General features: G+C 39.6%; 1 protein-coding gene across 3 annotated transcripts; it reads right to left on the reverse strand.

Annotated features, from left to right (window-relative positions):
• Positions 1–11,853: 11,853 nt before the first annotated feature.
• Positions 11,854–40,966, reverse strand: LOC123818164 (neuronal regeneration related protein). Of its 3 annotated transcripts, none has more exons than XM_045838138.1 (5): positions 40,945–40,966; positions 40,340–40,381; positions 38,994–39,057; positions 17,857–17,934; positions 11,854–13,599 (listed from the first exon to the last, which is right to left on the reverse strand). In XM_045838138.1, the coding sequence occupies exons 3-5, from the start codon at positions 39,006–39,008 to the stop codon at positions 13,474–13,476; spliced, it is 219 nt and encodes a 72-aa protein (XP_045694094.1). In that variant the 5' UTR covers positions 39,009–39,057; positions 40,340–40,381; positions 40,945–40,966; the 3' UTR covers positions 11,854–13,473. The 3 variants fall into 3 exon arrangements, with proteins under 3 accessions (XP_045694094.1, XP_045694092.1, XP_045694093.1); XM_045838136.1 differs by lacking the exon at positions 40,945–40,966 and adding an exon at positions 40,754–40,899; XM_045838137.1 differs by lacking the exon at positions 40,945–40,966 and adding an exon at positions 40,624–40,650.
• Positions 40,967–72,089: the final 31,123 nt, after the last annotated feature.

Raw genomic sequence — 72,089 nt, forward strand, 5'->3', positions numbered from 1 at the left:
TTGAGAATTACATTTGAGTATTAGCTTTGTAACTTCAACTTAAAATACCTAGTTAATTGATTCAGACTTGTAAGTGACACTGAAATTCTTACTAACTACATAATACAATATTGTAACACTTAGAACTCAGGGGTCATGATATTTATAAACTTAACTTATTAGATTTTTGTGAATTACTTAATACTTGGTAAAGTTGGCCAGTCAAGCAATTGAACTATCTAAAAGGAAATAAGATATATTAAACTTACAAATGTAGGGTAAAAAAAGTGAAAGTATTTAATTAACTAGGTGTAAATAGGATCAAGTATTGTTTAAGATTATTAGAGTGATTGCTAAAATTGCCAGGCAGAACCAGAATAATAGAATTTGCAAATTAAACTTAAAGTCTAGAAAGAATGAGGTTATCAAAAATCAGTGACTTTAAGAAATTGAATATCAATTTTTGAGAACAAGGTAAATACCTGAATAGTATTTTCAGCATAGAAAACTCTCCCTGAGTGAAACAACATTCTCACATCAGCTTGTACATTCTTGGGACGGACCAGCAGCAAGTTTAAGAATTACGAGGGCTGGATGTTGAATCCTCAAAGGTCCACGGAGGGTCTCAGAATTCTGGATCCTGCCAAGAGGTGCTACAGGCAGCCTCCACAGAGCAGAGAGCAGAGTGTTGGAGAGAGGAAGCTCATCCCCTCCCTCCGTTCTGCACTAATCAGAACCCTTGGCTTGTTGTGTTCAGTCCGGAAACCTGTCATTAAGCCCAATTGTAGCTAACAGTCCCGAGCCAGTCTGACCATTCACCGACTCTGAAGTTTTTCTTAGTTTGTTTTTGTGAATATTTCGATAGTTAATAGTTAGAAGTGGGAGAGATTACTTACCTTCCCACAAAGTCACTAACAGGTATAATGAAAGCAGGTCTTCAACTGAATCTGCCTCATGTGTAGAGGTGTTTACTAAATAAACACATGTGACTAAGTAGACACAAAACTGTTCACACCATCAGCAATGCCAGCTCTCTGTTCTTTCACACAATCGGACTGTACTTTTCATGGAGAAGTCTCTAGAAGCAGATGTGACAATATTTTAGTGGCAGATGTCTGTAACTCTCATGTATCTCATGTATGGAAAAGCTGGCTTCCAAAACTTACAGGGCTCTCACAAAAAGAACAGGCTGAGATGAGGCCGCTTAGCAGAATCTAACAAAACACTACAGAGAAAAGAGCCCGAGATACAGGCAGACCTGGGTTCAAATATGGCCTGTGCCCATGCACTAACTTGAGAGTTTACATCATCTCTTTGCCTTCCATTTCTTCATCATTAGGGCAGGGATAATAAAAACTATCTACTTTTAAGGTTGGGGGACTAAATGAAGTAATGCATATAATGTACGTAGCGTCCGATAGTTGGCACTCATGAAATATAATCTTCACTTTCATTGGTTTTTGTGGCTGCAGGGGGAGAAATCAATTTTATGGGTGAGAATCAGAAATAGAAGAATGGTGAGTCAATTCAAAGAAAGAATGTTCTGGCAATTGCAGTATTATTAAAATGGATTAAGCTATCTTTTGCTGAAATAAATTTCTATCATGAGGGCATCCAAGAAGAAACTGTCTAAGGTCTTATCGGAGGTTTATCTAAGGTGACAGAGCAGATTCCTACAGAGGGTAGAAAATTAGATAGAGAGACATCTCTTTATTTCTCTTCAACACAGATTCTGTAATATTGGCCCATTTTCTTTCCTGTTAGGTGTAATTTCAATGTGATTTCCCATGTGTAGTCCCAGGAGGGTTCACTAGTTTGCTGGTTTACAGATTGAGAATGTTGAGCCATAGAGATCACTTATTCTTTATGTCTAACTCTGTCCTTTTCCTGAAAAACAGACCAAGACTCTTCTGCTGCATTCATGTTATAAGCACTGTAAGTAATTTTCTGTTTTCACATTTCATTCAGGTGCACGCACATTCACCAATCTAACATCTCCATTTCTCAGTTTATACCCACAGTCACACACGTGTTTGCACAGCCCTACCCCCACATGCCCGTTAGTGTTAAAGGACAGGTCTCTGCTGAAACAATAGGGCCTTGTTTCTGGGGTTAAAATTGTGCCCCAGACCATCTCTCCAGATTTCTGCCATTTGTATTTTTATGCTATTTGACTCCTGCACAATTTTTGTATGTTTACCTGCCTCCCTGTTCCTTCTTTTTCCATCAGGAAGACCATACCCAACTCTTCATTTATGAGGTCCCTGCTACAATATTGCAATCTGTTCAGAAATCATTTCTTGACTTCCCCCAGACTTAAACCATGTCTTGTGTGGACCCCGCCTCTGAACTTGTTCTGGTTGTATTTGTTCATCCTTCCCATTTCTTGGTTATATGTTTACCTTAGGACTCTCCTAACATCCAAACCTGTCTGTTCCTTTTACAGTAACTTTTAACAAATCAGAATCAATTTTCAACCAGTTTATAATGTTTCCTGTGCCCACCACTTCATGCATGAAGGGTCAGAGGCATCCCTTGGTTCTTGGTGAATACAATAATCATAAAATAATATAAATGACTTGTAAATATTTTTAAATGCTTACCCTCACTACTACAGAAAAGTAGAGGAAATGAGGTACAATTTTTCACCTACAAAATCAGCAGTGATCGGAAACCAAGTGTGCATTGCAAGCTTCGTGAGGCTGTCCTGCGACACGCATCCGTGCCTACCACATTGATAAGAGTGCAACTTGGTACAAACTTTTTGGAAAGCAGTTTGGCCAAATATAAAAAGAAACATGACAGATACATGTAAAGCTTTGGGGGCATGGAGACTATTCATGGCATTATTTAGAAAGTGAAAAATAAGAAAAAGTTTAAACATCAAATTTAAGTACTAGGTAATAAAGTTTGCTACAACTGAATATTTTGCAGACTTTCAATGTTTTTCTTCCTCTATTTTTTGAATTAAACTTTCTATTTTGAGATAAATGTAGAGTTACGTATGGTTGTAAGAAATAACATAAAAGGATTCCTTTTATGTTTACCCAGTTTTCTCAGTGATAACCTCTGATAAAACGCTCACAATATTTCAATCAGAATGGCGACATTGACATTGTCAAGAGGCAGACAGTCCCATCACTACAAGGCCCTTTGTGTTGGCTTTTATCCACCTCTCCTGCCAGCACACCCTCTTTAGCCTCTAGCAACCACTAAAGTGTTCTCTATCTGTATACTTTTGTCACTTAAAAAAAGTTATGTAAATGGAACAGTACAGCATGTAATCTTTTGGGATTGGCCTTTTTTCACTCAGCAAAATCCTCTGGAGATTCATCTTGTTTTATGTATCAATAATTCCTTTTTCATTGGTGAGTAGTATTCCATGGTGTGAATGTAACCAACCCACTGAAAGACATCTGACTTGTCTTTCACTTTGGGGCTATTATGAATCAAACCACTATAGATATTCACACATAGGTTTTTGCATAAACATGATTTTCTTTTTCTCTGGGATAATAACATGGAAATGCAATTGCTGGGTCATGTGTCAGCAGCATGTTTGTTTTCTAAGGAAACTGTCCTCCAGAGGGGCCATAGGTTTTCATTCCCACCAGCGAAGTGTGAGTGACCCAGTTTTATTTCATCTTCATCAGCAGTAGGTATTGTCCCTAATTTTTATTTTAGGTTTCATTTGCATTTCTCAAATGGCTAATGATATTGAATCTTTTCATGTGCTTGTACGCCATCTGTATCTTCCCTGTGCTGATTTGTCTCTTCAGATCTTTTCCCAATTTCTTATTGAATTATTTGATTTTTTTACTGTTGCATTTTTAAAAATTGAAATGTAATTCACATAATCAAACTCATCCTCGTAAGGTGTACAATTCAGTAGTTTTCAGTATATTCAAGAGATTGTGTGACCATCCCATTTCTTGTCATTCCAGAACATGTTAGTCACCCGAGAGGATAGCCCATATCCATTGGATAGCCTCTCTCCATTCTCTCCTTCCTCAGCCCTGAGCAACTTCTAATCTAATTGCTCTTTCTACAGATTTGCCTACTCTGGACATTTCAGGTACATGAAATCATATAATATGTGACCTTTTGTGACTGGCTTCCTCTGCTTGTTTTCCAGGGTCATCCACGAGGTGGCATGTGTCAGAACTTCATTTCCCTCTACGGCTCCATAACACTCCATTGTGGACACACCACACTCGGTCTAGCTGTTCACCAGTTGATGGACATTATCTCCCCGTCCAGCTAACTAACATGAATAATGCTGCAATGCACATTTGTGTACCTATTTTCAATTCTTTGTGTGTATACCTGGGAGTGGCATTGCAGAGGCAGACGCTAACTCTATGTTTAAGTTTTTAAGGAACTGCCCCGCTGTTTTCCACCGCTGCAGTACCACTCACTTCACATCCCCACCACAGAATTGTACAGACGCAAGGAGAAGACTCTGTCGTCTTTGACAAGGTACTTCACTCTGGGCAGTTAATTACCTCTCAGCTGAGCGAATGATCCTGGCCCCCCACTGTGGCCGAGGCACCACATGTGAGTGATATCAGGGGCAGCCTCAAGTGTCCCGCACAGGCCTCGAGCATGAGGCTATTTTCCACACTCTTCTGGGGGCTGTTACTATACATTTTTTTTAACTCTACTTTTTAAACATCCCTGGGAGCTATCCTCCTCCTCCAGGAAAACTCACACCAAATGTTCCCTCATTATCTCAATCTGACAGAGCAGAGCCTAGCAGTGCCCCTGAGCGATGCAGGGAACATTTGCTTCTCAGAAACTGGCCTTGGGTTTTAAGGAAGGAACCAGCCGGGAGATAGCCCCCCTGAAGACACCTGAGAAGGCTCCTTGCCTGCTCCCCTCTGCTAAATATCTGGCACCTCTGGCACAAACAGCCTGGGGAAAGGAGAGAACAGCAGGAGGTCTAGGACCTCTGAGAAGAGAAGTGACAGTCTCCCTCCTTCTCAGGGGACCTGGGAGCAGCACTGTGGTGAGGAGCAGAGGGAGACTTCACTCAGCACCAGGGCTGCCTGACGTGCTGGGGTCAGAGCACAGGCGGCTCTACAGCAGCTGTGGAGACAATAACTGGAACCCTGGCTCTCTCAGCCCAGCTACATTAGGGGTCACTCTGAGGGCTGGCGCACCGTGCAGGATGTCTGTCCTGCAGGGAAGCCTCTAACACTGATTCTTTCCGGACCTCGGCTATCTTTTTTTAAAATTAAATTTATTGGGGTGACATTGGTTAATAAACTCGTATAGGCCTCATGTGCACTGTTCTATGCTACATCAATTGCATATTGCATTGTGTGCCAGGTCGGCCACAAACAAGGGTTCTTGCAGGAGTGCAACAGGGGTGGTGAAACTTTCAGAAAACAGTTCACGGGAAACTGCCTAAGGGAACTGAAGCAGTTTGGCCTGGAGGGGGAAGAAGCAAGAGGAGCAGATGTGAAAGGCTGTGGAGTGGGAGAAAAAGTCCACTTAGTCTGCAGCTCTAGGAACTCAGCTGAGACCAAATGGTGGGTGGAAAGTAATAGAGGCATTGCGCTTAAAAAGACTCCAACTAATAATTAAAGCTGCTAACTTGAAGGAATCAGCAAATTAATGCATTCTTAAAATTCTCTATTCCATAAGTCTTTCTCACAGCCACACGGTCTCTCAGGGAAATTGCTAAGCTGTGTATTAATGGGGTGTGTTGTGTGAGGGAACAGACTGATTTTGTGTTGCTTCTATGTAGTTATGCTCAGTGGTAAGCCTAATGGACACAGCGAAAAAAAAATGGCCCCCTTTTTCTGCTCTGATTCCCGACTGCTGGCTGCTCGGAGGGCTTTCCTGGGGAATGCTGGGCCTCAAGGTCTAAAAGGTTGGAGCCTGCTTTATAATCTTGCTTCTCTCACTGACCTGAGACCCCTCCTCTGGCGGCCACTGACCCTGCCCTTTTAGATATGCTGGATTGAAAGACAAATGCAGGGTTTGGAAGAATCTGGAGAAAAAGGATATTGTCATTAAAGGGAGTTGACATTTGTTGTAAGGGAATGAGGTAAAGACTCTAAGAAGAATTGGCAATCTTTTACAGACTCATCGAAGTTGCAGCCCAGGATGTCGGGGCTAGGGTGTCTTCCACAGGCCTCCCCCATGTGGTCTGTGCATCAGCGGACCATCCCGTCAGGCAGTCGGGATCTTTCTTTCACTTCCCCATCAAAATTCAGGGGTGCTGTGTTCTCTTGAGTCTTGTCCTCTGCAGCGCTGTGAGTTCAAGGGCAGTAACCTACAAGGCTTCAATCAGAAGAATAATGGGAGATGTTGAGGCACTGTGTCTGGGAGGAAAGTATTTCTGGCCAAGAGTGAGTTCCTTAAGGCACAGCCCACAGCTGGTTATGTAGCTCAGAGGTCTTCAAACTTTTTAGGTATTATACCCTCACGAAGAATCTTAACAAAGTATGTACTATTATAAAATTTTTTTAAAGATTTCATTTATTTATTTTCAGAGAGAAGGGAAGGGAGGAAGAAAGACAGGGAGAGAAACATTGATAAGTGAGAGAAACATTGATTGGTTGCCTCTTGCTGGCCCCCAACTGGGGACTGGACTGCAACCCAGGTATGTGCCCTGACTGGGAATTGAACTGGGGACCCTTTGATTTGCAGGCTGGTGCTCATTCCACTGAGCCACACCAGCCAGGGCCCATCATAAAATTTTTAAATTAATAACAAAGTGTTTCATCATAAGTTTAAATATTTTCAAAGAATGTAATTTGGATCATATTGTAAATATTTCCACTTTAAAATGAATGTTGTTTCTTTTGTAAAGGTATACAATTGAACCTAAACACTATAACAATTGATAATCCATCAATTTGATTTTTAAAAACAGACCTTAAACTTACAGGAATTTGACTTTCCTTTTTTCTTTGAACTTCAATTTACTTTTTGTATTTTACCCACTGCATTTTATTTAACCCAATACACTTGAACCAAAAATAGTGACATTTTGACACATAGTTAATATTTTTAAAAAATTATTTAGTAAGGTATTTTACATCCTTTTTCTCCCCTACTCAGTTTTGAAGAATCTGATATGTATTTTCCACTGGCAGCACAGAATTTCACTTGAATGTATATACTTTTGCTTGAAAAGACTTCATTGATTATACTATCACATTTATCTTCAAGAAAATGTACCTGAATTAAAATTTTATTTTCTATTGCCAAAAGTATCTTAACATTAAAAAACCCTGTATGATTGAATTATTATTATTGGCAATACAATACTGATTAAAACAACGTGAATAAATTATACTATTAAATGCAAAAAGTGAAACTATACAGCAAATGCATCTTTTAATGGCATGACAAACTTTTTTAGTTCGTGTATCTGTAGGTGAATATTATTTATTGCTAGAGTGAGTTAGGGTTCAGCATCAATTTTATTTCCAATTTTTTTTGTTTTTATAGATGTAATCTCTAAGAGTTGAAAGTATTTTATTAGAGCAATGTAAATTAATTCTTTGAATTCTTTCTTTATTGTATGCCAAAATTCATATAATGATCTCTTATCAAAAAATATTTTTAATCTTCTGCCACTTGACAACTGGATTTGGTCCTTCTTCATTTCTATTAAAAGCAGGGAATTGGAAAGCACCTGATTTACAAAGAGATTTGTTCTGTCGTTAGAATAAATTACTTTCTCAATTTCTGGGAAGTATATCAAAAAAGCTCTACTAAGACCTATCAAATTATTGTTAATTATGCTGTAACACTTTCACTTAGGCCCAGCTTTTTACACCTCAGATCTTCAAAAGTGATAGAAAAAACAGATATTAATTTCATTACATTTTACCAAAATAATGCTTTTTGATAAAATTCTTTGAACTTATTTCTTTTAAACATATTACCATTAGCCTGAAGCTGGAGACTCATTGATGTACAGTGTCTACCACAAACCTCATTTTGGAATGGCTAATCTTCACCGTCAAACCAATTAGCCAAATTAGACATACTTTCTGTCACAAAAAAAATCTTTGACTTCATTTTTCAATTCAAATAGCTATTTTGAGAATTATAAAAATCAATGAGAATTAAAAGCATATCTTCTGAAACTGATTGCCAAAAATCTGAGAATTAAGAGCACATTTCAGAAAATTGATCACTAAAACAATCAAAATTAAAATGATGTAGATCTAATATAATTATTCCCTGCTTAAATAAGTTATAAAAGATGATCAATACACTCTCATAAAAAGTAGCACGAATGGTAATAAAGAACACGGTAATTATCTGGTACAGCCGGCGAGGCAACCGAATGCTGCTGCCTGGCTTTGGAGAATGAGTAAGTGCTGCTGGAAAAGCTGAAATGCCAGTAATACAAGGGTTCTGGGCTGCTTATTGGACCAGCAGCACATAATATTTTTTGTTGTTATTATAAAAAATATTGATTTTATAAGGTAGACTATGGTGATGATTTACATATTTGAAATAAATGTATCATGTTATGAGTTGATACAACAGATTTTGACAACTCTGTTAACTAATGCACTTCAAATCTGGAAGAAACCACGTGAAAGTTTATCCTTGGGTTTTATTCATTTTATCTCATAAAAAGTTGGTATTTCAAAAGGCATTTTAATTAAATTTAAAATAATCCGTGTTACAAACCAATATTGCTTTAGCTTTTCTAAGTTACTTTTCTTCCCAGTTAAAATATATCTTAGACATGAGTAGGTGGTGTAGTGGAAAATAATTGTTTACAATTACATGAATATATTTTTGATATTTAATGTGTCCTACAGATTTTCCCTTTGCTTTACTCTCTCAGGACTCTCCTTCAAGAACAGGGCATTTTTTGATCAGCATTAGGGGGTGGAAGAGGAAAAGGCATTAAGTTAAAATTTTCATTTTTTCCATCATTCTATCATCTATCTGAATTCTAAAAATCCATGTATGAGTTCAAACACTTCATTTCTGAGTGTCCTAATATATTGTTTTTAATGTGTGTATAAGAAGGAAAAGGCCAAAGTTCTATGTATTTATAGCTAATCATTAAAGGAAATTTTCTCTTTGTCACCTCTGGGGTTTTTGTGTGTTATTAAGGGCAATGTATCATAAGATTTAGGGTAGGTGAAACGCATCTGTATACTTCTATAATTAGGGGAAAGGACTATCATGGACAGACTCACTCTCAGGAGGTCAGTTTTAGGAAAGCATAGAGAGAATCTGAAAGACTCCATGTAACCCCAAGGTACACATGCCCAGGTTGTAAAATGATGAATTTATCAGACTCCTGTATAGCCTCATCAGACGCAGTCCAATGTCTTTTTTTACCATTGAGAGGCGGGGAGTACAGCCGGGCCTGCAGCAGCCCGTTTGGGAAACTGTAATGAGGGTCACTGTCCCCTGGAACCAGAAGATGAGTGTGGCAAACTCACATGCCAGAGGAAGAAGGCAGGTGATATAAGAGAATGAAGATGACGCTTTAAAAGAAAATGAAGTGTAAGGATTGGGTCTTGCAGGGGGCACACCTCACCCAAGGTAGAGGCTGCTACTCAGCTACACCCACAACTATTGCTAGAGCTACCACTCTTCAAGAGAAGCCAAAACTTGCATTTCATGTGAAATCTTTCAATTTGTAGATGTTGGCAATTAAATCAACATTTTTATAAAGCACACAGTGGGCAAAACCAAACAAGTCTACAGGTCACATCTGGTCTGCAGCTGTTGGTTGGCCATCTCTGCCCGAAGGCAACATGGTGATATTTCTGCCTCCAGAGAGAGAATAAAGCAGTGTTTAAGCAAAGTGTGGGTCTCCCACTCTGACTCCATCTAGAGCTCTGATTTCTTAGCTCTGCTTCAGCAGTTATTAACTTTGATGTTGACTTTAGCTGACCTTTCACACATGGGTCCTGCCAGTTTAGTGAAGTGTAGGGTCAAATTTCATGGAGGCCAAGTCCAATGCGCTGGATAGCACTTCAGGCATCATTCACTCCGGCTTTGCTGGTTCAATGTCTCCCAACAACATTATCTAAATATTCCTTTTGGGGGCTAATAGCACTCATATTTAAAATGAAAGCTCTGCAGCCCCAATATTATGGTGTCTGGATGCTCTCCTCATACACCTTCCGTCTCTGGGGCTTCAAGGACCTCAAAAACTTCTTCAGTGAAAGAAGCAGCTATGATTTTGGTTTCAGCCCTTCTCACCTCCTGGGCTACAATTACCCTGAGCACTTTAACTTTGGATGGCGTGCTGGTTTTAAAATGTGTCCAGAAGTTCTTTGATACTCCTCCCTTGAGGAGGTAGAACTTCACTTCCTCCCTGTGAGTGTGGGCTATACTTAGTGCCTCGCTTCTAATGAATAGAATATGATGGATGACGGTGACTTCTGAGAATAGGTCACTGGCAGTGTGGCTTGCGCCCAGCTTTCTCTTGAATTACTTGCTCTGAGGGAAGCCAGAGGTCATGACACTTAAGTAGCCCTATAGAGAGGCCCACAAGTGGAGGAACTGAGTTCTCCTGCCAACAGCCATGTGAGTGAGCCGTAGAAGGAGCAGATTCTCCAGTCCTGGTCACGCCTTCAGATGACTGCAGCCTGCTGAACTCTTGATTACAAGCTCATGAGAGACCCTCTTGAGTCAGAACCAACTGCTAAACTGCCCCTGAATTCCTGCCTGGAACCCATGAGATAAAGTTTGTTGTTTCAAAATGCAGTGTGGTTGTAATGTGTCACGTGCCAATAGATGACAAACAGAGACGGGCCATGCTACCCCCATGTCACCTTTCTCTGTGGCTCCAGCTGTGAGGGGACACAGAAGATGTACCCCATTGCAGCTGTGAAAGCACATAGGTGATGGGAGCCTGTCTAGGGGAAAAAAACAGTGATTGTTATAAGATGAAAGGTAAGTAAGTTTAAAGAGGACTTCTATACCCACGAGTACTAACCTCTGGGTGGAATTACCAAAAGAGGTGGCGTTCGCTCCATTTTAAGATTTCTCTTTTAGATTGAACAAATTCTGATTATTTGGTAGCAGTTGGGATTTAATTCTGCCCTAAAGCTCCTTTCTCTTAATTAGGTTAAAAGTTCAGGGTAAATAGGAAACTTAACCCAAATCCGAGAGATCCACCTCCACAGGCGGAGCTCCCAGCCTGCGGCAGCACCACTGCTGCTTCTCTCCCTTCTCTCTCGGCCTCCTAGCTCAGGGCCTGCTCCTTAGCCTTTGGTCAGGTGAAACTCCAGTATCTGCACCCAACCAGCCAACAGAGCAACTTTCGTGTAATCCCAGTTGAACTTCCAGTTACACTCCCACTGTAGATGAGAAGAGAGCAGCGGGCATTTCTCATGCACAGGAAGCGGCTGAATCCCCTGAATGGCGGGGTTTCAGGGTCACATGAGACCTCCAGAAGGTTCAAGTGATGCCACCTTATCATCTGTAGATTCCAGATAGCTAGGCACATATGAATCTTATCTCAAAATTTTTATCATCTTATAAGTGTAAACCTTTTGTCTGTTTATAAGTGAGGTCAGGTATCTTTTGGCACAGATAAGGAACACCACAGAATAGGTCCTAATGGTAAATAATAAGAGTGTAGGAGTGCCCTGAAAGGGGAAGAAACTGTGTAGAAATAAAGGGGTTTTGGTTTAATTCTTCTTGCTACCCAGAGGCTGCTCTGCAAATCCCACCCTAAGGAGCCAGTGCCTGGCCCCTAATTTCATAAAACCATCCGAAAGGAAAATGCACGAAAGGTAGAACTGATTTGATCCTTTTTGATATCTGCCCTTGGGCCTACTTTGGGGGCTCCAAGAACACATGAATTAACATGAACAGTGACAGCGTTCCAAAGCAGGCCTTTCCAATGACGAGCCAAGCCAGTTACCTTACAGCTTGTATATTTATTGAACAAATACTACTAAAATAGCTAAAATACATTGGGTACTTGTCATGAGTGCATCAGTAAAGATCACATTGTTACAAAAGCCTGCATTTTCAGCAGCACACAACTGCAACTCTACATGAATGCCACAGATGCAGAATACTGTTCTTGCTCTATTTACACAGCTGATACACCTATTCTAACAAAGAAGGGAGCGGGGAAGTGCACGAAGAACTCAAGCCAATGGGGGCGCAAGAAGAGAACAAAGAAGTGCAGCGCATGCATCGTTGATGGGTAACAGTCGAAGCGGAGCAGTTCAGAACAGAGCCTGCCCTGTCAAAGGAAGAGCTAAAAGACAGTTATATAAAAATTAAGGTGGGCTTTCAGACTGGCTAATGCAACAACATTCTGTGAGAAGATGGTATTTCTGATTTTTTTGTTTGTTTATCCGTTCCATTGGGAGCAAGGACAAAAATGTAAAATCTACACCTTGCTTATCAAAATGTGGAAAAAGAATGTTCTGCCTTTTTTAAAAAAAAATTTTTGTAGACACTTTTTCCAACCTAATTTTTGGGAAAGGTGTAATTTTGCTATTCCGACTCAGACGCCAGTGTTTGGGGTTTTTTTTTTTTTAGGGCATTTATTAAAAATGGAGTTTTTCCTTCCCCCCCAAAATTCTTTCAAACAAAAAGAACCAAGAGAGACACCTAAAAATGCCTGCCCAATTATTGCTTTTCTTTCTCTAAGTTAGGCGGGCGAGGCTACCCAAAGGAAGAGATTTGGTAAGTAAATTACAGTTTTGTGATTGCTCCCACTACGGTGGCTGCGGGTCCATGAGTGCCAGCCCATGAGACGTGGTCTCTTACACTCTCCCCGGTAGCATTCACTCAACCTACAACGCTGAAGAAGAAAGCCACACTGAAGACACAAGGAAAACAAGTCAATCCAGTCTAGAGAACAACATTCAGGGAAACAGAGTACCAACACCTTCTTAGAACATGGAAATAAAAAATAACTCCATCAGAGCTACCTCGCCAAGGAGCATGTTGAAAGTCCAAAATAGCACCATTCATCAGTGTCTCAGGTCCTGTGGCAGCATCTCGGTCACTTACCACAAGGAAACAATGAGTTTCAAACTACTTCTATACATCAAAAGAGTACATGGATAAAATATAGAGATATACAGACAATTGATGAACATAAACTACTAGGCTTGTTACATCTAAATGAAAAAAAAAAAAAATGGGGACTCTCAGCCTCTGCAGGAAGCAGTCGGAGTCATGTGAGTGCCAAGGCAGGAGTGGACCGGTTGTGTGAGAGCAGTGGGAGTGTGAGTTGTGGAAGACGTCGTCGTAGCGAACCAGGCCTGAGGGCCCACCTGTAAGGGTTGTAAACGTGGATTCACAGTGTGAAATTCTGAGCGTTTTCACTGGAGTCAGAATGATTAAAAACGGATTTGATGATACCTATTTGACCACTGTAAATTCTCTAAAGCAAGGCTCAGAGTCCCATAGTTTCTTCTTATACTTGATGATTTACACAGAAAAAAATCCCATATATGATACCATGACCTCATCAATACCCATACACCATACGTAATACAAATGGAGGTGTTATGATTAAAAAGAGTGGAGGTAACCGATTCTTGGGGAGTGGAGTTCATTGCTGCCAAGTGGAGTCGGGGAGGCAGCCTCGGTCTCGCCATTCTTCTTGCGGCCCACTCCCTGTGGGGCAGGAAGTCTTCCCTGAAAAGCAGGTGGACCCAGACACAAACAGACGAACACACACAAAAGAGAGACACACTTAGTCATGCTCTGAAACCATTTGAAATTTCTTTATCCTTGAACGCCCGATGTTTTGCAAACACAGTTTACATATTAAACACGGTTCACCTGAATGTAAATATTAGGTCTGTGGGGGCATGAAGTATAATAATTAAACACTAGCCACCTCGGCTTCAGCAGAATCAAGTGCTTCTCTAAGGGCCAAGCCCAGCCATGTGGGAGGTGGCATTCCCCGAGAGTCGGGTGTCTCAGGTCAGCATCGGATGGGGCCTGACCTGGAGCTGGGTGAGAGGTGCTCGCTGCAGTATTAATACATTTTTTAGAAGTGTTCAATGGCTGTGATGGAGTAGGGAAATTGTCTATTTTCTAATATATAAGAAAAATATTTAAAAGCATATCAGAACTCGCACAAATGCAATTTATGTATGGCTCATTCCGTTAGCACTGGCACAGTCCAGGTGGGCCTTATGGTCAGAATCAGAAGCGGGAACCAAAGGTGGGAGTGTTTGAAAGGGAGGTGGTGTGGGGCCGGGGGTGGGAGGCGGGCTGGAAATAAAGGAACAGTGTGAAACTGAGGCCAGAAGAGAGAGATTCAGCTAGTTTGGACTGACTGGTGAGGTTTTTGTGTTTCTGACTAAAATAATCCAACTGCAATGTGACTGATGACCCGCTGAGCACCAATGGAAAGAAGCTCTCCACAGTAACGGAGCGGTGAGAGGACAGGGCAGTGAACCCCATTTGGCACTGGATGATGCAAGAGCGGTCTCACTCTACTGCAAATAGACTGGATGCTCTGAACAGATATGGAGATAGTGATTCGACAAGTTCTTCCTTTAGAAAAGCCATTAACTACTGGAATTTCTTTGGGAAAAAAATTACCCATTGTGGTTTTAAAAGATCATTTATTTTCCTTTTTTGATCAGGTCACATATTTTAACAGGACATGTATAATAAACTAATTTGACCGGATATAATAACTTTGATTAAAGTGATAATCTTGCTTTGTGATCTGTAAATGATCACATTTGAATTTCTTTTTAACAAGAATTCAGACATCAGGAACTTCCTAACAACTTGAAACTGAATAAATGTTTTCAGCAGCCCTAGGGTGAACTAAATACCACAAATAATTCAACTTCAAAAAGTCTTATTTACTGTATAGATTTTTCATATTAAACACCTAGTATACCTAAACGTTGTATTTAAAAATCTCAGACATTGAGATTATACAACATTTTTTAGATGTATATCAAATCCACTCAGCATGTACTTTATTCCAGTCTTAGCTTGTGATTTAGAGGTTGTTTTGATATAATTAAGTATCAACAGAACCAAACCAGAAAATTAAATTATAGTTAACCACTCACATACATTTAAGGATCTAGATAAATTTCCAAAAGCATTATATTGGGCCCTTCCTTTGCATTGTGAAAATAAGTTCAATCTTGAAATTTTGGCATGCAATCCCAAAACTAAAAATAGAAAAGAAATACACTGTAATTCTGGTGTCTTTAAAATATTTGTTCCTCACCCCCCATCAAGCAGTTGGCATGTGTGTTTCGAGATATGACAGACTTAGGTTTTAGACAGTGAAGAATTCAATGGTTCGAAATTGTCACAGGCCAGGAAGGAAAATCAAAAGTTCACAACCATCATTCCACTCAATGACTACTCTCTGTACCTGGCTGGGCTCAAATTGCTAACTTCAGTTCAGGCTTACTCTGTTCAAAAGTGAATATAAAGAGCATTCATCTGTCTCTATATAAATGTCAAGTCTTACTAATCTTGTACCTCTACAGAAAATACACAAGAAAACAAAATAAAGAGCTGAGTGGCATCTGGATAATTTGGAAAGAGGATATATATAGGAAAAAAAATGTGAAGGAGATTATTTCAGATGGGAATCTACATTTTTACTACTTTTCTCTCCTGTGAGGCTCCCAAACATTCATGTCTTCATTTATTATTCATGTTTTGAGTGCCTATTATGGCTTGAGTATGCCGTTAGATTTTAAACCTGCAGAGATTAAAACAGGAACAAGAAACAGTCCCTGCCCAGCCTGCTCTTCATTAACTTGCTGCAGGGAGCCGGCCAAGCACTGCTGGACAATGGAAAGAAACGTGCAAGCCACGCAGGGTCTCCGATGTTGCAGCAGCAGCCCAGGGGCCGCCACCCAACAGTCTGTGGGGGAGGGGAGCGTGTGGGCAGATCAAATTCTGCGCAGCCTCCCACTGGAGACCGGAATTTACTAGATTTCAATCGTTACCTCCTTTTGTCCATTAAAGAAAAGAAATAAAGAATAGTCTTCCTGCCCCCACTAAGGGAATTTTAGGCTATATAGCAAGGGAAGGAGGCATTCTGAAGAGGGAACACAATGGTGTCCTATTTCTCCAGGAGTCAGGCCTTTTAAAAATTCAGGCAAAAATAATCCGACCTTCTCCCATCATCCAGCACATATGATCCCTAGAGGACTGAGGAACCTGAATAATCTAGAAGGTTGGAGGAGGGGACAATGTGTCCAATGCCCTCCACAGACGGGCTCTCCTGGGTGCCCCAACAGCTGAGCTACCTGGGGTTGAATGGCCCTCTGGGATGACGACTGTTAGTGTATGAATCCCCCAGGCACTCAAGCACGTGCCACGGACCAAGGCAGTCAAGCTTGTTTTTTTTATGATTATACAAAGATGTGCTTTTCCAGAAGGAAACTGCTGGGAATAGGACAAATATATTATGCTTAAGATACTATTCACCTATTTAGAGAGGAAAGAACTTAAAATAACAGAAGGCCTGAATTGCAGGATCCATTGTGCCAACTGCAGGCAAGACCTGGGACCAGGACCAGCCTTCCAAGAGGAAAAGGAGGCACTACTGACTAACGGAAGGACTCGCCTAGTCTTGTCTCTCTTGTAATCCTCTCACCAGTACCACAGAGAGGATACCTGGGTGCCTGTATGGGGCAGGAACTAATGAAAAGGCTACACTCTCTCTTGCCCCTTCCATCATCATGTCTTACCCTCAGCGGCTCAGGGGAATTTTGCCCTGAGCCGGCCCTGCAAAGAATGTCTATCGTTATACGGCCAATGCTAGTGATATGGTGGTGGGGGATAGCAGGGTGCAGGTGTGTTTTAATACACCTTCCTCTCCAACTCTACAGGATCAGCACAAACCTAGCTCAGACAGGGGCAAAATCATTTTGTTCACCTACTTCCCTGCCAATGATTTCAACCTTGACCTTCAGAAATTGTCTGAACAATTAAAAGCAATTTAGAATTGCTTTCTTTGAGTGCAAACTGCCAGTTGATACAATCTCTTCAAATTCTGCCTGCTAGTAAAAGATAAGAGAATTGCTGAAATCATTGAGTGTAAATAAGAGAGTTTTCAAACATTGAAACATCAGTAATAGCTGGGTAGGCCTCATCACTGGTCAGTTACACATATGAAACTTTTAAATGTTTATTTTTATTTTCAATGAACTCTATTTGTTTTTATTAGCTGCAAAATCAGGAGGTCAGTGGTAAAAGTACAATCCTCCTACTTAATGGTCATATGATATTTACCATAACAAGCAAAGTCCAAAGGTATTTATAGTAAAAACTGGTAAAAGATTTTTAAATGTTTTTGTTGGTTCCCCCCACCCCCAGAAATGGTGCTAAAATCTAAAATGTAAATTTTACAAATTTTTTAAGGCAAAGAATTGTCACATCTAAGATGTCAACACAATGAAAGCATGTTTACCAAAAATAGTTTAGGCCTAAAAATTAAAAGAAAGAAATATAACAGTTATTTTAATGTTCTTTCTGTTTTGATTCATGGGTCATTTTATCAAACATTCAGGCATTATTTTCAGACAACACTGTCATCACCTTATCCTTTTAAGATATTTTTCAGCTTGAGCATCGTATTTGACTTTCTCTACCCAGGAACAGAACAAAAAGTTAAAAATTGTATAATGTACATTGGCTCCACAGTTATTAAATGAAAACTTGCCTTGGACTTGTCAAGAAAGGAAGGTAATGTGAACTTCAAGAGTCACGGGACTTTAGGAGATGATTCTTTTTGTAGTGTATGTTATTTCCAAGGTCAAAATAATATCAGATAAATGAATTATGATTGTAGACTATAATGAATACTAAAAGTAAAAATGAGTAACTCTGATTTTTTAAAAAAAATGTTCCTAAATTTAAAGCGATTAACAAAACAGCAGCTAAGGATCTTACCTTAGGAAGCCTTCCCTCCATTTCCTTATTTGGAAATGGCTCTTGGCTGACCCAGACAGAGAGATCTGGGTAATAAACCTGTAAGAGACACAAGAGCACACACATTTAGATTAAAAACAGCATCCGCTTTCAAACCACCTGTGATCGGTTTTAATGAGCTCAATCCTCCTCAGCAATCACTTACTTCCCAACTGCAACTCTAGAGTGCTGGGGAAGCCCATCTACTCTGTCAGATTGTTAATGTGCTTCTGAATGTTGGCTGCACTTGGGAGAGTTTAGCTCTATGTCTTCCCAGACTAAGTCCAATAGAGCCGAGATATCAATCAATGTTATCTTTAGCATGCCAAGGGGCAGCCTCATGGCATGACTGGCTGAGCAAAGAGAGGCACCGGGGACGCCTAACTTTCAAAGCAGCCTATGATAAGAATCCCTGCAAAATCCCATGTTTATGAGATAAACATGCCATGCGTCCATCAAACGCTGTTAGGGGTTATCCTGATCACTCTGTAGAAGGTTCGAGATTATGCACAGAGCATAAGGAGGAAAGGAAGCAGCAGCCTGCTTTCTCCCAGGTCCATGTAACCCCTGACAACACACTGCCCAGCTGCCTTGAAGTAGCAAAGTGTCTGAGTGAGGGGCAGGGAGATGGGCAGCATCGCTGTGGATGATTCACAGAATACTAGCTGATGGATTTAGGGGTGAGGTGGAGAGAGAGAGTCGAACTGAATAACTCTCCTTTGACTATCTAGACAAACGGTTATTATTTTAAGAAGTCTGTCTACCAGCTGTCCTCCATCTCCCGGAAAGACAGGGGTTGGGTTCAGGACTTAAACTAGAGCAGATTCAGGTTAGCCATAAGAAAGAACTTGGCAGAAGAATTGTTAAATTGCTAAAAAGAATTCAGAGAGGAAAAATGTGAAATGTACTGTAAGAAATTAGAAACAGAATTTAACAACTTAATTCAGGGCTAATTCACATTTGATACAGGCCCTTCTTGAAGGGAGGGGAGGAAATTAGGTAAGATTTCCTCCACATCTGATTCTCTAAATACTGTCTGGAAAACAGGTTTAAGTCCTATTTTACATTTATTAATACTCACGTTTAATAAATAATATTAGGAATCACACTTCATTAATAGATTAACAAACAGACTTACATGTTGTTTTTGATTTGGGAAGCCCAGATGTGGTAGCCTAACCCCTGGGCTAACTTGAGATGTTTGCAATGTCCCAATCAACCCATTTGCTCAGGAGGTGTGAGGTACAAAATGTGGATGGCTGCGCTGGTTCCTTGGGATAGTCTAACAGTAACTTCGCTCGACTCCAGTAACATTTACAGCACATCCCAGTTCACAGAGCAATTTTATATAAATTACTTAACTCATCCTGACAATAACCCTGTGATAGGTCTTAACATTACACAGGTGATGAGACTGAAACTCAGAGGTCACCAGATTTGCCCAAAGTTACAAAGTCAGTGTAGGATAGGACTTATAAAAAACCTGTTTTCCAGACTCTAAACTTCAGTTCTTCCCACTATCCCAATGTTCTTGAATTATCCCAGAATGCAAATTGCCTACCACAGCTCAAACACTACAGCGTCCATAGCCAACGCATATATTTAGGTCTTAAATATTTGAGAGCTCATCCAGGAAGAACTGCACCTATTTTCTGACTTAGTACTGAGTCTGCTTTCCAGGCCATTTGCCTCCCCGCAAACCAATCTCCTTCCTCTTGCTCAGCTTTCCCTTCCTTTGACCAGCCTCTTCTGGGAGAACTCTACCATCTTCCTCATCTGGGACAAAGAGCCACCCTGACATGCCCTGCAACCAGGAAGGGGTAAAGAAAACAAACGAATCCCAGTTTGGGCTGAATTTTAGGAGACCCTACATTGGGATCACAGGCAAGGCTGTAAATAAAAAATTATATATATAAACCAATAATAATAATTACATTTCTACATTACTACTTTTTTTTTAATTTAAGTATTTTGTTGTCTATGCTATTATAGTTGTCCCAATTTTGCTCCCTTTGCCCTGCCTCTACCCAGTCCGCTCCTTACTTCCATAGTCTGTCCTCACGCCACTGTCTGTCCAAGGGTCCTTCATGTATGTTGACTCATCCCTTCACCTTCTTTCAATCAATCCCCACTGCCCCCTCCCCTTTTACAGCTGTCAGTCTGTTCCATGTTTCTATGCCTCTGATTCTATTTTGCTCATTAGTTTATTTTGTTCATTAGATTCCACTTAAAAGTGAGATCATATGGTATTTGTCTTTCAGCGACTGGCTTATTTCACTTAGCATAATGTTCTCCAGTTACTACTTTTAAAAGCACGCTTTAAGTACCATCAAAAATAATACACATATTAATGAGATATAAAGTTTTCCTGTAAGCCCAAAACATTGACAAAAATGCACATAAAAACTTCATAGACACATGAACACAATGTAAAGGAAAATCAAGTAAACATGTTATGTTTGTGTTCTTGTGATTTTCTGTGATATTCTATTTTAACAAAATCACATTGTTCTAAGCATTTAACTTCTAGGTTCACCCAAGTCTGATTTGTAGTGAAAAAATAGCTTGTCTCTCAGAAATTATTACACTTATTCTTACAATTTATTTTCCCAAGAACTTAACTTTCCTTTAAAAAAAAAAGAAAGAAAAACTGTCAGTGGCTTTTTGCCAAAGAACTCAGGAAGACGAGCATCTTATAGTGAAACCCACAAACGAGGAAACTTCCCCACCTACCTCAAATTTGCTCTTTGGAAACAATTTAGCCACAGATTTGACAAGGGTATTCCTAATTTGGCATTTTTTAGTGTTTGACTCATAAAGTAATCAATGCACACTTTAGGAAAAATAAATGACGCTTTGGCCTTGTGGTAAATTCTTTGTGTCTTTCAAAATCAGAACTTTAAGCCCCAAATGGCAGAGGCAGAGGAGCCTGTTACCTTCTGAAAACCTACCCAGCTGGTCTCTAAGAACTCCGCATATCCCTGCACATGGTAGCTAAAGGAGATACTTTAACTTCCTTTCATGATTTTGGAAAAAGATGGTAGATTATTGGAAATATATGCTACCATCATTACAGCTTTTTTCTTATACCTAGGGTGTTTTGAGACTCTTAAATGGAGGACTTAAGAGAAAAAAATCTATGACAATTATTACCCTCTCTCACATAATTCAAAACACCTTCGCTCACGCATGCATTCACCATGAGTCTGTGAGTCGCCTGCAACGCGCCGGACACTGTTGGGTTCTGGGGACTACAGGAAGAGAACAGAGTTCCTGCCTTCTAGGAGCTCAAACGGGCAGTGGGTAGGGGCAGCAGAGGCGTGAAGACCTTCTAAAAGATGACTTTAAAAGTGTGTGCTAGGAGCTGCATCATGTCCTCCTCCACCCCAAACCCATACTTTGAAGTCCTAACCTCCAATACCTCAAAAAGAGCCTATACTTGAAGACAGTCGTTAAGGAGGTCATGAGAGTGGGCCCTAATCCAGTTGGACTGGTGTCCTTCTAAAGAAGGCCATGGGGATGCAGACACACAGAGAGGGGAGGTGATGCGAAGAATCAGGGAGCAGAGGACCGTCTACAAGCCAAGGGGTGAAGTCTCAGAAGAAACTGGCCCTACCAACACCTTGCCCTCAGACTTCCAGACTCCAGAATTGTGAGAAATGGCCTTTTTTTGTTTAAGCCAGCTGGTCTGTGGGACTTTGCTTTGACAGCCCCAGAAAACTAATACAGTACTTTTAGTGCGATTTTTTAAAAAAGTACAGTTCATGTCAAATGTAATGGCTGTTGGAATATGTATCAACAGAGTAAAAACAAACAAAATCAACATTTCGCAGAGCATCCAGTAGCACAGTCAACAGAGGAAATGTGGGTGGCGGCAAGCAGATCTGAAGCAACTCCACGGGCTGCTTCGTCCTGTTTTTTACCTAGGTCAGAATATTAGGAGCTGACAATGACCCTGACCATTGAGGCTGCTGAATACTGATAATATGTGGGTCAGAAAACAGGGAAAAGGTGATCTGTCTTTCCAGAGTCCTGTTCTTGCTGGACCCTAAAGCTGTTTGTTCCTCTTGGCACTGGTCAATTATGCCCTGAAGGTGGATACATGGCTTAAACTATATTGCATTCATTCACTTTTCTGGATTCAAGCTGTGCTTCTCATGAACATCAATTAAACTAACTTTTTCATGTTTTTAACTTCACTGAACTCTCTCTCTCTTTATGGTGGATCTCAGAAATGTAAGCAATCTGGGCGGTTCACACGGGAACACCTCATAATTGTTTTTTTATTCAACACGTAAGCCAAGTGCACCTTGATCTTGACAAGGAGTATGTGTCCTCTTAAAAGTGTCTTCCATGTATAAAATACGCATTTGTTTGTTCTTGTTCAAGTAAAATCCTCAAAACTCTCCAGAACAGCAATTTTCAATGGTGTGCTGCAAGGATTTTTAAACATGCAATACCCAACTATATAGTGAGGGGCACTGACCTGTTTTCCATTAGACTGTCAAATAAAAAAATAACAGTCGACACAACAATAGCTGTCCAGTGTGGCTGAATCAAAATTACACCTATTTTTTTGTCAGATCTGCAAAAATATATATCTTTTTTGGTGTGCTGCAAAACTTTAGTAATTAGTTTATGTGTGCCATGAGATGGAAAAGGTTGAAAATTGCTGCTCTAGAAGACTGTTCTTCCAGTTAGAAGTTAGAAATTAGAAAGGCAAGCTCTTTCCTCAACAATTGAGAAAACACTGTGAAAATACAGAGGGAAAGGAAAACTTTGTTGTCTTAAATTCCAGTACATGCAAAGGTTTTGTTTAAATTCTGGGAAAGGTTGAGTGTTTATGCTTGTCACTGAATATGTTAGTTAATGCATTTTTTTCCACAAGGCTACACTTACGTCACTGATGACTACATAAAAAACTGAAAAGCCACATTGATTTAAATACACTAATCACAGTAGATGTGCATTTAAATATCTATGAGCAACTCTTAGGTAAAAGCAATCTTTTTGCTTCCAAGTATACTTAACATATTTAAACCCATAACATATTTAAATACAGTTTAATGGTGAAAATGTACTACTTCTTACTGATTCTTTACATGTGGCTGGGTATTTAAGTTTCAACTGTCTACTACAGCATGTAAGTTGAGAATGTAATGCTCAAGGTTTTTTGCTTTTTAAATCTCTCTTTCAAGGATCGTTTTACTCTGTGGACAACACAGATGAAAAATGACTTCATTTTTTCAGTCTATAAGGTAATTAGCTAGGCAATGGTTATTTCTTGGTATCCCAATCAGAAAAATAAAATGTGGGGAAAATCAGAGACCACTCCTACAAGGTCCTAAAAAAATGCAAACTAGATTATCCCTTAAATTCTTTTTAAAAATATTTTAAGCCTTTTATTTCAAAATTTGCTCTTGATTTTCCAATAGTATGCTTCATGTACAGAATCAATCTAATCTATATTTCCTATCACTTCTATACTGCGTGTACAATTTGAATTATATTTACTTATTGCCTATCTCTAAATTTGTCTTCTCCTGTTTACTGTCTTTATCACTATTTCTTTGGGGAGACTGCTATGTGAGATTGATCCTCCAAGGTAGAGTCATGGCTTTATCCAGAGCTTAAATACAACACATAGATGCATGTTGCTTACTTAATTGGTTAACATACTGTCTCAGAAACCTGCTATGAAGATGTGGCATGGCCTAGTTAACAACCATAATTGTATTTCCTGTCCTTGATGGAGTTCTGTGTGCATAAGAATGCACACACATGGCCTATTTATGTCTTAACAAGGATAGGTGCCCACCCCGTGTAACTGGGAAAGCGGGCTGGGGCAGCAGGTGTCCAACCTGCATAATTAATCCTTTGAGCAGCAAAGGAGTATATTTCATAATCGCTCTGCCAATTAAACAGTGTGCGTGTGTCTGCATGTATACATGTTCCATTCTGCGTAATTGGTTGGAAAGCTGTGGAACCTAGTACTGTAATACAAGGGGACGTTACTTGCATACACGAACACTTCATTTCTGCAAATACCCTTTGAAGTGAAGCTATTAAGAGTCTCCCTTAAAAGCCACTCTGCTCCCAGGTGCTACTGGTCACGTGAGGGCAGGATGTAAACTGAGACTATAAATGAGCTACAAGGATCATTTTCTCTGAACAGCATTACATCAATGATTAGATGGTGCCAAAAGATGATGCACTGTCTCTCCAGAGACGAGTCTTAGAGACCTGCCTAACCCTGGGAATGCCACTTGCAGATGAAGCAAACAGTGGAGGGAATGGAATGCATTGCAACTAGAGGACAAAGGATAAGCAGGCAGAATGTGGAGCCACTCTGGACATTCTGGAAAGCAGAATAAAAGTGTTAGTTGGTGCCCAGGTTGGCAAACATCTTGGTTTGGGAATTAAATGTAACATGCAGAGACCTAATTTATTATACACAATGTGCACACGCACACACACGAAGCACACACACCGGAGCTGGCTGTGGTAATAACGAATAATTACAGAGAAAGCATTACAAAACATTCTCAGCCATAAAAGTTCCCCTGCCAGTAAGGAGAGGATGGCCTTTCAGGGCAGTGCTGTATCACTGCATGTGCTGACACTCCCTGCTTTTCCACAGTCTGACAGGGCATGAACCTGAAGAAATGGGGCTGGGAAGACAAGAAGGTTCAACGAGGAAGACAATGCTAGCTCACAAATTGGTTAAGCCTATTGGGTGCATATGTCCACCATGAGCACAGAAAATGGTCATGTTTTATAAATATCACACAGCAGATTATGTTACTGCCCACTTTTTTGCCCAAATTTTTGAGGGGAAAAAAGGATGTGCATTATACATGAGTAATACCTGAAATACCTTGTATCTGTTCTTGTGGTAATTATTTGTTAAAATTTCTTATAGCATAATATGTTCAAAAATAAATTTTAAAATTCCTTTATAATGCAAAAAACAAGTCTCTAGATATACATAAATAAATAATGGGATTAAACAACGAAAATGAAAGACTGCATGAGTACACGTTATACACGGCAAAATACAGTGCGTGCTGGCCACAGGCGTCTGACATGAGCTTTGTGGACTCGAGAGTGGATCCTCTACCTTCACGCTGCTCATCGTGAGGCCATGTTGGGAGGCCCCTGATGACTACGTGGGGACCGGACAGCTGTGGAATTTTGTTTCTAAATTTCAACTAGGCAGAGAACATAACAGAAAAGGAAATCTCCTGGCAACAAAATGAAAGTGTTTACATGTGAAATTAATCGTCAGCACAAAGAGCTTTCAGAGTCACTCTGTTCCACAATATAATACTCGGCTTGTTTGGCTACTGAGTCTTTTAAAATTTGATTTCTAAGAATAAGAGTAAAGACTTTCAAGAGGAGCAATGAATCAAGTCAGGAGCAAGCCACAAAAGGTTAACAACATTATCCAACTTTGCTTTTTCAACACTATTTAAAACAGGTCGTTGGGTGAGTTTTCAGGGCTTTGATGGTGTGTGGTTCAAGGCAGGGTGCAGCAGCAGCTGGGCCCGTTGAGCATGGTGAACAGAGAGGTGAGCGGCAAGCATTTCTGTGCGGAAACTCCTCCTCTCATCCCAGCCCAGCCCCGCTCCTTTCCAAGAAGAACATGCTTAGCACAAAGCGATCCACCTAAAGACTCCATAAATCCAAAAAAGGGAGTTACTGATCGAGGAATTCTCAGACTTCTGCCAAGACACCCTCCCCTGGGCTGGAGGTCAGCCTGGGACAGTAATCAGAGCCAAATTGTGGACGGGACTCAAGGAATCAAGTTCAACACTGCAAACCTTGACTTTTCATGGTCGACTTTTCTTTTCAGCAGTGAAGACAAAACAAAGTACAAAGAGCTGATAACAGCCCAAAGTAAACTAGAAGGAAAGTACAAGAATAAAGCTTGGAAGCAATCTCACAAGGGATATCTAAGTAGACGTTTTTCAAACAGAAAAAAAAAATAAAGCAGCTTTTTAAAGCCCTAGTTTAAGATTAAGCAGTTTGTGAATGAACAATAAAAAATAAAGGCCACAAAACAAGGTATTTGCTCTTTTTCAGTAGAAAAAAAAATACTGGCTTTTGTTAACTAGTAGCAAAAGGAAAAGAAAAGAAAAGGCCCCTCAGGCATTTAAGCACAGCATAAGCTTTTCCTTGCCTCCCTGACCTCAACAAATATGTTAATAAAATCTTCAACCTCCCTGGAGTGGAACCAGAGTAAATATTTACTTAACACATCTGAGTTCTAAGTCTGGACCACCTTATTCCTTTGTATGAATTGGTTTTCATTTGTAATCAAGAAATGAAAAACACTACATTTTGTGTTTTCTCCAACTTTTTAAGGTAAAAGGAAGGAGGAAAGAAAGGAAGAAAAACTACATTGTGCTCTCATACACCAGACTGCACTTTGAATTTCTGAACCTTACATATTCTTCGCCACAAATGAGAGCAGTGCTGTTGCTATGCTTTCCAGTACCAGACATCTGGAGCTGGCGGGACTTTCCCCGGGCACATTCCAAGGCTGATAGGAAACATCTAGACTTGCTTTTATTAGCTGGTTTGAATAATTTTAGGTATGCTGGGTTTCACCTACAAATAACTATAAGATATATGATTTCTACTCACCAAGAATACTATTTTTCTTTCCTCTTGTCCTAAAATTACTGTGCTAGCCATTAAAATCTTAGAAAATTTTCACCAACAAATGGAAGAAAAAATCTTCAAAAATCAGATTTCTTTTGTTAAAGCCCTGAATCAAAGGCTAGTGAGGTACGTATTTATTTATCTAGACATAGGGATTCTGGATTTTTCTGGGTCTGGGTGAGTGATGCGATAGCCAATTACTTTTGAGAAGGTTGAGAACATTTCAGAACATCCCCCTTTGCTGACACGTACAAGGCTGAGCTTTCCAGGAAGCATGCCTTTCTCCCAGAGCACTCACCGCAGAGGAGGCTCTTCCCTCTTTCCATCAGCGCCCCTCATCTGGCCAGCAGCTGCACACCCCTCAGCACTTAGCAGAGGTCACCCTTTCCACTGGCACTGTCTTGGTCATTAAAAGACTGATATCTCTTCAACAACAAACAGCATCACAACAGGTAACCGAATCGGGAGGGAAAGTGGTTTCTAATCGGGGGGTGGTATTTAAAATGGGCTTAAATCAGAGTCTAGCTGGTTATCTCCTAAGAAGTCTGCCTTTAAAAAAAGAAAAACTATTACCAGATCTATAGCCCTAAGCTGTAAGAACTCAGGCCACAGACAGGCTACCAAAAGGCTTCCAATAACATGTCCTCTAAGAAAACCGGCAAGAACTAAAAGTACAAGAGAATAGGAAAACATTAGGATGGATGTGCTCCTGTGCACACCTGGAGTTTCAATCCCACTGGGTGCAGCGTAGTCTTATTCAGTAGAAGGCTTCTTTCTCTCCAATGAGGGCTCAGCCACACAGTAGAACCCTGGGAAGCAGAGAAGACCTAAGCAGTAGCCACCAACCCAAACTGGTAAGCTATTTTAGGGCTGGGAGTAATGGAAGAAACAAGTACCTCAAGAGTTGTGAAGATAACCGCGAGAGGCATGCCAAATCGGGAGGCTAGGTTCCCTGGAAAAGGGCTGGCACACTCGAATCCACATGCAAAAGATGGCAATGCAAACTCAGACCGGCATTCCAAGTCCTGACCACACTCTCCGACAAGAGAGCACTTTGACCTTGTCTTTCTGTCTTTCTTCCCTTGTAAACCAATCACCAAAACTACACTTCTCCAAAGGAAGAGAACTGTGAACATTCCGTGGGACTTGCTGGAAACCATGTAGGCAGAGTATGTAAGTTTGGGAACCAGTTTTCGGTGGAAATGCATATAGCATTCATTATAATGTATTTTTTAAATTTTAGGCATGTTTTCCAGGCACACTCATGTAATCCTCACGGTGCTCTTTCAAGGATGAAGTGCATCAATACATGTAAAGTGCCAGCAACAGGGTCAGGCGCGTAAGCACATGTGGATTAACTACCACTATCATCATCCGCACCACTCTGTAGATGAGAACACTGCAGGGCCACGAGTCGGGGAGCCTGCCCAAGGTCACAAAACCAAGAAATGGGCAAGATGGGATGCACACCCAGCCTCTCCTCTCACAGAATAGTTTGTCAGTATCGATCTTCTCTGTTATTTTCCCTAAGCCACCTGGAGTGATGCCACGAGGCCTCCTGAATGATGGGGCCCGTTTTCAATCCCCTAAGAAATGGGAAGCATCTCCGCTTAGTGCACTTGTGATGAAATTTAGGTGCATTTCTGACACCTACTGTCAAAGAGTAATTTTCTTAAGAACATATGTTGCTCTGTGCTGCCTGCATTTTTGATAAATAGCCGCCCTTCAAAAATAACTTACCTTAAAAAAACAGCACTGTTTGCAGGCACAGAGGGTTTGCTCTGCAGTGTCTGTGTGTCCACCATCGTTGAGGAAGGAGCAGCAACTTTGGTTTGGCTACATTAGGACTTTGGGTCTAAGTAAACTAGTGATCACAGCTTTGTCTTTTTTCAATTTTCCCCGAAAGGAATTGCTCAACACAATACATATATCTATCAATCATTGCAGCTAATTATACAGGGCGTGTGCTAAGAAACTAACTTGTCTTAATATAAGCCCCAGATGAACTCTCAAACTAACCTGCCTCTCAGATGGCCTAGAAATGGACAGTCTAATTCAGAATATGATTTCTCCTATCAGACACATTTTCGATCATATTCACTGTAAGTATGCTTTCAAAAGTTCAGTCAATTTAAAAACAAACTGCTTAACTGAAGCACAATTAAAATCTCATATTTATCAAAGATCTGAAGATATACAAACCATACACTACGTAAAAATATAAAATGGTCCAAGTTGAAGAGGAAGAATATAAAAACTTATTAGACCAGAGAGAAAGTGGGTGAACTAAGAATGGTAATTCAGAATGAAAAACAAAATTTAACCTGACTCCATTTGGAAACTGTTAATGACTGTGGTAGAATCGCAGATGGTTCTAAAGACAGAAAAATGGAAAGATGAAGATGGGGTAACAAGCCAATAATTAGTTATTTCTACTGCAAAGGCGCCAAATAGAGAAAAACAAAGGAAACTGTATTTGACCCTCAGATCACATACAGAGCGCTGTGCCCAGGCCCAGGCCCAGGCCCAGGCCAGGCCACAGAGTCCCTCTGGCTTTGTCCAAACAACGTAAGAACACCTGGTCAATTCTGTAAAAATACACATTCATTATCAGATGAATTATTTCTATGATGCCAAAGAGCAAATTTAATTGAATTTCTGATTGAATTGATTGTGACAATGTAGACAGTTAAGCTTCATATAATAAAATTAAAGTTTAAAAAGCAGTCCTAATTTAAAAAAAAAAAGAAAAAGGAATAGGCTTAATGAAGATAAAATGAAAAGATGTGGAGACTTGGCTCCCAGACCTTGGTAACAAGATCAGAACAATTTAAGATTCTATTATCAAGAAGTCAGCAAAATATCCACAGCCAGAGGCATTTCATGATGTATCAGTAGACCCAAGTCTCCATAGGGCAGCATGAAATGGAGACTCAGTTATGGTCCAGAGCACCCAGGCTTCAGAACCAGTCAGATCCTGGTAAATGAGGAGCAGAATTATAAAGATGAGAAAAGGCTCAGTGACAATGTGGGCAGAATGAACTGAACTGGTTGGGTATATAAACTCAATTATCCAATCAATTAAGAAATATTTACTAAGTAATTCCTTTCTGTGACACATTGAGTTTTTGGTAGACAGTTTTCAATCCTATAGAATGAACATCTTATCAAAGAGTATGCCCCATTAGTTTGGGCTGGAAGTGCTCAAGTAGCAAAGACACGTTTTTTCCAAAAAAGTTTTTTTAGAACTAAGCCACCAGAGCCTGGGACACCTTTTCAGGGAATCAGTGAGCTAATCAATTCATCTTTCCAAATTCTAATTCTCTTACCTATACAACTAAAGTCCCTAATACTGCCTGTTTCAGAGTGGGTCCATTTCCTGCACGGTATTCATTCTTTCAGCCAGTACTATATCCCCAAAATGTAGCAGGCACCAGGCTAGGTGTCCAACTTTGTGCTGCCACAGCCACACCCACACCAATATTGAGATTCAGCAACTGCCTGGCAAATGTGCAAAGAACAGACTTGGAGGTCATGGTCCCACAAAGTGTTCAGGGTAACCTTCTCTAACAGGACATCGTAAAAGGAATGAAACGGTATGTCTTGGGAAAGTACCTAGTAACACTCCCTTACTTGGGGTCATGTTTATAAGTATCTTAGTGAACACCTTTTATCCATCTAACTTCTGACTCTAGTTTTTCCTTGACAGTTCTGAACGTTGACTGCCAAAGATGCAGTATCTTCTCCTAACTTCTGCTCTTTCCTGTTCAAAAGCAGGTTCTGTGTCTGACACTGACTTTATCCAATAAAGATGTCCTCAAAATGCCTGGACCCATTTTCAGCACAACCTGTGTCTGTTTCTCCCCGGTCAGCCGTTGGACTGCAGTACTTTTCCCTGCTGGAACAGTATCAAACACAGCTCAGACAGGAAGGCTGGTACCTGCCCCAGTCATCAAAGGGCAGTGGCGTGCGATGGTGATCTGAGTAAGGGCTGGAGTGGAGAAGGGAGAAACGCTAGACCTGGGCAGCCACACCAGGGCTTCCGTGCACATTATGAATCTCCCTCTTGTTTTAATTACTTATTGGTATGAGCCTTTGGCTTGTCGTTTCTCCCTTTCTTTCCAGTCAATGGCTCTGGTTCCCCATTTCAGCTTAAAAGGGGCTAACAGACCTTCCTTTCACTGGCCACACTTTCTTATGTGTCTCCTCCTTCTCTTTTCTAAACACGTGTTACATTTGTATTTTAGTCTCTGAAAGTAAAGATGAACACTGAAAAGGCAGTCTAAAATCAAGGGTTTAAAACTGTCTTCAGCTAGATAATCATACCTCTTCTAAGGCAAAAAAGCTTAGATTGGAAACTATTCTAAGGTAATAACAGGCAATAATTTCATTTATGAAGATTTCATTACCTTGTGAAACCAGAGCAAAGTATGCTCTGCTGTCACGAATACCTCACTCAGATTGCTGAGACAAACCATGGAGATGCTGGGAAAAAACGCCATTAATAACATTGTGAACAATGGTGCTCCCCAGCCAAGGTTTCAGGTGTGTAGATCTACTCTAAAATGAGACTCCTCTTCCAGCAGGCCAGACCAAACTGACTGTGTGGACTCTCTCAGGATCTCTTCTGTCTAAACAAGTGTAAAAGAAGGGAGGCCAGAATTTGAAAGTTGTTTCTGTAGAGTGCTTAGATTTCACTTAGCTCTCCTCCCACCCTTACCTCCCTAACACTGAGCCTTCTGAAATGTTTAGTGAGAGGGGCTTTTCAGCAGCAAATTCATCATCTGTGTGTTTTTATATATTTCATAATCTGAACTATCACAACTCCGCAAAGTGTTGGGAGGTTACTAGTTATAAATCCCAAGGTGAGCCACCTGGTTCGGCTCAGAAAATATCCACATCTCCATGCATCCAAGACCTTTGACTCACACATTCATGTCACAGACATTTATTGATCACTAGGGATGTGCCAGATCCTGGAGGGGCATTGGAGCAGCTACCAGACCGGTCCTGGATATGGGATCTGTTCCAAGGTCCCATTAGAGCACGTCAATGAGGGCTACAGTTTCCTTCCACTTTGCAGAAAGAAAAGGCCAAACCACTTCACTAGCTGTTCTTGAGTTCCCGCTCAATGATGAAACTTTTCCACATCTGAATTCACCATCCTACTGATAGAGGAAAAGGGAAAAACATGAGGCTTCATAGCCTCACCTCCTACCAGGATGACAGGGATGACACCGAGTTACTAGGGGGTCAATTTTCTTGTTTCAAATTTCCAATCTTGGAGGGTAGAAAAGAGCTACAGAAAAAAGGCAGCTATAGGTAGAATGTTGTGTGATGAGTGTACAGAGGAGCACAAGATGATTCCCGCTGGAAATACTGGGGTGAGTGTCATAAAAGGGTTAGTATTTAAACCCGGTCTAAAAGAGCAGCTTTACTCTGTCAAGAGGAGCATTCTTTCTAGGAGTGAGCAAGCAGAGACACAGGAGGAGGGACTCCTGGGGCCCATTAGAATAATAAGTGGCCTGCTTCCTCCAAGAAAATGTGGTCCATTGAGGCTAGAAATCTAGTATTAGTTCACACAGCCCCTGGCATGGCTTTCCAGCCACAAAAATTAAATTCATGAAGGTTGAAACACAGCAGCTGGACAAAAATTATCTGAAAGTATGACGTGGGAGTAGATAGAAAGAATTCAGAGAAATGCTTACCTACGTCACTGTTATTGAGAGACTCAGGGATAAGTCGACCTCATCTGATGGGGCAGAAAGAATGAGCAACACCATTTCATGTCGACAGCCCTGCCACTGCGGAATTCTAAGGTAGGTGCTATTATCAAGAAATTCCAGAAAATCCTCTTCCTCTTGGTTTTCCCCAACTTTTGTATATAATGTGATGAGATTCTCTTTAGATGGCCACCGGACTACTGACTAAATTAGTAACAGCCTGTAGGCCTCAAATCATAAACAATTTTATTATGATGATGTAAGTGTTGGCTCGAATTCTGAGAAAGTATATCTGGCTAATCGGGAAGAACTGGAGGGAGAAAGAACCAGCTGGGTACATGTGGTTACAACTGATTAGCACATGGCTACATGGCTACACCCAGCCGGCCTTGCAGAGGGGAACATGGTGCCTCCTTTTGGGCAGGTGGCACAGAGTGACTCCCTCTCTGGCCAAGTGGACCTCTCTGAGCTGCTGGGACTGGCCAATGGAAGTGCTACCACTTTCTCAAAAAAGAAAAAAGAGGTTAAGTGTGCTCCTTTCTTCCTTCCCAAGTCCTTCTTGCTAGGGACCTTCTTTCTCTCCACCCAAGCCCAAGGAGAGTGAGAGGCAGCAACAGAGCGAGCTTACATTTAACCAGAAAACGTTGGTGAGTGTGTGTGCTACTTTCTGTTGGGCACAACCAAAAGGCAAAGGACCTGACCCAAGCTGGAACCTGAGTAAGAGCCTCAGGCCATCTCTAAGACGCCTGCTCAATGGCAGCCTATGGCTCAGCACATCAGGCCCTTGACTTCTAGGTCTAGTTTCTGAGCTCCGTCTTCGATAGCCAATGGGCCCTAAGAGGACAAGGACATTCTCTACTGCAGTAAAAATGAATTATGCTCATTCTCACAAGCATACCTAATGTATTCCCTTTTTCTGGAATGTGTTTCTCTCTTATCTAAATCCACCCAAATATTCTCAATTCTTCATTCATTCCGTATTTATTAAGGACAGTGCTAAGCCCTAGAGACAAAAAGCTTGAGAAGACATAGTACCTGCTCTCAAGGAACAAATAATGCACTTCTAGGTTTCCATATTTCTGCCAACTCCCACTGGTTGTTAATGGTACACCATACTGAAGATTTTGAGATCATATTCAGGCTGAATAATAATAATGACCACCTAGGTTGATTAGCAATGTCTGCCACAGCTGTGGCAGGAGTCAGTGGTGACACGTATGCCATATAATTGCCATGTCTGGGTCTAGCTTAATTTCTACCTCCTTAAAAAAAAAAGTACTCCCCTACCATCCCCAGTCCCCCGTCCTCAAGCACTCTTCTGAATTGTACTGCATTACACTTGTTAAGTTTGTCATGCATGTTGTCTTCCTTCCACAACTAAAATATAAATTCATTGAGGGTATATGGCAAGTATGCACTTTCTATAAGGTAAAGAACTAAGCACAAATAAAATGCTCAAAAAGTAAATAAAAACCTTGTTCAGTTGACGTGGGAACAGACACATAATCCTACTGCTAACTCTTCTCAGTCTCTTCAGTACTTTCAGACATGGCATCTTTGTGTTCTTGGGATCACCTTCAAAACCTCACACAATCAGACTATGTTGGAAATAAGTGAGGGCTTTACATTTCCAACACTGGGAGCAAAGCTCCTCCTGGATCCCAGAGGGGATTTTTATGACCCAGGAAAAGCTGGGGTGAGCTTTGAGAACCACACCTGATCAAACCCAGAGAGCTAGCATCTCACCAGGTTGCTGAGAGTTTGGCATGAAAAACCGGTAAAGAAGGGCAACTGAAAGCCACTCTTTTTTGGTAAGTGGCTTTATAGTCTAATGCCCTTTTTCCTCCCATTAATAAATTATGGAAAGTGATTTGTTGTGAAAACTAAAATACACACAGGTCAACTTCCTAGATTTTTAGAAGAAGGTAAGGATATGCATGACTTCTAGTTCACCCAAACTAAACACAATTAAGCCATTAACAACAAATTAAAGAAGTCCAACTTTACATACATTAGTCTGCAAAGAACAAATAGTTACTGGCCTTCTAACATACATTGAATACTTGATTAAGCACTGTATACAAACTTTATAACCCTCTGGGTACCGATAATTTAGTTGGTCAGGGAAAGAAATGCATATGATCTAACCAACAAATAATGCAAGAGAGTACAATCTAATGGTATACCCATGTTAACAGCAAGTCATTGCTACTCATAACTGAATTGATATTTATAGTCTACTTGAGAGTCATGTGGATGCTTAAATCCTAAATTATTAGAACTGCTAATACTTGTCATGCACTAATAGATCAATTTCAGAGTCCCTGCTATTCTTCAAACCACTGAGATGAGAAAATCTTGAAGCTATCCCTAGATGCAAAATATGTCTAGAAATACCCATTTCAGATAAATTTAGACACAATAAATAATATTTTTAGCAGTCATAATTTCTACAGATGTGGGCTGAGATTTATGGTTAACCTGTTTTCCAGTTTAAAGCAAAGAAGAAGTTGAACATTGGAATCTTTTAACATATCTTTACCAACCAAGATGACATAGTCCAAGTACATTCAATACATTTTCCTCTGATATATTCTAGTTGGATTTGCTGATAAAATTTCTTTGTCCCTAGTCTTTTCCTGTATAACAAAGGAATTATACAAATAATTCAGACAAGTCCTTCCCACTCCTATATCACTCCAGCAACATTTTAAACAACCAAAATGAATCAGATGAAATCAAGTGTTTTTTAACATAATTATTCAGATAATTATCTCAATCCTCCATTTCACTCTGCCTGTGAGGATAAGACCTTAAAAGACTTTCCAGTCAGAACAGCACTAAGTAAAACATCTGCACAACGAAGGAAGTCACGGTATTTCACTCGGAGGCTCCCACGTCAGTCCAGGGTGGATGGGCATTTAACGTACAAAACTAGAAATCTGGAGGTTCCTCACTTTGTTTAGTAAAATATTCCTGTTTTAGACGTCTTTTTTTCCTACTTGAACAGTATTCATCCTAGGATGTAAAATAAAGTGAACTCCTTCAGTGTATTTATGATGATCTCATTTACATACAAGTTTTTAAGAGCTGTATTGAGTTAAAATAGAATGATACCTTAAATAGGTATTTATTCCAAGATTTCTGCTAATATACCTTCCGCCTGAATTATCTATGCAGCTCAAAAGGAAGCTGGACTGAGGTTAAACCCAGACAGACCATCCCTACTGTCCTAATTGCCCCAAACAATTCCCAATTCTCCCCCTCACACTTTGCTGAAAGGCCTGGTGAAAGAGAAGATAGTACCATATAAAATTACCCTCCTAGGTACTCCAGCTTCTCCACAATCAAGAATCACTGCCAGCAACTTGCAAATTTACATTCTAAAACCCAATGGTACAGCTACCAATAGGACCACATCCCTCCTCAATCTTTGTCTTTTTCTTTCAACAGGAAAACCGTATGTTAATGGAGAGATTATTCAGAGTCTCCTTGTAAACCCATGAATGCCACTTCACAGACTACAGAAAGCTGAGCTCTATGAACCATACAATGGAGTCAACTCATCTTTTTTAAAAGCTCAGCATCACCCTTAAAGAGAACTTACATTGTTCCAGTTCCTAGGTCCCTGTTAAAGCATAATGAGCCCATGCCTTCTGCCACTGTGAGTCCTTGGCACACACATACTCAGAGCCAAGTTTACTGCACAGAGGGTAGGCATGTTGAAAATCAGAACCTAACCTTGAGATTGGATTAAATACTTAATTTTTTTCCAACTATTCAATAAGACCATCTGTGTATTCTGAAGTATATTCTTCTCACTGAGTATCAAAGTACCTTTAAAATAAAACACCTAAATACCAAGGACCCATAAAAATGTAATCTAAGAAATTAAAATTTAGCAAAGTGCCAAACATAAAGAAATGCTGAAGGTGTTTTGTAGACTCACAATATCCTGTTAATTGCATTTTTTAAAAAGAAGGGCAACAGGAAAAAAGCATGTTTACTACAAAACTTTAAAAGTTGGGGAATGAGTTATTGAAAAAAACATTCTGTTCAACCAAGACATGGAAAACTATACCAAAATTAAAACTTTTAGGATTCCTGAGTTGCATAATCCCAGGTGCACTGTGGTCTGTGTCAATGGCACCTCCTGGAGTTGTGCTTACAGGGTCCCGGCGCAGCAACAGTGCAATCAGTGCCCCCAGAAGTTAACAAAGGGGCTGTATTTTTTTTTGATAATGCAAGAGGCACTCTAGGATTCATGAGAGAATCTCCAAATTACTGTTGTGAAACATTATCATTTTAGGGTATGTAAAATGTCTAGATATTGAATCACTCTGTTTTTGAATTCTGGAGTGAGTCTACCAGTTAATTTCTTTTACTGGAATGAGCAAGTCAATTATAAATTTGTATTTGGGAGGGAGGTTTAGGGGGAAAAATGGGACAATTATAATAGCATAATCAATAAAATATAATTAAAAAATAAGAAAATATATTACTGAGCAATAAAAAACAATAAATAAATAAGTTTGTATTTGGAATAAACACTTTACTAAATAGGCTAAATACACTGACATTAGATCCTCTTTAGTGTTTTAAATTATGTAAATGGAATAACATGTTTAACATAAAGGACATTTATATATTATCTGGAGGAGGCCAGGTGTTAAATCTGTTTCTCCAGCAGCAGTTTCTATTGAATGTAGGCTAAAGTCTTCAAGGAAGCCAGTTACAGATCAGCAAAGTAATTTCAGTTTAATCAAGGAAAGAAAATAACTTCATTTTGCCAAAAAGGAAAAAGTGGAGGCACAAAACACCTCTAATATGAGCTTTTAAAAAACACAATTGAAACACTTGTTTTTACACTTATATGTACAAAGAGTTTTTAAGAGCTCAGACCTCCCAGAGTAAAAGAATTGCTAGAAAGTTACTTGGAATCACCCACAGACAATAACTGTCGGTGGTTTCATTTCAGGCAATGGGCTTGTGCCAAACGGGACTGACATCTTGATGAAAGGATCACCAAAAAGTTGCGAGAATTTTTCCATGAGTAAAAATCCTTCCAAGAGCAACAAACTGTGATTTCTCATTCTGCCCCCATACATAAACGACAACTGTAGAAAATTAACAACATGTAATAATAATTCCAATTTGCTCTTCTGCATTCAAATCATTCCAACTCTCATTCTCAGCTCTGGCACACATGCTTGCTTTCTGCAAAGCTCCTTCCACTCACTGTTACAGAAACATGATATTTTTACTCTTTGAATTTCATCTATAGGGCTAGTTTTGGCAGGGTCAGCAGTCAAACTTATGTTTAACCACACTAGTCACCTGACATATTACAACTGTCCGTGGTGACACAGAAAGTAGGGTTCTGAACTAAATAAAGAACTAAAAGGCAAGGCGATATGGTGAGTCACAGTAAAAGATAATTAAAGAAAAAACAAAAGTACTTTGCAGCAGTTCACTATGTCACCATGCTGGCACTCTGGGACAATGGCTAATTAGGAATGCAATATGCAGTCAGGAACCATTGCACAAAACTCACAATCAGTTAATTTTCTGTTCATCCCTTTTGCTCTTCCACCTCAAGTTTCCTAATTTGATCATTATCAAAGTCCGAGAGGGAGCTGTTGTGTTGGGTGCTTCGAAATCCACCTGTTGAAATGACGAGTGAGGCACACACAGAACACAGGGAGCCCATTTGTAATAGTATTCCCACTGAACTCATTTCACTGCTTCTGATTCATTTTTCTCCTTGGAAGTTTATACTTGGGTTGTTCTCAAAGAAAACATCAAGTATATCAGACTCAATTTTGATTCATTAAAATCCACCCTCTTTTAAAAGGAAAAACTACAGCTAAATTTGGAAGTCACACATTCAAAGTGGCAAAGAGGTGTTTCAGAAAGTATAAACATCTGCACTAGAACATGCTGTACCTCTCTGAAAAGTTTCGTGACATCCCTACTTTTTTCAGTTCAACTTCTTTCACAAAGGAAATTTTTCATAAGAGACTATATACTTATTCAGCTGTATTTAATGTACTTCATCTAATTCTTTATTTAATCAGCCATCAAACACTCAACTGCCTTCTCTGCGGTTCATAATGCTGGTCAGAAATAGTTCCACTTCCATGTAGAGGGTAACATGCTTGATTTCTAAAACTGAGTGGGTGTCCCTCACAAATGAAGGTTATACATAAAAAAATAACGCTAATTAGATTTTAGATACAGTAGACAGTGTGGATTAATAAGAAAAGTCCATGTTCTTCATATATATTGCCCTTAAGGATAGCAGATACTATAATAATTTGACAGCTGGACACAGACCGCAGGTCTGTGGCTAAGTTCTGTCTCCCTCCGACGTGAGCCCCACCGCTTTGTCTGAGCCCCACCAGTCACCCATTCCATACTTGCCACAGCACAGCACTCTGCTTAAAAAACAGAATGGTCTCTGTGGTTCAAGTGAGATAAATCTTCCCTTCTGAAAAAGGAATTTCAGTATTCTATTCAACATGACTGAAAATCAAAAGATCTAACCCCACATCCAATTCATACAAATTGCTGTACTGCAAAGCTCCCACACGCTGGAGATAGAACCTTTTAAAGGTCAGATGGGGTAGAACAATGAAGGGTTGAGGCGGGATGAAGGTGAGTGGTTGGTATTTATATGGAATGAAGGCGGAATAAGACTGATAATCTCCTCTCATGACCAATTCTTACCATTTTGAGAATCATAACAGTCTTGGTCGTGCACCCTCCCTCTCTTCAGTCCAAGGAGACCGACCTGCAAAATATGTTTAAATACAGTGGACAAATCGCCTCACCCCAGGTCAGCACATGAAAATCGCCTGTTTAGAGGTTCCAGACAAATAACTATTTTCTGTGGTTACCATAAGTTGCATGCAAATTACTGTTATTGCTGGGGCTTCTGAAAGAGCTTCCCAGACCTTTAATAGACTGAAACAGGGGACAAAGGAATCCTTGGTACCTGGCTTTGCAGAGTCCTGGGCTATTCTTAGTGTTTGGTTCATTTTTAAATTGCAGTTCAAAAGGTTTAGCAACTTAAAAGTAGAACCAAGTGATAAAAATAGATTGTTTTCTGGCTGCTCTTTGTTCCCAGACATACTACTGGCAGTATATTTGCAATCAAGACAGCAGAATAGGAATCAGCCTTCCACCGTGTAGTGTAATGCCTCAGAGTGGATATTTTTGGAAATGGCACTGCATTACATAACCTTCCGTGTTTTAAAAAAAAAAACACTACACTGAGGGGGAAAAGTCAGGAATATACACCATTATGCCCTTCTCCCTAAACCATATCGACATTAATGTACATGCTGCAGTGATTTCCCTCTCAACCTTTATGTCATCGGAATACAATTCTTTTGTTCACATAAGTTATGAAAAAAATTAACATGAATGGAGAAACTAAAAGTTCTCAAAAGGGCATCATAAACTCGTAGAGTTTTCCTGTTATTATACATACATATAAATGCAAATCAGATTATTATCATCATCAAGCAAAAAGCAGTCATTTGTTTTTAAGCCCTCTTTCCTTCCCCAAAGTTCAACTGCTTTATAATAAAATGCAGGGAAAAAGTGTTGAAAGATTGAATGCCCCAAAAGACCCTTGGCGGCAACAGCAGCGTTGAAAGAGTAATAAAGTGTAAGAATGAAGGGACACAAATTCATTTAATAAAGGGGGAGGGGTGCATGCACCAAAGTGCATTTAATGCAAAGAAACAAAACAGTTCCTAAACAATGCTTTATCAGCAAGAACAAAAATTAATCACACCAACAAGAAAAAAAACCCCACCCCCTTCCCCAAAGAATTCTCCCTCTTAACTTGTGCATTTTTTAAAAAGCCCAAGTTAAATACCAGCCTTAATGCAGCAGGACCAAAATGCCAGAATTTCTCCAAGGTACACGCTTCAGCTCTTTAAAATTTAGAGGGAAGAAGCATGAACTCTGCAGGGTTGAAGGGTCCAGCTAAGAGCAAAGGCAAGAAATCGACACAAAAGAGAAAGCAGCGCTCCCGGCCGGGGATGGGAATGGCATATACTTACAGACAAAAGCCCCGCTCCCTGTTCACTCTCTCCTCTCTACACCTGAAACACAAATGTGGATGAAAAAGGGCATCATGCTAGAAAGACAGCTGGGGGGAGGGGGGAGGGGAAAGGGGTGGGGGAAGAGGAGGGAGAAGGGGGAAGGGGAAACAAAACCCAAACCGCCTTCACTTCCAAGAAGTGCAGCCTTGGAAAAAGAAGGAGGGGAAGGTCTCCCTGCCTCGTGCTCTCTCTTCAAGAGTGTGTGTGTCTCTCTAAGACAGTCTCTCTCTCTCTCTCCCCACCTCTCTTTCTCTCCCTCTCTCCGCTGCTAGTGTGCTAGTGAACAATGAGCTAATTCTGATGGGGCTGGCGCGGCGCCAGCGCCCCAGCCTTGCTGCCACTGTGCTGCCGCGGCGGAGCCAGACTGCTTACTCGGCAGGAATCGGCGACTTGGGGCCCCCGTCGGCGAGCGGCCAACGTGCTCACGCCCCGGCCTCCCGCACCCACGGCACCCCGCGCGCTGCCTCTCCCCCACCGAGCCCGCCGGGCCCCTGGGGGACAAAGGGGCCCCGCAGCTCGGCGCACCGCCCCGACTCCGCCCCCGGAGCCCGGCGCTCACACACCCGGCCCTGCCTCTCCCGCCCCCGGCGGGCTTCTCCGCCTCGACGTGCGGTTGCTTTTCAGACAAATAAGGAGGTGGAGGAGGCGGTTTGGGGGCACGCCAAGCGTGAAGGCGGCCAGGGCGCTGCACAGCCCGGCGGCCAGCCAGGGCCGCGGGGAGAGGCGGCGCGGCCCGTACTGTAATAATAAACCTGCAGCAGAGGGCATCTGAGGGAAAGAGGACGCGACAGGCGGCAGCCGCCTTCCCTTTTATGTTCCTGTCCCGACCGAAGCAGAAAATGGTGCCGAAGGCGGCAGCGACACACAGACACACAGATCCGGCGCCGCATGCATTTGCGCACGGCCCCGGGTGGGTCCCACCGGGTACGCGCGCCCCGCTCCCGCCCACGAGGAAGCCCAGGGCGAAGCAGCCCCAAGGCCAGGCCCAGAGGCCTGTGGCTGCGCGCGCACACTTGGGCACACACTTGGACACACTCGTGCACCGACTGCAAGAGCTGCTGCTGGCGTGATCAGCCCAAGGCACACTTCCCTGGTAATCCCTTCTCCTTTCCTGAAGGATTTAGCATGTCCCCCACTCCCTGCCCCACTGAAATAGTACTTTTTAAAATTGGAGACTGCTTTTTTAAAAATGCTTTGCATTTCTGATTTTTTAAAAAGTCATCTGTTATTTAAAATATCTTTTCATAGTAATGTAATAGACCAAAATTTTGCTATGAACTCGAACAAACTGGTTTTGTTGCCAACAAAACAGGATATTTTATAGTGTCAGATGTTAAAGAGGAATATTATTTTCCAATTAAATTGCTTCACCAGGATAAAAATTTATAAAGGACCCAGATGTAGTCTACATTTGCCATCCACATTTTACTTCTAGTCACTAAAACCAATGTTTTCTATTATAATGGTCAAAAGAAAAGGGGGAATTTACAAAAACATGTTTATAGAATATCTTATTTTTTAGATTTTAATAATTTGGAGGTACAGAAATAACACACCTTAAAAAACAATGTTTTACACTCTTAATTCTAAAGAATAAATTCTCTGCACGCTTGTTGCTAGGACTATATAGACCTCTTTCACACTATGAAAGCCACTGCAGCAAATACTTATTAGAAGTCCAGTGGGTGTTATGTTTAAGGGTCCCGCTAGGAGCTTCCCTGAATCTAAAGCATAGCAGTCATTTTCCTGTGTGTGCGCATGCATACACATGAAACAAAAAACAAACCAGTGAACAAAAAAACACCTTAACTTGGAGCCATTGCTAGACACAAAGAAGAGAAATAAAACTTAAACTTCCCGAATGCTTTCAAGGCCAGAGGTCACTGGCCAGGGAATTGATGAAGGAAGGTCTAGGTGGTAAGTAGGATGCTGGGAGAGGGCTGACACCTGGGGGCTGCTTCAGCAAACTGGTCAAGGCACCTCAACATTGAGATCTTCATCATTCACCTCAGCCAGGCTTGAAAAGAAACCCAAGAGGGCACTGCCACATGGACCAAAAGTCTATGCCAGGAAGACATGTTCAAAAGTTGCTTCTACAATAAGACACACACAACATACATATATACACACTTCCTTCAGTGTTTATGTAAAATTTACCCAACCAAAGATGTCCTTTCAAAACCGGAAATTTGAGAGGTATTATATGTTAAACTTCTTCATTGTAACCACAGAAATATAGGTAACATAGATATATATATTTAAGAAATAAGAATACATGGTCAGAATCACAGTCTATTTACTACTGTGTTCTGAAAAACAGTTACAATCTGACTATTTAAGAACTATTCTTCAGTGTATCTGCTTGTAGGAGACAGCTGGTTGCTAGGGATATAAGAGAACTTCAGACTAGCTACCTCACTCAGGAACTGTAGCAATAGCTACCTCATAGGGCTCCTAGCTATCATGCTCTGCCCCTCCCATCTGTCCTGTAGGTTGTGTGGGATACCCACTGTCCTGAAATACCTTCCTAATCATGGTGCCTGCTGCTCTATTACAGGATAAAGACCATACTTAAACTTCCACTCTCAACTTGCCACAATATGGCCACAATTTTCCTTTCTGGATTTATTGTCCATTTCTTTCATCCCTTTCCCAATCATGAAATACCATCCTTAGCTTCAGCCTGAATGATTACTTTGGGCATACATTCATTCCTGCACCATTAACAGTCAGGAAGCCAAGTCATGGAAAGACTGACTTAAACCAGAGTGTCTCAACCTCGGCACTATTGATGATTGGTGCTGGAATGATAATTCTCAGATGGGGCCATGGGGTGGGCTGAAAGGAATGTGGAGGGGGCGGGGATGTCCTGTTCATTGTAGGATGTTTAGCAGCATCTCCAGCCTCTACCAAGTGAATGCCAGTAGGAAACCCCAGCTGTGACAACCACATATGTGTCCTGACATTGTCAAAAGTTCCTTGGAGAGCAAACACCCCTTGTTGAGAGCCACTGACTTAACTAATCAGATCCATTCCCTGAGATGGGAAAGAGGTGACCTCCCTTGAGCCATGTGGACTGAATGCAGGAGAGACCTGCATAAAAGGAAAGTTTTCTTAAGAAAGAGGAAAAAGAAGTAGACAATATCCTTATCTTCATGAAATTTACAGTCTGGGTGAGGGGGTAGAAAACATCAAAGCCGAAATGACTGTGCGGTGTGATACTGGCAACTGTTGGGCTCCTCGCAGGACCCACCCAGAACCCCTTAGAAAGGAGCCCACCGTGAACTCCTTTCTAAATCGGACCTGCAGTTCAAAGACAGTTTCCTAAAGGAGGTTATGCTTAAACTAATTTTGTGGGGAATGAACAGAAGTCAGAAAATTGAAGAAAGGGGAAAGAGACATTCTGGGCAGAGGCAGGGACAGATCACGAGTCCCACTGTGTGTGCCATAGCCCATCAGAAGATGTGGTGGAAAGGAAAGGATGAGCGTTCCACTAGATTCAGGCTTTTCCTTCACACCTCCTAACACGTTTCGTTCTCACATGTGTATTCACATGTCCAGCTACATCTCAGATACATACTCCTACAGTTGTGTTTCTTTTCAGTCTGTGTCTCTGCTTGGAGGGACAAGTTCCATGAGTGAGTTCCAGGTGAAAGGTTGTGTATAAAAGTCATTAGATCCAGGTCCATGTGACCCTGGAGATGTAGTTAACTTTTAGTCTCAGTTTCTTCAGCGGGCTTTTTTCCACGGTACCAGAGTGCCATGTTATATAAAATTATGGGCAGTGTTTGGCATTTTAGTTAGTTACATAAATGGTAGCAAGAGGTACTACAGATCATTTATAGAATAAAACTTGTATGACAGACCATTATCTGCTCCGCCTCTCATTCCAGTCTCATCCACAGTTCCTCTTTGGTCAGCCTGATTGAGGTGCAGCTTTGCACTGAGTCACTCTGTTGTGTGACTCTTGGGCCTGTTCACCTATTATTCCTGCTGCCAGATGCTCCTTTGCCTTTCAGTGCATTCTTTCTCACTAACTCTTTATAAATTTCAGTTGTGTATCACTTCCTATAGGAAACTCTCTTTGAACCGCTGGTCTGATTTTTGGAAGAATCCTTGTGCTCACAATGCACCCTGTGCAGAACTCCACAAATTGTCCTTACCACACTGCACTGTACCTCTAGCTTTATTTTTCTGTCTTCACCACCCGATTGTAAATTCCACGAAGGAGCAGATTGTAGTAGACTCTATTGGTTACCTGCCAAACACACATTGTCGCTTTCCTCCTACTCTTTCTTAATTAAACCCTGACTTTGTCCCAGTCTCCATCCTTCCCCCATATAATCCAAAAGTCCCAGGGAAAGTGACCCCAAGAAATAGTTTCTAATTATTTTATTCAGTCAGTGTATTGAACTGTTTCGCTCTGATGGGCTAGAGATGAGCATGTAACCTAAGTTCAACCAATCAGACTGAAGGGAAATAATTTTATTGCATGCTTGAGCTAAGAAATTGAATTCTATACTTAAAGCTATACAGAACTGTCAAAGAGATTTAACCTGAAAGTGATTTTTTTTTCCTAAAAAGATTATTGTTAGTGCAATTTGGAGGATGGATTGGGGAGGAGAGAAGGGGCAGAACTGAGGAAGTGAGATAGATCATTAACAGACTTTTACAGTAATCTAGGTGAGTAAATAAAAATGGTCCCAAATAAGGTAGAGACCATTGTGCCAGAGAAAAGGGAAGGAGTCAAGTTACATCGTGGAGCTAAAATTACAAGATTCAGTAGGGTCTTGGTAAAGTACTGGAGATTAACTGGAGAAAAAAGTCTGCTTCAGTGATGCAGGTCTGTCCTGAAACAGAAAATACAGAAAGAATAGTAGATTTGGGAGAAGGGGTGAAAACCAGTTTAGTTTTATATCTGTTGGGTGTAAAACTTACACACTCAGTATTTCAACAGCAAGCCCTGACTAATTTTCTTATCACCATTTCCCTTTTCTTCTTGCTTTCTTCCTAGGATCCATTGGATTGTTATCTCCTCCAAAATTCCTATGTTGAAGTCCTAAACTCCAGCACCTCAGAGGATGACTGTATTCAGATAGAGGACCTTTAAAGAGGTAATTAAGATCCAATAAGGTCATGAGGATGGGCCCTAATCTAATATGTCCAAATAAAAAGAGACAATTAGGACACAGGCATGCACAGGAGGCCAAGGGAAGACACGAGGAGAAGGTGGCCGTCTATCAGCCGAGGAAAGAGGCCGCCAAAGACACCAACTCTGACCTCCAGAACATTTCTGTTGTTTAAATCTCCCAGTCTGTGTTACTTTGTTACGGCAGACTAGCAAACTAATATACCTCCCTTACACCAAACATTCAGAAGACTAAAGACTTGGTAATGTTTTTGTTGGCCGTGAGTGTCAGGATATAGTAAAATGGAAAGTCCAAGAAAGAGCCTGAAGCTGTGTCCACCAACATACGCCGGAAGTCATGTGTCCACCAACGGAAAGGCTTTGTCCAAAGCCAAAATGTCACATTAAATATATGGATGAAAGCTGCAGTCATGGAGGCTCATCTGAAACTAGGCTCATCTTTACACTCATCAAGGCTCGTGGTTCTCTCATGGTTCTTAGAACAACATTCCAAAACACATAAGGAAACCTACTTACAATCAGCCCTGTCCCCTTGCAAGTTTCCAGCTGTATTTACTCAGCTGCTGAAGGCAGCACAGATGAGAGGATTCTCCATGTCACCACTGAGAAACCCACACTGAGAACAGGTTCAGGAAAGTGCCTTCATATTAGAGAACTCAGTGACAGTCAGGAGCACAAAACAGCAAGAACTGAGCCACTGACATTGGAGACATTGGCAATGAAAGGAAGAGAGATCACTGGAAATTTAGCAGAATGTGAAACCTCAGTGTAAAAGTTAATATAAGGTGACTTGTCACCTGTATCACTATATAAAACATAATGATGAACTTAACATTTAAAAGATAATGAAGGACAAATGTAAGAGGTGAAAACTTTCAGAAATCATGGTGATCTCAATGTTGTATTTTGTCCAACATCTGGAAATAATTAAAAATCCCTGGAAAAGTCAAGCTATGGCTCCTAGACGTGGAGGGCAAGCTAGCTGTTGCAGAAAGAGATAAATGGAAAGAATGTCTCAGAGGAAGATTTATCCAGAATACCCCATCAGGCAAAACAGACCATATGAAACACATTTAAAAATTAGCCTCTTCTTGCCTTAAAACTGATCTGATTGGTGATACAAACTTTAAAAATAATACTGGTGGTAAATGCTTTCCAAAAAAATAAAAGGAAATTATTTTCAAATCCCAGTGTGTGTGCGCCTGTGTGTGTTAGCTAATTAGCCTTAAAAAATAATTTTTTTTTCCTATGGGGAACTCAGAATTTTTCAGTTGATTAAAGTAATCACTGGATATTCTCCATAACACTGAGGAAGGCAAAAATGTGTTTTAAGAAGCTAGCAAAATATCAGCCATTCTGCTATATGACGGTAGTGCTTCTCATTCAAGAGGTGGAGTAACGAAAGGGTCTTGAACTTGAATGTCCCCTGAGATTGTGTTGTGGTTAAAACAAAATGCCATACATCTAATTTTACAATTCATTCGAGAATCTTGACTGGGGAAACTTCTGCCCCATCACAGTGGGGTTTGTCATCCTCAGACTTTAGGGTTCAGTAGGTGCTGAGATATCCAGGGTTACAGTTTGGGGCACCTTCCTCACCTGACCACTCATCTCACCTGACCAGTGAGTGGACAGCAGATGTGGAAGGAGGCCGACCAAAGAGAGAAACAGCTACGGTGGAACACAGAAGACTCTTTGCCTTTAGAATGACATTCTCTCTTTCAGAAGTTGGGGGCAATTTACCTCCTGTCCTTGTGAAGATACTCCAGAAGGTAAACCTTTGCCAGAAACTTTAGACAAATGATGTGGTCCCCTGGAATTCATGAAAATATACATGAAAGAATAATGAAGGTGTGTGGGTTTAACAGTAATAATTTCACGCATGTTTGTTGTACTTTATTTTAACTTGTGAAAATATTTCTTTTTATTTAAATGAATGAATAAATAAGCAAATAAGTAAACAAATGTCATTAGCCACAAGAATCAGATGAGAAAATGGAGTAGGGATTTCACTGACTGGACTACCTACACCATCACTAGACTGTATTCCTTTCTATACAAATCCCTCAATTTCCCAGAAATAGCATTTGAAACAAGCATTCCCCACGTGCAGGCAGTTAGATTATACAGTCTTTTTATCAGTTCTGTGACATCAGTGTCTTCATCTCAAAGATTGAAAACTGAGGAGGACGAGGTCCAGCCACCCTGCTGTTTAACGCCGAGTGAACAGTGGGCTGGGCTCCAGCATCCAGGCTCTTACCCACCAGCTCTTGTTCCGCCCCTGCGGTGCCTTGAGGGCTGGAAATATCCGAGTGGACACTGCTTAGTCCTTCATTCCCTGACTCCCTTTGATGTCTTGGCCTTACTGTCTGGCATCTTCTTTGACTTTTTCACAGACTCATCTTCGGTCTTCTACCCCATAAATTCTGGAAACTTATAGGAATAAGATGGTTCTGCAGGCAAAACAATTTGTAAAAATGGCAACTAAACTATCCCTAAAACAGCTTGTGATTCTTTGAGATGATTAATTTATGTTTTTGAATGACACCATGTGCCAATTATTTCACTAAACACTGGTAATGACATATTGTCAGAAAACAAAACTGCAAAACCAAGGTCTCCTCCCACTCCACACACACACATTCATTACATATCTATCACTACACTTCCTTGTAAAGGTGCACGGATTTCATAACTTCAGGTTTAACTGGTTTTGGTGTTGTATGTAGCCCTGACATTCTAAATTAAACACCTAGCTGAAGTTAAAAAGTGTGTCTTAATCATTTTTTAAAAACAGTGAAGTTTTATTTTTGTTGACCCTCAATGGCATCATAATACTACAGTGCGAATTTGACTCCGTGATTGGGAAGACTCATGAGACTTTCCTAAGGATTCTGAGAATGAGCACTTCAAGAAGCTGAAATCAGGACACTTCCAAGAAAAGCTGTCAGGTTTTTATTTGCGTGGATTTGCCTTATTTTGCACCAAGAAGTCAGTACCTTAAAGCACCCAGCTGTAATCCCTTAACCACTCCGGAAGAGTTGAAAGTGTGAAATCTTAGGGTTTGACCATCAGGAACACAAGGGGGAGGGTGGTGCACGGAGGTTCTCGGTTATCCCTCCTGAGTTGCCGCCCACAGACTGAGCCCACCAGGGAAGAACATCTGACACCTCCCTTCCCAGGTCTCCCTCACCCCAGAGCATCGTCTCCTCCTCTCTTTCTCTTCTCATCTCCGGGGAGTTCTGTTGCTTCCTCCACAGAAACTGGAGTTCAAATTAGCAATCCATTGAATTTCTCCTCCAGGGAGGTTGGCGTCCTTCCAACTCTGCTGGGAGAGAGGGGCCAAAGGCCCAGGAAATGAGTGGGTGAGTGCTTTCTTCTTGGGAGAGCTCGACGAGGGGGGAAATTTTCTTTGTCGTAAATTAGATGGGTGCTAATTCTTCACTGGTTGCTAAGTTCAGAAACTTCTTGGTTTCTCAGTCAAGGAATTCCCTATTTTCAGTTTTACAGTTTTAAATGTCCTGAATCATTTTGTCCACTTTGCATAAATTGCAATTTCCTTTAACATCTCCCCCACCCCAGGGATTTAAGGACACATGCGAACAAAGCCTCAATCTGTGGTATGTAAACACATCCTTATCTCCAGGAGTCCAAGCAGTCAAGATTTTTGATACTTCCGTTGAGGTAAGCTAAACTGAGGTTAGATGGAACTGTGTTTTTGGAACACACACAAAGAAAGATTTTATGTGACAAATTAATGAAACAAACAAGATTTCAGCTTTTTGAAGTCTAGTTTTAGGTTTTAAAGTCTAGCTTCAGCACACTTTCAGTAACTTGCACAAAATGTGCTGCAAATTAGAAAAAGAAACTTGTTTATTAAAGCACTCCCTGAAAAATCTATGTTTACAAGTAGTTCACTGGCAACTCTTGCAGGAAGCCCTGTCTCCAACACAGACCTACTGTCCTTTGTGTAAGTATCCGTGGCATGTCCCTACCTGAATGGTTCTCCTCATAAACTCACCCTGTCCTAAACTACACTAGACACCTCCCTTGGAAGGCTGGGAATATCTTTTGCCCCGTGTTTATGCAAATAGTCACACTTCCACATACTCACACAAGGTGAGAACCTTTCTTAACTTGGTCTGCCAATCACTCCCCAGTTGGTGTTAATCCTTTACCTTCCACAAGGTCTTTCAAGCATCAGGTCAAGCATTACCTGCTGTGTGAAGCTTCCCAGATGACCCTAGTAATTCCTCATGACACTATTCACTTGACTAAATAAATATTTATTATTTGCTTACTATGTTCAAGGCAAAGTGCTAAACACTGGAGATAGAGCAGTAAGAAGATAGACCTAGAGTTAAGTTCCTATGCTAATGGAACTTAATTCTACAATTACAATAACAAATTCAAGATACAAGTAAACACATTAGTAAGCAAGGCACTTTCAGAAAAACAATAGTGTTTTTAAAAAGTGATGTGGCAAAGAATGGCTGGGGACTGGGTGAGGGAAAGGGTTTTCAGAAAAGGTCTCTGTGAGTTGATACTTGAGCTAAAACCTGAATAATGAGATGGAGCTGGCAATTGAAATATGGGGCACAGGCCTTCCTATCAGAGGGGGGAAAGTAAGTGCAAAGGTACTGAGGCATGAATCAATGAGGGTATTCAAGGGATAGGAAGAGTGTGATTGAAATAGTGTGGCTGGCATGTAGTGAGCATGAGAAAAGAGTAATAAAGATGAGCTCAGACCTTGTGAGACTTTCATTGTTTGTTTTACTTATCACCAGACTTTGGGGGAATCATTCTTTTGATTTTTAAATCCCTGGTGTCTGACACAGAACCTGGCACTAAGTAGCTAAAATACCGGTTTAATGGACAAATAGGAAAGAACACACGTTTTTCTTAAAAAATAAAGTTTGGAGTGGCTAAATTGATTCAAGATAATGAAGTTTTGGTAAATGTTTAATAAATCACTATTCAATTTTAAAGATACACAGATGTGTGGAGAACTATAAAAGCAAACTATAGTTTCTCTCTTTGGGCTGTAAAGGCAGCTTAACTTTGGAATGCATTTGAAGTACTAGAATTATTTTTCTTCATCCTTAACCACACCAAGCTCAAGTCTGATGCAGTGGCAAAGTTGAAATGAAGTTGATGCTAATTTGACTAGACTTCAGGAAGAATAAATAATAAATTATTTCCAATCCCCTCTCCCTGCACAAGCAAGAGAGAAAAATACTATAGCTTGATACGAATGAGGTGTTTGTTTGTTTCAAATTCTAATGCTCATTCACAGAACCTTTATTTCTCCCAGAAAAGAAACATTTAAAATAGAAACTTTTGATTTCACCCGAAGAATAAAAGTGTTCAAACTTATTTTTTCCATCCATGTTAGTATCTTTAATTTTTTTCCCCTAGAGCTTTTAGGAGAATAGCACTGATACATCCTTAGAAATAATGAAATGATGCAGAACGTGTTTCAGTAGTATGTGAAGACACATGACTGGTTGGAGGAGACATGAAAGAAGCAGGCAGGCATTGAGCTGACGTGTTTGGAGAGTTACTGTGTTCAGCATGTTCACCTATGTGATCTCCCTTAAAGATCATTACATACTTTGAGTTAGGTATTCTTTAACTCATTTAGCTCCGAGCAGGTCTGGGATGACTGAGTAAATAATTTGCCTTATATCACATGTTACTGAAGGACGGAGACAGGGTTGGAAAGCAGGACTGCCTGACCAGAGGCGGCTTTGTACTCCTTTACATGTGTGTGTTAAAATGTACCTCTGTGTAAAACAATCAAACATATATATTTTAACATATCTCTCTCATACATCTGTATATATTCCAATAGGAAATTTAGATGCAGAATTTTATGGTGCCATCAAAATTTAGAATTTCCCTGTCCTTCTGATATAAACCAAAAATCATACCAAAGTCCCTAAGAACATGCTGCCTGCTTCAGTTTCAGCTAAAAAATTAAAGCAAAGGAATTTGATTACAGAGTAATTTTTAAAAATATATCTGCTGTTAAATTATGTAGCTGACAGGTTGTTATAGGTATCACCGTAAAATATTGTCATGAAGAAACATTTTAGAGGAAATGGAATTATTAGGAATTCCATGATCCGTAAGAAGAGGAAGTTCCTCCAAATCCCATCTAGTTATAACCCTCTGAAATCCTGTGACTTTAAAGCTTGAAATGGAACTATCCTATACAAATCTCCAAGTGAAGTCTTCTGCTTAAGTGAATGCATTTCTTTAGTTGCTGTCAAGCTGTGATGAATTGTAAAATTATTATCTCAGTCACACTCTGTGTGGTCAAGGGTCTCACTTTTGCACACCTGATAAACAATCAGAGGTGAGAGAATGCAAGGTTTTATTTTCATTGTTAGTTTTCAGTAGTTTTGAAATATAATTCTGTTGTCATTTTTGTTAGTGCTTGCTTAACTAAATTTTAGAAATGACTCTGAGATTTCCATTTTTAATATGCAAAGCTTTAAAAAAAAAAATGGCAGTTGCATTTCCACCTAAGAAACATTCCAGTTTCTGAATGTCTGGAGAGTCAGCTGCAATGAGCAAATCATCGTCTGAGGCAGGGAGGGAGGCAGAAGGTAGGTAGATCTCCTTCAAGTCATAACTACAATTGCTTCAGAAATTACAACTGGAAGATGTTATTTTCTTGAACTGTTCTTTTTCATGAATCTTCCTTATTACAGATTATTAATCACCGAGGTTTAATATAAATGATGAGGAGTTTCATGGCATGATAGTTTTGGATTAAGTAATGTTGTCTTGTTACTAATGGTTACTGCTGCTTAGTTTCTCTTAAATAGCAGATGATGATATTCAGATATCTATTTTAGGTTCCATGTTTATCTGTATTCACCTAAAGTCAGCATAGTAGTGATAGCTCCAGAGAAGTTTACTATATACAAACACACTTTCTTTCAACCATTAAGTATATTTATACATCACCTATATGACAGTAAAGTGTGCAAGTTACAGTACATATAACTTGCCATTCAGTTTTCTGAGCCTTTACTTATTTAAAAAAATTTTAAGGTATCACCATGTACCCAGCATAGTGTGTACTATGTTCTTAGATGAATCCTTTGCTCAAGGAAATTACAATACAAGGGAGAGACAGAATTATAAGCATGTATAAAAATCCTAGTAAATATCTATTTCTCTAAAACAAATATAATAAATAGTTTTTGTAGGTTATTAGTCTTTGACCATTGCAAAAAAATGATATGGTGCTTATATTTTACTCAAAACAAAAAGTGGGAGCAAATTTCTTTGCTCAAGAAATTTGGAGATGATCATTTATTCCACTGAGAATATTTAACAATGGGAATTTATCTTCAGTGAAACTTGTCTGGGGAGGCTGAGGATCCATCTTTTTTAGTTGTTCAACAAAGATCAGTAAGAATTTTCCTCTGGGTAGATTGTGATTAAAATTCTCTCACAAGATGTCTCTTTGCTCTCCACTAAGAAGACCCCAGAACCAAAGAGAAGATTTCAAATGATCTAAAGTTCTTGTCCTACCACATGGAATATTTCTGTGTTCAAATACTCTTTTCTGTTTATCTAAAACCCTGGTAAGTCCAAATTCGGTGTCATCACAGAGTTCTACCTGTTCTGTCCCCAGACCCCTGAATGACACAGCAATCTCAAGGGGCTTAGGGCCACCCTAAAGGTGCGCTTGGACCAGAGACACAGAACCACACTACTGACCAGGCAGGCCCCTCACCCCAGGCTGCAGGGCAAAGGGAAGGAGAAGACCCTTGTGTATTTTTTTTTACTGATTTTTTGGGAGTTTATAAACCACCTGAGAAATTCTTGATTCAATATATATTCCCAGAACTTAGACTGAAGCCTCAAGATAAAGAACTCTACAAATATCATTCAGGTAACCAATATTCATTAGCTCTCCTTACATTACATGTCCAGCATTGTGCTTGTGTGGAGAGAGAGATGGTAGGGTGGGGAGAGGAGCGGGGTGGAGGAGGGGAGGAAGAAAGAAAAAATAATATGGTAGGTAGATTAATGGCCCCCAAGATGTCTATGTCCTCTCCCTACAACCTCTGAGTATGTTACCTTACATGGTAAAAGGAACTTTGCAGCTGTAATTAAAGTTATATATCTTAAGCAAGTAAGATTCTCCTGAATTGTTCAGTTGTGCCTACCAAATTCTATGGGCCTCTAAAAGCAGAGAACCTCTTCAGCTGCAACATGGAAAGGGAGAGATGCCACAGGAAGGGGAATTCGGAGAGGTTCAAAAAATGAGAATGAATCAATGCTCTGCTGTGGGCTTGAACATGGGAAGGTCAGTGAGACAGACATGCAGGTGGACTTAAGGAGCAAACAGAAGTTCCTCACTAACAGCCAGTAAGGAAATGGGGATTTCAGCTCTACAGTCTCAGGGAACTGAATTCTGCCAACAACCCCGAATGAGCCTGGAGATGGATTCACCCCTCACAGCCTTCAGAAAACAGCTTGCTGACCCCCTGGTTTCTGTCTTACTAAGCAGAGGATCCCACTGAGCCATGATGACCTGGACTTCTAACTTGTAGAACTGTGAGATAAAAAATGGGTGCTGTTTTAACTGCTAAATTTGTGGTAATTTGTAATGGCAGTGGTAGAAAACTGATACAAAATAATAAATGGTCCCTGGCTGCAAAGAATCTAATGGAGGAGAAAATGAGTATATGTCAGGTTGTAACACTGTGATTTGAACAGGAGAGGTCAGTGGGTGTGAGATATCTTCCAGGAAGATTGATACAGATAGTGTTAAGTATTTCACAGCAACATCACTATTTAGAATAATGCCTTAGGTCCCTCTCTATCCCTATCCTCATTTTGAGAGCTACCTCTCTTTTTGTAAGACATTCTCAGTCAAGCAGGTATTTGGCCGCAGTGCACAGTGCCTACCAACCTCTCTGTGACCTGCAGGCTGTCCTAGGGTACCGCGAGGCATCTGATGACCACATATAAACATTTTTCAGAGTTGAACACATGACCCTAACACAGAGTCTTGCTAAGAATGCAACTTGCCTTTTGCATTCTTGAAAAAATCATTAAGATAGCAGCCATATTCATGTTCTGTGTCTGCTAATCACTTTTTTATATGCAGGCTTCCTTTCAATTCTCTGAAGTGTGCATTAGGGCAAGATTATTCTTAATAATCCAGAGATAGCAAAGTACGATTTATTTTTATTCATGAATAATGATCAAGATGCGTCTTGTGGGTACAGAAAAAGGGCAGGCCAGGGCTCTGGAAAATATGCTTTAGAAATCTGAGGTAAAGGAAATGTTCCAAGTTATTCTTCAATTATTAACAGATACAGAAGACAAGCAACAATCTGGGGAAAATATTTATAATTCATATCACAGAGAAAACACTAATTTTTTTTACTATAAAAGAGCTCCCCCAAGTCAATAAAAGACCAACAACTCGATAGAATTGTGGGTAAAGTATATTAAAGAAAAGTCACAGAAAAGGAAATACCAATGCTTTTACATTTATGAAAACATACTCAATATTACTTATAATAAGAGACTTTGAATTAAAACTACAAACATTTATACCTATGGGACAGACAAGTTTAAAATATTCAATGACTTATAGGATACATAAGTATGAGGTGAAACAGGGTCAGATACTGATGGAATCAATACCTGTGCAGGTATGCACTGGTTAAAACACAAAGAGACAATTTTTTCAGATATACTGAAATAAAAAATGCACATATCCTTAGGTTCAGCAAATTCACTTCTTATAGTTTTTTCTGTAGGTAAACTTGTATATGTGCCAAGTGATTTATGTAAAGGGATAGTATTGGAACATATTTTATAATAGTAAATGTTTGGAAACAATTTATATTTCTATTAATAGTAGCCTAGTTTAAATAAACCATGGAAAATCCATATAACACTATACAGCTATTACAAAGAATAATCAAAATTGGAATAACCATTATGGAAAACTGGTAATGTTTACTAAAGGTAAATGTATGCCTACCTCATGAACCAGTCTGCTCCTAGGTATATACTCAAGAATAATGAGTACTTATCTCCATTAAAAGATATATATAAAAGTCTGGCCATAGTAGCTTTCTTCAAAATAGCCCCCAAATGGAAACAATTCAAATATCCATCAGCAGAAGAATGAATAAATAGCGATCTATTCATACAATGGAATAATACTCAGCAATAAAAATAAACTGATACATACAATGACATGGAAAATCTCTCTGACATGGTGAGGTCAAGAAGGGAGATACAAATATGGTTTCATTTATAGGAAATTTCAAAACAGGCAAAGCTCATTGCATTGACAGAAGTTAGATTAGATGTTGCCTCTGGGGAGTGGAAGGAAATATTCTGTAGTGATGGAAATGTTCTGTATCATAATCAAATGTTGATCACGTGGGTGTAAACATCTACAAAATTCTTTGTGCTGTGTACTTAACATTGATGCGCTTTACACACTTCCTAATTTATGTTATACCTCAATAAGAAGTAAAAGAGGAAGAACAAGAAAAAGAACACGGATGGCTAGGAGGAGAAGAGCAGATTCTCTGTACCCATGTGTATAATCTGCAAGCTAGTTAAATAAAAACATTTCTCAACTAGAGTTCCTCACCTGAGGCACAGCACACAGAAAACTATGTGTAACTATTTCCTCAATTCTCCCAGAGATGGTACATGACACCATTCCTGATGCCCAGGAGAAAAGTTATTTTATTAAATCCCATGGATCCCTTAGCACATGAGAGCTTAATTCTCTCCAGAAATCCAAGCTGAGCATATTTATTTGTGGACATTTTGTGTTGTTTTTTAACCATATAAATATGTGGAGTATGTATGTAAATTATACTTATCACAAGAAATTAACAGTGATTATCTCTGGTGAGGGAACCAGGTAGCTCACTTTTACCCTCTGACCGAGTGTACCACTGGAACTGCGTATTGTGCGCATGCGCTAACCGGGGCGGTGGGAGTGGAGGAGAGGTGGGATACTCGGGAAGCAATGAAGCCGTGCTTCCGTGAGGTTGCACGTTAACCAACGTGTATTTGCTAGTGGTGTTTAGAACAAAAATGACGTGAGCTTTATGTTTAAGTCCAAAATGCTATTTATATTAACTTTGAGTAGCCTAAGAAAGAAAAAGCAAAATTTCTGAGGGTAGGTTATAAGATTTAAGCCTGTCAAAATTCCACAAATTGTAGGTGTGGAGGGAAAAAGGGAAATTTGTCAGGAGCATAAAGTATGGCAGATTTCCAATAACACTATACTGTTCTGGCCGGTTGGGTCACTTTTTCCCGTCCAGACCACTTGTCACCCAATTGCCTGTGTAGTGAAATAAGTTGAAGATTTAGATAACTAGGGCGGGGGAGGTCCAAGAATCTGACTGTTTTGCTAGTTTGGGCAGCAAAATATCAAAACAGCTTCTCTGTTTCGCTGGTAGGCAAAGATATTTTTAAAAAGCCAAAGAAATTGAAGCCTGATGGCCAAAACCGTAAGATTCAGTGCAGATCAGTTTAGCGTGTGGACACACACACACACACACACACACACACACAGAGCAATGGGAATGGTCTTTGTGAGCAGAGGCAGGTGTGTCTGTTTCCAGGCTGCACATCAGGCTCTTCATATACCAGGAAAACTGCACCAAAATTTCCAGTTACATTTGTAATAATGAAGATAACAACTGCTGCACAAGGGTCATGAGATTATTGAGGACATCAATGCATGTGCATGTGCTTTACAGGAGCCATATTGTTACCCCCTCACAACATCCCACTGCAGTAAATAACGCTGTCATCCTCGTCTTGCCAGTGAGGAAACAGGCTCAGTGAGTTCAAGTAGCTGGCTTAACAGAGAGTGAGTGTGGAACCTGCCCCCTTCCCTCTGATGCCTGGCTTGTGCACAACATGGCCCATTGTCAGTCAGTGGCATGAATTCCTTATGTAAAGAACTACACGTGCAGCTTTATACACAGTTCAACTCCATATTTATTTAATTGTGATTTAGATTTTTTCCAGTCCATTATGGTTCTTAATTTGCTAGTACATTTTACTCCATTTCTTGAAATGGGCACAAATTTCCCAGAAATACTTTGCAAGTTTGTTTTTATTTGTTTGCTTACTTGTTTGTTTTGCTGTTACACTCATCCTAAGGAGTAGCTAGAGATTTCTTGAAAAAACATTGACAAATAGTATGTTCTTTAGCATCTTACAAAGCCCTGCTCTGGAGCTCCCTCGTACAAAGTTCACTATTCAAGGATTAATACATGAAAAATACCTTCAGAGACACTTTAATAACATACCATTTCTTGAGAAAGTTCTTTGATTACTTAGGATAAGCTCACAATAACAACATTTCATTCAGTATTAAAGTATGTTATCCTTTTAGTGGTCCTAGAATATCAGAGAAGAACATCAATCATACTTTATTGAAACTCCTTGATTTATAATTCTTACTACTTATGCACAAAGTCTGTCCAGAAGTTGAGACATTGTTAATATAATGAGAATGGTTTACGTGACATTGATGTAACATGGCAGCCAAGGAGCGTGGACTGGAATGCTCATGCATGAACAATGAAGATTTCACTGTACTAGTCAGTGGGGGTGGTAGATACCATTGAGTGAGCATGTGTACTATGTGGCCATTGCATTCAAAATGACTGAGTGAGTAGAGCAATGAAACTGCAGCAAATTTTGCATTAATCTTGAACATTCCTCCATGGAAACTATTCAGATGATTCAGAAGACCACAGCTATGGGCAGCTGGTGATTGGTAGCTTCATCACGACAATGCACCAGCTCATGCATCATGTCTTATGCTGAGTTTTTTGGCAAAACATCAAATCACACAGATGGCTCAGCTCCCACACAGCACAGATTTGGTGCCCTGTGACTTCTGGCTTTTCCCAAAACTAAAATCACCCTTGAAAGGGAAGAGATTTCAGACTGTCAATGAAATATGATAGGACAGCTCATGGTGATTGGGAGAACTGTGTGCGGTCCCAAGGTGCCCACTTTGAAGGGGACTGAGGCTTCATTGTCTTAAATACAGTGTTTCTTGTATCTTCTTCAATAAATGTCTCTCTTTTTCATAGTACATGTATGGATACCTTCTAGACAGACCACATATACCTAGAAAACAGTAGGTAGGTAAATTAATGAAAATAAAAATACTTTCCATTTTCTTTCTCATGTTCTGTACAGAATAATCTCTGTTCACTTGGTTGCAAAGTAGCTGAAGCAATAAGGTGAGCATATTGTTTCATTGATGGGATCTCTCAGCCAAGCCCAGCGGTAAGAGAAGTCGTCAGACTTCTCCAGGGCCTGAAAGCAGGAAGTAGATAGCATCTGGGAACTAGATTTCTTTCTCCAGCCCTGAAAGCCAGATGGTTTGCATCCATGTCAAGTCTCTTAGCATCCACTTTGTGCTTCAGCCTCTGCTGAGAGGTTTGCTCTGCTTTGCTCAGGCTCTCATAGCTGCTCTTCTTTTAGTCCTACCCCTTTGTCCTTGGAAAACTAGGTGATTGGATTAGTTTGAGCCAGTCGTCCCCTACAATCCACTCAGCTAGAGGGGTGCACTCCCTCTCAGCAGGGCCAGAATGGAGAGGACAGGGTCTGGGCAGACTTGCTAAGAAGAGGGTTAGGGAAGTAATGAAGACATGACTGTGGAAAAATAGTTGGAATTAGTGCTATGGCTGCCATGTGGGAAGCAATATTCTTTCAGAACCTGATGATTTAAAGACTACTCAGAGAGCATCGCTGTTATATTTAGATATTTCCATAAAGGGCTCTCCTGAGTCAATTTATTTCTAAAAGTTCATAGGATTTAAGAATAGGCTTTGGAAAGGGAACCAAACAGACGCAGAATTGTGCTAGAGGAGGGAGGACAAAAGTGGGGTTTACCTATTTGGTTTAGGTATAAATGGGGACTTGGAGTCTCTCTTTTAATTGAATGGTAATTTTTGCCTCAGAAGCTCTGATCTTAGGCATACACATAATGTTGGAGGCTGGAGCTTTCCCTGAATGTTTTGGAAATAAGAGATGGAAAACTTAAGTGGATAGTGCTGGCTGCAATTCAATGCAGGCAGACCAGTGCAATGCAAAGGGGGAAATATTATTTCAAACCACAACTGAATGTAGCAACTTCTTCCTTTCCCATGGAGAAGACGGGGTGGGAATAGGGAATAATTTATACAACTGAAGGACAGGCTCTTTTCACTGATCCTTGCCCTTGCAGAAAGGCGTGAAGGAGGGAAAAATGGTGAGGCTTAGCTTTGGATGGCCTGTGGTTTAGTAGAATACATTAGCAGGTCTTTGTACATATAAAGAGAGTCCATGCACCAAGTATGGGGACCTGAAGCAAAATAATTTTTATGAGAAAGTGGAAGGTATTTCAAGTTTTTACTCCAGATAGAGAAGAGGCAGATAAGAAAAGAGAGGGAAATGGAAAGGGGGGGAAAAAAAGCCCTGGTAAGTGGGGAGGAGTCCATTGACTTTTCAAATTAGGAGTTTCTAATCTATTTTTAATTATTTGGCTACAGTATAAATCCTATCCATTGCTACAAGCCTCAATCAAGTCTTCTATAAAGAAAAGACTGTAATGAGTGTTTTTGTTTGTGAGTGTTTGTTTGGCAGGGGTGTATTTCTTTGTGTAAATCGTGGGAGGAGGCTAGATTCAAGTCTTGTTACACATGGTAGAGGATAGGAAGAGATAAAATAGCTATACCATTCATGAAATAACTCAGCAAAAGAAGAAGCTAAGGGTCATTAGTAGTGACTTGGAAAAATTTTAAATTTCTCACCATTGATTCCTGTAACAACCTTTACCTTACAAAGAAGTCTACCCCAATGTAAACCCCCCTACCTCATGATCTTTGTGTAATGTGATGTTGACACATCTCCATCAAGAAACGGAGTCTGTGTTTCTTCTCCTTGAATGTGGTGGATCTTTATAAGTGCCTGAGCCAATAGAATGAGGTAGAAGTGATGATGTATGACTTCATCACTTCCAGGTCAAACCAGGCAATAGGGCTTCCACCTGACTCCTGCTTTCTCTTAGCATGTGTGTCCTTGGAACCACACCACCATAATGTGAGGAAGCCATGTGTCATGGAAAGGCCATGTATGTATATTCTGGCCAATAGCCCCAGCTAAGCACCCAGCCAGCATCAACTCTAAAAACTGGGCAAACAAATCCTCTTAGGATTCCTGGTGTCATTTTTCTCATTTTCCAGCTGAGAGCCCATATATTGTACAGCATGGGCTGTCCATCTCCACCTTATCCTAACTGACTCAAGCAAACCATGAGAAATAATCAATAATTATTATTGTTTAACCACTGAGCTTTGGGAAAATTTGTTATGCTGTAATTGATAAATAATATATCCTCATTTCCATTATCTACAGAAATAATTAAGAACATTATGAAATTCAAACTAATTCTATTTGAGGCTTAAAGAATTGGATCACATCTGTTTTCATCGTACTTGTTAGATCTCAAGTACTACTCTTTGCAATTACAAAGTTCTATAGTCTGAAACACAAAAGCTTCCAGGGCAGAGAAGGATGAGAGGTGCTATGACCTGAATGTGGAGTCCCCACAAAATTCATATGTTGCAGTATAATCTCTAAAGATGATGGTATTAGTGGGTGGGGCCTTTGGGAGGTGCTTAAGCCATGAGAGTAGATCCCTAATGAAGGGGATTATGAAAGGGAGATCCCTAGCCTCTACCCACTGCTCTACCATATAACAAAGAGAAGTCTGTGATCCAGAAGAGGATCCCATGTTGCCATCATGATCTCAGACTTCCAGCCTCCAGGACTGTGAGAAGCGAATTCCTATTGTTGATAAGCTACTCAGTCTGTGGTACTGTGTTATGACAGCTCAAATGGAGTAAGACACAAGTGGGTTAGTTCATCTTTCAGGAATGAAAAGGCAGAGGCCAAGGAGAAAGCAAGTGGCTTGACACACTAAAGAATTAATTCCTCCAGCCCTGGCTGGTGTGGCTCAGTGGAGTGAGCACCAGCCTGTGAACCAAAGGGTTGCTGGTTCAGTTCCCAGTCAGGGCACATGCCTGGGTTGTGGGAAAGACAACCACACATTAATGTTTCTCTCCCTCCCTTCCCCTCTCTCTAAAAATAAAATAAATAAAAATCTTTAAAAAAAATTAATTCCTCCAGATTCAGTTATTTACTAACTATGTGACTGGAAAATTACTCCTTTTCCCCCCTCAGTTTCTTCATCTATAAGTGAGGCTAATCCATGGTTACAGTTGTGAGAATTAATAAGTAAAATGCACGTTAAGGGTTTAGTGTTTTGTACAGAATAAACACTTTATAAAATGTTAGCTATTGTTATTAATAATACGCTTAACACAGGGCATAACACTTAAAAATGATAGCTGTAATCACAATAGTGCTCCAAATATTTACTCTAACATGCTAATCCACATCACTAAATTCTGCATTCCTATTTCCATGGCTATGTCCCTGGAATTTCCATATGGAGAGGACAAGAAATTCTGTAGTATATGGAAATGTCAGCTTATCAGTGCTACTCGTAAGCTCTCCATAAAATTGAACTCACTCAAGATGACCTAACCTAATGCAATTTGTTAGCTACCAGCCTAAAAAGGCATTGATTCATCTCTGCAAGTGTTGGAATATAAATGGCAATCCTTAGAGATGCAATCATAAATTCTGCCAACCTTGGAACATATTTATAACTTGGAGAATCTGTATTTCAAATTAGACTCTTACATTTTGAGTGCTTAGTTTCATTTATACTTGACTATATGAAACTTTTAACTCTTCTGTAAAATAGAGCAGAAAATAGATTCTCTGGGCATCTGATAGATCTAAATGAGTAAAGCAGAGAAAAACCAGAAAGTTCCCATAATATATACAATAAGTGGAAAATTCAAGAAAGTGGGTGTAGAAAAAAACAAAGAAGCACATGGAATTTTTTCATTGTTGTTCTATTACAGTTGTCCTGATGTTTTCCCCATTGCCCTCCACTACCCTGCCCATCCTCCCCCCACCACATAGCCTTTTTAATAGAGACTTTTTAAAGGCTTTGGGTGAACTTACAGTAGGAAGGCCTAGTTGTACCACAAAATCGTCAGGTGACAACCCCCAAACTGTAGGTAACACTTTGAGTAGACTTAACTACTACTACATTGGTCACAATATCTCCAGTTAAAGTCTCTATGCCAACTGCTCCCAGGAGAGATGGAGAAGGGAAGACGTACTGACTCCCTGAGGTAGCTCAGGTGTTCTGTGTGAATTTGTTTTACTATCTTATAATTTCACATTTTAATTTTCTTAAAAAGTTAAAAATCTTCCTAAGATTAGCTCTGATATGCTACATGTTGGGGGAAATATGCAAGAGGAGATCATTTCACTCAAATATTCAACTCAATTTGCTATTGTTATCTCTCATATTACCAGTCAGGTGGAGGTAACAAAATAAAAGAATTGGTTAAGATGTCTGATGGCTAACGATGCTGAGCATCCCTTCATGTGTCTCTGGGCCCTCCGTATGTCCTCCTTGGGGAAGTGCCTGTTCAGGTCCTTTGGCCATTTTTTTAATTGGATTGTTTGTCTTCTTGGTGTTGAGTCAGATGAGTTCTTTGTATATTTTTGAGATTAAACCCTTATCCCATGAATCATTGGCAAATATGTTTTCTCATATAGTCAGTTCTCTTTTCATTTTGATGATGGTTTCTTTAGCTGTGCAAAAGCTTTTTATTTTGATGTAGTCCCATTTGTTTATTTTTTCTCTTATTTCCCTTGCCCTAGGAGATATATTGGCAAAAATATTGCTATGTGGGATACCTAAAATTTTCCTGTTTTCCTCTAGGAGTTTTATGGTGTCATGACTTATATTAAAGTCTTTTATCCATTTTGAGTTTATTCTGGTGTATGGTGTAAGTTGGTGATCTAGTTTTATTTTTTTGCATGTACCAGTCCAGTTCTCCCAACACCATTTATTGAAGCAGGTATCTTTACTCCATTGTATGTTCATGCCCCCTTTTACAAATATTTTTAAAATATTTTATTTATTTGTTTGTTTGTTTGTTTGTTTTTAGAGAGGGGAAGGGAGGGAGAAAAAGAGGGAGAGAAACATCAATGTGTGGTTGCCTCTTGAGTACCCCCTACTGGACACCTAGCTTGCAAGCCAGGCATGTGCCCTGACTGGGAATGAAACCAGTGACCCTTTGGTTCACAGACTGGCACTCAATCCACTGAGCCAGCATAAGCAGGGCAACCCTTTGTCAAATATTAATTGACCACAGAGACATGAGCTCATTTCTGGGTTCTCTATTCTGTTGCATTGTCCAATGTGTCTGTTTTTATGCCAGTACCAGACTGTTCTGATACAGTGGCCTTGTGATATAGTTCGATATTGGGTATTGTGATCCCTCTTACTTTGTTCTTCTTTCTTAAGATTGCTGAGGCTGTTTGGGGTCATTTATGGTTCCATATAAAATTTTGAAATATTTGTTCTAGATCTGTGAAATATGCCATTGGTATTTTAATAGGAATTGCATTAAATCTATACATCGTGAAACCAATTTTACTCAAAAGATGTCTCAACGTGTCTAAATTCCAGCAGATTTTTCATATACCCTAACAAATTGATTTTGAAATTAATGAGGTAAAATAAGGTGGAAAATAACCAGGCCAAATTTTTATGTTGAAGTTATTTTCAACTCTATCATGGCATAATTAAAGAGCATGAAACTGCACATATTTAAAGTGTGCAATTTGATCCACTTTGACATATGTATATACCAATGAAATCATCACCAGAATCAGGATAACAAGCTTCTTCATCACTCCCAAAATCTTACTTATGACCTTTGGTAATGCTTCCTCACTTAATCCCATCCACAGACAACCACCAATCTCCTTTCTGTCACTATGAATAAGTTTTGATTTTTAGAAGTTTATTTACATGAAATCCTTGAGTATGTATGCTTTTCTGCCTGCCTTCTTTCACTCAGCATGATTTTAAAATTCATCCATATCATTATATATATATATTTCTTTCCTTTTTACTACTGAATAATATTTCATTATGTAGATAAAACAGAATTAGTTTATTCATTTACCTGTTGGTAGACATTAGAGTTCGTTCTAGTTTTGGGCAATTACAAATAGAGCTGCTATGAATATTTGTGTACAAATATTTGTGTGGACATATGCTTTTGTTTCTTTTGGGTAAATACCAAGGATTAAAAGTGCTGGGTCATATGGTAGATGTAAGTTTAACTCTTTAAAAACTGCCACCAGCAGTGTTGGAGAGCCCCAGTTGCTCCACATCCTTGTCAATACTTGGTCATATCAGATTTAACAAAATTTTTTAGTCATTTTAATAGGTATGTGGTGGTATCTCATTGTATTTGCAGGCCATTGATAACCAATAATGTTAAGCATCTTTTCATATGCCTGTTGATCATCCACATATCTTCTTTTGTGATGTGTCTATTAAAATCTTTTTATCTATTTTTTCTTTCCTTTTTAAAAATTTAAAAAAGTTTTAAAGGTATTTCAATTACAATTTACATTTGATATTATTTTTATTAGTTTCAGGTGTTACAGCATAATGGTTAGACAATCATAAACTTTACAAAGTGTTCTCTCTGATATTTCCAAGCCCACTGGCACCATGCATAGTTATTACAATGTTATTGACTATATTTCCTATGCTGTATTCTACATCCCCATGACTCTTTTGTAACTACCAATCTGTACTTTTCAATCCCTTCACCTTTATTGCCTAGAGCTTCAAGCCCCCTCCCCTTTGGTAACTGTCAGTCTGTTCTCTGTATCTATGAGTCTGTTTCTGTTTTGTTTGTTCATTTATATTGTTCTTTAGATTCCACATAGAAGTGAAGTCATATGGTATTTGTCTTTCTCTGACATATTTCACTTAGCATAATGCCTTCTAGGTTCATCTATGCTATCATAAATGGTAAGATTTCATTCTTCTTTATGACCAAGTAATACCACTTTATATATAGGCACCACCACTTTTTTATCCATTCATCTATTGATAGGCACTGGGGTTGCTTCTATAGCTTGGCTATTGTAAATAATGGTGCAATTGACATAGGGGTGACTATATTCTTTGAAATTAGTGTTTGGGTTTCTTTAGATATATACGCAGAAGTGGAATCACTAGATTGTAAGGCAGTTCCACTTTTAATTTTTTGAGGAACCTCCATACTGTTTTCCACAATGGCTGCACCAGTCTGCATTCCCACCAACAGTACACAACAGTTCCCTTTTCTCCACATCGGTGGCAACACTGGGGTTTAATTTGCATTTCTCTGTTGATTAGTTACTTCGAGTATCTTTTCATGTCTATCTGCATACCCTCTTTGGATAAGTGTCTATTCAGGTCCTTTGCCCATTTTTAATTGGATTGGGTTTTTTGTTTCTTTTTTTTTTTTGGTGTTGAGTTACGTGAGTTCTTTATAAATTTTGGGTATTAACCCTTATCAGATGTATCATTGGCAAATATGTTCTCCCTTTCAGTAGGTTGTCTTTTTATTTTGTCGATAGTTTCTTTTGCTGTGCAAAAACTTTTTAGTTTAGTGTAATCCCATTAGTTTACTTTTTCTTTTGCTTCCTTTGCTCACAGAGAAATGACTGAGATTTTACTACAGTTTTTCTTCCAAGAGTTTTATGCTTTCAAGTCTTACATTTAAGTCTTCATTCCATTTTGAATTTATTCTTGTATATAGTGTAAGAAGTTGGTCTACTTTCAAATTTTTATATGTGTCTATCTTACTTTCCCAGCACCACTTATAGAATAGTCTGCCTTTACCCTACCATATGTTCTTGCCTCTTTTGTCAAACATTAATTGATGATATAGGATAGGTTTTTTTCCATTTGTTCCATTTTCTTACTAGGTTGTTTGTTTTCTTAATTTGGGGTTGCTAATGTTATTTAAATATACAGAGCAAGTCATTTTATCTGATATATGTTACAAACATTTTCTTTCAGTCTTTGTCTTTTGTCTTTTTTCTATTTTATTTTACCCACTTTATTTTATTTATTTTTTTGTATTCTTATTATGGGTAAAAGACTTATTGCATTTTTTCATTACCATTTAGTCACCTATCCACCCCCCTCCCATGGGTCAGCACACTGTTGTCCATGCCCACGAGTCCTTTCTCCTTTTCACTCCATCCTTCTACTTCCTGACGTGCCCCCACCCCAAACCAGTAGTTGTTATCCTGCTCTCCATCTACAGTCTTATGAAGAATAAAAATATTTTTATTTTGGTAAAGTCCAATTTATTCTTTTTTCAATTAGGGTGTATAATTTTTGGATTCAATCTAAAGAAACTTTGCTTACTCTAAGGTCACAAAGATGTTTCTCCTATGTTTTCTTCAAGAAGTTTTATAGTTTTGGGTTTTAGGTTTAGGTCTATGATGTACTTTGATTTAATTTTGCACATAGAATAAGGTAAAGATCAATGTTCATTTTTTTCCCATAAGGATGACATACACAATTTGTTGAATTGGCATTTGTTTCTCCATCAAATTGTCCTGGTATCTTTGTCAAATATCAGTGACCATACATACATGTAGATCTATTTTTATACCCATTTTACTAATCTATATATCAATATTTTCACCAGTAAACAATGTTTTTATTATTGCAACTTTATAATATGTCCTTAAATCTGGTAGGGCAAGTCTTCCAACTTTGTTCATGCTTTTAAAAATTGCTTTATTGCAATAAGTAAAAAGTAAGATAAAAGAAAACATCCTTTATTTCTTCAGGTCTTATGCATTTAGAATCAGTTTGTCTATTTTCTCAAAAATAAGATGCTGAATTACATTAAGTCTATCCATCAATTTGGTTAGAATTACATATTGAATCTACTAGTGCATGAACATAGTTCCATTTGTTAGATGTTTTCTAGTTTTCAGTGTTTAGATATTATGCTTTTTGGTAGGTTTATTCCTAGGAATAAATTCCTACTGTAAATGATATTTTTAATTTTGTTTTTCTAATTGTTTTCAGATAATGCATAAATACAATTGATTTTTGTATATTAACCTTGTATCTTAAGACCTTAATAAATTTATTTATTAGTTCTAATTCTAATAATTAGAATCAGATTGCAGTTATTAGAATTCCCTAGGATTTCCCATAACAATCATATATGCAGATAGGGATAGTATTAAATCTTTCTTTCTGACCTTTATGCATCTTCTGTCATTTTATTGCCCTAATTCACTGGATAAAATATCTAAAACTATGTTTTACAGAAATAATGAAAGTGGGTACCCTCACATCATTTCTGATCTCAAAAAGAATTTTTCAACACTTACGTATGACATTGACTATAGTGTGGTTGTTTTTTTATAGATGCTCTTATCCATGTGAGGAAAGTCCCTACTATTCCTAGTTTGCTGAACATTTTTTTAACCTCAAATGATGTTGGATTTTTTCAAGTATGCAAACATCATTAAAATGATCATATGGTTTTCTTTTACATTCTATTAACATAACCATCTGCGAAATTTCCAAAATTTGTGACTTTGTTTGCATTAATATCTGTCTACTTTAATGGAGACTATCCTATTCATCTTTGGATCCCTAAACCTGGCACTTTGGCACTTTGTGTGCATGAACAATAAATGTTTGTTGAATACTGAATAAATAAGTGAATGACTCTAGCCATCAAGTATGTGTGGCCTTACATTTCTCTTTGGTAAGGATAAAATATTCCTATATAGATAGTGATAACTCAGTAACCTGTGTGACAAACATAAATTTGGGATAAAGCACTATTTTTATTTCTGATATAAAGTCCAATTGATACGTATGTGCTGTGGAGGGTAGATGACAGAAGGGAGGGCTCTGCTCCACAAATAATTCAAGAACTCAAGTTGATAGAAGGTTTACTAACTCTAACATGTAACATTTAATACAATCCTATACAAGAAAATAAAGCAAGCCGAAGACCTAAGGGAAGGAGTAAAGCATGTCATAGACTGTCTTTACAGGTTAGGTACACAAGTACTACAGTTAATTCTTGTCCAAAAATTTCACTGGCCAAAACTCTGCATACTCCCACACAGATGTAAGGGAGGCTGGGAGTATAGTCTCTATTCCTGTAGCTGTTTCCCTGCAGTAAAACTACAGTAAAGCAGAGGAGCATGAGTTTTTAGTGGCTAGCTAGTTATCTTTGCCTTAAAAAGGAAAAGAAAGTTGTATTTATTAAGCACCCATTCTAGGTCAGGTCCTGGGCTACACAGATGCTATACCACCTTTGGTTGTTGATAAGGTAGCATTTCTCAAACTATATCCAGCAGAGCAGTGAAGTCCTGCCCATTGATAGTTTTGGGGGTAAAAGGGTTTTTAGGGCCAAAATAAGCTGAGGAAGTGTTAGTTTAAATATATTTAAACAAGTTCTTTTCTGCAGGACTTCTCAGAGCCTTTAATATATTAATAAACATTTTGGCTCTCTAAGGATGCAAGAACATAAAGCATTTCCAAACCTTATTTGATAGCAAATTATGTATGAAGATTCTAGGACTGGGTTTGAGAAATCTTAGGGCAGTCCATATTCAATGACAGCAATTAAATAAAAAGTTATATTTTTCAAGATACTTAATCATCACCCATTCCACTTGTATTTATAAATAAGATACACTAATGCTATCTGGGAATGAAATTAGTTTCCACAAAGTCAGGTAGGCTGTGCCTGGGACATGGGAAAATTGCTCCAGCCAAGGGAAGGGTTGTATTCCCAGTGCTCCTGGGGACCATCATCAGGCTTGGAGCTATAGAATTATGAATGTCTTGCCTACAGGGAATATCAGATTTGTGTATGAACTGTAGGCCAGAATCTGTCTTCCTGGAGAGAAAAAACAAACGTTCCCAACAGTAATTCATTACTGGGATCTCTGCTTAATTTCTCCCTTTAATACTCCTTGAACCACAAAATATCCATCATGATTTTCTTCATTAACAAGAAGCATGGCTTTGTTCAACATAGAGATGCTGTACTCAGACATGATTCATTTCTATCTTCAAGTGACTAATCATTACTCCAAGTTTGGGTAGCTACTGTTGGTAAAAATATGAGCATGCTGTAGTGATTCCAGGATTCACATATAAAAAGTGCTTTGGGGTGGTGAGTTGGTGGAAGGGAGAAGAAAGAGGACTTGAAATTGTGTTTGCCTAGCACATTTTATTAGATTGAGAAGAAACATTCATTATCGATAGTGATGAATAGGAATCGAGGAGGATGAGAGAGGCCACACTGGGGCAGGAGCAAGGCCTAAAGCACTCCCATGTCTTTCTGAGTTGCCATATTTATCATGTAAACTATATGAAGAAGATGGATAGAGAGAAGGATGGAGATACAGAGGGAGGATGGGGGTGAGAGCATAGGCTAGAGAGAGAAATAAGGATAAATTACTATTTTTTATTAAGTTTGTGAGGAGTCAGAAATGGCATTGAAGGTCACCCTGTCCAATTTCTTTTAGAAGAGCCTTTATCTTTCATTAATCTTCATTAAGTTTCTGGTCATTGGCTTCCAGTGACAGGGTGCTTATGCTGTTCTCAAAGTAGCTCATTCAATTTTCAAACAACTCTAATTGCTAGAGGGACCTTTCTTATATTTGTTTAGATATCTGTTTTTGGTGCTTACTCCATTTATTGGTTCTCATTCTGTTCCCCTCCTAGCCTCCTAAATGCTATAGAAAAATCTTCAACATGACTGTCTTAAATATTTAAAAATAGTATGGACTCACTAAGTGTTCTCTTTTTCTTCTCCAGGTATGATCCATGGATATGAAGATTTGAGAAAACTCCTGCATTCTTGTCAATCTCCTCTGAATACATGTAAGGTATTCAGTGCTGTTCCTGAAAGCTCAATATGAAGAAGTTATAATAAATGTAGTACATACAACGAATGCTGGTGCACCTAGAGATAGCACTTTAGGGAACTAGGATGTTTAGAAATTTGGTAATGTTAATCTCCACTCAGGGGGAAAATGATCAGATTTTCGTATATTGGAGTGGACCACATGGAGCCAGCAACACCACTAGACTTGTGGGCTTACAAAATATCTTGGCCTTATAGTCTCAACCCTGTGGGGTGCTCCCTCACTGCACTTCTACTCAAGTCCCTACAGGTGGTGTTCTCTGCTTAAGATCCCACAGCAGCTCCTCATTGGACAATGGCCTCAGTGGTCTTAGCAGGAAAAGATTCTGATGCCACATACACATCAGCTCCAATGCCTTATAGTGTGTGTGTGTGTGTGTGTGTGTGTGTGTGTGTGAGAGAGAGAGAGAGAGAGAAAGAGAGATGAAATTATTATTATTATCCCATAAAAATTTGCTTTGGATCCAGGTATGAAGAAACTACTTGTTTTTCTGAACAAACAAATATGTACTTATAAAATGGATTGACAGTAAGAAATTTACATTTAGTTGGTAGTCTAGAGCCCATTTCATGGTCCAGATTTTATAATCATACAAGCCTTTACAGCCTACATGAATTTATACTTACCTGCCACTTTGACAGGCTTATTCTCTTTGCCAAATTTTTGATGTTTTAAATTTGTGGTGTCTTGTTGAGAGTCTGATACACTGCCCTACATACCCTGTACAGAATGAGATAGGCCATGGTTAAATAACCAACTAACTCAATTTTATGATATTTTGGGGAAAGGCAATATATATCTTGCTACCAACATCTTAAAATTAAAGGAAAACTACTATAAAGATCGTGTAGATTAAACTTAGGTGTACAACAAAAAATAAATGGCCTGATAGCCCAAGAAAAGGATGTGGTCAGTAAGCCAGATAACAACTGGATTCTACTCCTACTGCTTAAAAGCACAGTTTTCTCCTACACACTTTGCTTTTTTAAATAATATCTACCATACACTGGAAGGAAGAAGGAAGATGGTATTCATACAAAGGAAGACGAATAGATGTGACAGAACCAGTAGGAAAAAACATTTGGCAATCTTTCAGCATCTGATAATAAGAGAAAGAAGACAGAAAAATACAAGACAAGAGAAGGGGGAGGAGAAAATAGCAAAATAGAAAAACATTACTTCAGTGAAATGAACAAACAAAAGCTAGTTCTGCTGGTGATTCAACCATAACTTTGCTTCATGTGCATGTCATTTGTGGTGTGGTTGGCAACTGTCTAAACTGGCACAAAGGAAAACCACAGCAGGATGTGAGAATTCCTTTATGATGATGTTTCTTATTATTTGCTTCTTTATTATTTCTAGTTTTTCTAGCTCTTCAAAGTTGGACATCACTATAAAAAAGATACAAATGGGCCTTGGAAGGGAATGTGTTGTGCTGATCAAAAATTATAACTAGGCATGTCAAATGCCAGTGCTCTCCACAAGCCACTCAGCCAAGTGGGTGCTATGAATTCAAGTGAAATACGGGCATTTCCCAGCCCAATTTCCTATTTTTTCCCCTTTTTGAGAAGTGTTAGGTTTTAGGAACCCTCCTCACTC

This window comes from Phyllostomus hastatus, unplaced genomic scaffold, assembly GCF_019186645.2.
Source record: "Phyllostomus hastatus isolate PE091 unplaced genomic scaffold, TTU_PhHast_1.1 phas_contig_254, whole genome shotgun sequence".
NCBI lineage: Eukaryota > Metazoa > Chordata > Mammalia > Chiroptera > Phyllostomidae > Phyllostomus > Phyllostomus hastatus.

Bases quoted from the DNA above. Each gene is read 5' to 3' on its own strand.
- LOC123818164 (XM_045838138.1), bottom strand. The intron at 13,600-17,856 runs GTAAGATCCTTA...CCTGCTTTTCAG, and splicing joins TGGAGGGAAGGCTTCCTAAG to GGAAGACTTCCTGCCCCACA.